At 36.6% G+C, this 72,089-nt stretch overlaps 1 protein-coding gene across 1 annotated transcript; it reads left to right on the top strand.

Annotated features, from left to right (window-relative positions):
* The first annotated feature begins 28,293 nt into the window (after window positions 1–28,293).
* Window positions 28,294–55,106, top strand: LOC149147660 (large ribosomal subunit protein eL19x-like). Its single transcript, XM_089445729.1, has 5 exons — window positions 28,294–28,491; window positions 53,665–53,787; window positions 53,969–54,282; window positions 54,490–54,533; window positions 54,670–55,106. The coding sequence occupies exons 1-5, from the start codon at window positions 28,380–28,382 to the stop codon at window positions 54,692–54,694; spliced, it is 618 nt and encodes a 205-aa protein (XP_089301855.1). The 5' UTR covers window positions 28,294–28,379; the 3' UTR covers window positions 54,695–55,106.
* The last annotated feature ends 16,983 nt before the right edge of the window (window positions 55,107–72,089 follow it).

Raw genomic sequence — 72,089 nt, 5'->3', positions numbered from 1 at the left:
TTGATAATGAATACTTATGTTAATTTGTGTTAATAAATTAGCTCAAGATTTTGGCGTCATTGCCAGGGAGACAATTATCAACATATTCAATTAGAAAGATAAATAAAAATACTAAAAATTTGATAAAGCAAAAATAAAAATATTAGTTAAGATACATTTATTTTGGTTATGATTCTTTATGCCTAGAAATAGAGATCCTCAAGGTATACTTATTAAACAAAACCCCACATCAATAGAAATAGGACTTTCAAAGCTAACAACACCAGTTGCTAGTAAACCAACAATTGAGGAATTGGAAGAAAAACAAAGAATATGACAAAAATTAACTTTAGTTGAAAGACAAACTTTGTTAGCCTAGGAGGTGAAAAGAAAACAAACTCCAACAACAGCACCTACTTCAGAAAAACAAAGAAATTGTTAAAGAAAAGCAGTCAATTTTTGAATCCATAGATCAACCCATTTTTGAACAACTTGAGCCTCAAGTTGACATTGAGACAATTGAAGCTATGGCAGAAGAGGCACATGGATTGGTTATTCTTACTTCTGAACAAAGACTTGAATATGAAAGACAACAAAAAGAGTGGAGAAGACACAAAGAGGAAGAGGCAAAACGAGAAAATGATAGGAAAGGAGAAGAGGATAGGAAAAGACAAGAAGATGGTGGTGATCAGGAAACCACTTTTGGCTTTCCAATATTGGATACAAGTGCAGTATTAGGAGAAGATGTAAAAATGAAAAATATTCCATCTTTTTCATTGCCAAATTTTTATGGAATGTCAACGGAAGATCCTAATTCCTTTATGTTTGAATTTGATATCTTGTGTAGAACTTATGGATACACCGATGACATACACAAACTTCGTCTCTTTCCTGCTACATTGAAAGCAGCAGCCTTAAATTGGTTCATGGGTTTAATAGGGTAAACAATAGTTTCTTCGGAATAAATGTGTAGGCCTAGGGACTCGAAAGACGATGTTTTCAGAACGACATAAGAAGAAGACGAGAGTCTAGAAGAATACTTAGAAAGATTTGCATATAATCTTCAAAAATCTAAACAACACTCTCTAAACTAAGACACCATTCGAACAATATTTCTCAAAGGTATAAGAGATGAATACCTTGACATTCTGAATGTAATGGGCAAGGGTGATATTTCAAACTTGTCATTTAACGAAATTGCAGAATTATGTCAAAAATATTCTAGAGGAATATCAAAAACTGGAAGGAGAGATGTTAGTTCAAAAGCAGCAAAATCAGCAGCAGGAGGAGTAACAAGAGGCATCAAGGTCCGAAACAGCATGCACAGCAGGGGTAAGAAGATCCAAAAGGAAGCAACAAGCATAAGAACATGCTTGAAGATCAACAATGGGGAGATGTTGGCCCTCAGTTTTGGTATATTTTTGCTTAAGGAAACTTACTTAATCTTTATATTTTCCATCCATTTTCCATCACATCCATCTCATTTTGATGTAGTTTATACATATTTAGCTATTTAATTTAATTTTGCAATTTCTAGAAGTTTTTATGAAAATTGATTTTCAAGTGCAATTTTGGACAGAATCAGAAATTCCCGTAATAGCTATGTGGATGACATATTTGCAAGACACTTGGGCTCGAGATGGATGCATGAATGAAAAGCTTGAGAACTAGTACTGAACTAATTCCACTTGATTCGGTCAAAACAAGTTTTATTAGGCTCGGTCAAGGCTGGTCAAACATGACTAGTCACCCAGAAAATCCCTAGGAAATAGGGCAGTTTTATGATTTCATGGGATTATCCGTATTTCCAGTGATAGATTAGATGGATTCGACTTAGATATATATGGATATGAATAGATATTATTGTTGGAGATATTTTAAATAAGTTTATTTCATTATCTTCCATTTAAGCCAAGAATTTGAAGGCTTATGATAGGTAATTTTTATATAACTTTACGCTGAGACATTTGGATTTTGGAGACTAATTTGAAGAACCTGTTCTACTTTCATTTTGTTGTTTATTGATGTGGATGAGTGACTGAAATTTCAGCATTTGATAGCAACCTCAAGTGTGCAAGGTAAGGGTGGAGGGCCCCCACTCCAAGCTAAGTACACTTCATTGTTAGATTAGCTTAATTTTCATAAACTTGTTACTTTAGAATTTGTTTACTTGCTTTGTTTCAGATTTGCTTATGAATTAATGTGATGATTTATATTATTGGTGAATCTTAGTTTTTTTATCACTTTAATAAAAAGGGACAACAAAGTGTTCAAGTTGAATTCTCCTTCTATTGAACTAATAGATCAAAGCTAGAATTCATCTTTATTACATGCAAGCAGTTTTTATGTACTTTCAATTTTCCAATGATAGAATAATGATGAATAAATTGTGATGAAAAATACCCAAAGATCTCTTAAGTTAAGAGTCTACTTCATTGTTTGTTTATGCATATTAATCTATTGTTAATTCATGATTTCTGATTTCTATTCATTAAGTGATAACTGAGAGAGAATAACACAAATTGATTTCTTAAGTTAAGAGTCACTTCTTCTTTCATACATTGCAAAAGTGAGTTAGAAATTGTTAATATAAGCTTATATTTGTAATATGTACATCTTTAGTTCTTCAAAATTCATCTTCTAAGCTTGGCTATACTTGATATCCATACACTGTGGACTTGCCTCCAAGTTTTACAAACTTGGATTTATAATGAATACTTGTGTTAATTTGTATTAATAATTTAGCTCAACATTTTGGCGCCATTGTCGAGGAGGCAATTATCGGCATAGTAAAATAGAAAAATAAATAAAAATACTAAAAATTTGATAAAGCAAAAATAAAAGAATTAGTTAAGATACATTTGTTTTGGTTATCTTTCATTATGCCTAGAAATAGAGATCCTCGGGGTAGATTTATTAAACAAAGCCCCCCATCAATAGAAGTAGGACCACCAAAGCTAACAACACCAGTTGCTGGTAAACCAACAATTGAGGAATTCGAAGAAACACAAACAACATGACAAAGATTAACTTTAATTGAAAGACAAACTTTGTTAGCCTGGGAGGTGAAAAGAAAACAAACTCCAACAACAACACCTACTTCAGGAAAACAAAAAGAAATTGTTAAAGAAAAGCAGTCAATTTTTAAATCCATAGATCAACCCATTTTGGAACAACTTGAGCGTCAAGTTGAAATTGAGACAATTGAAGCTATGGCAGAAGAGGGACATGGATCTGTTTTTTTTGCTCCTGAATAAAGACTTGAATATGAAAGACAACAAAGAGAGTGGAGAAAACATAGAGAGGAAGAGGCAAAACGAGAAAATGATAAGAAAGGAGAAGAGGATAGGAAAAGACAAGAAGATGGTGGTGATCAGGAAACTACTTTTGGCTTTCCAATATTGGATACAAGTGCAGTATTAGGAGAAGATGTAAAAATGAAAAATATTCCACCTTCAGTATTGCCAATTTTTTATGGAATGTCAACGGAAGATCCTATTTCCTTTATGTTTGAATTTGATATCTTGTGTAGAACTTATGGATACACCTATGACATACACAAACTTCGTCTCTTTCCTACTATATTGAAAGCAACAGCCTTAAAATGGTTCATGGGTTTAGGAGAGCAAACAATAGCTTCTTGGGAAGAAATGAAATCGATCTTTCTTAAAAAATATCAAGCATATTGTAGGCCTAAGGACTCGAAGGAGGATGTTTTCAGAATGACACAACAAGAAGACGAGAGTCTAGAAGAATACTTAGAAAGATTTGCATATAATTTACAAAAATCTAAACAACACTTTCTAAACCAAGACACCATTCGATCAATATTTTTCCAAGGTATAAGAGATGAATACCTTGACATTCTGAAATGTAATGGGCAAGGGTAATATTTCAAACTTTCCATTTAACGAAATTGCATGATTATGTCAAAAATATTCTAGAGGAAGATCAAAAACTGAAAGGAGAGATATTAGTTCAAAAACACCAAAATCAGCAGCAGCAGGAGTAACAAGAGGAATCAAGGTCCAGAATAGCATGCACAACAGGGGTAAGAAGATCCAAAAGGAAGCTACAAGCATGAGGACATGCTTGAAGATCAACAAGGGGGAGATGTTGGCCCTCAGTTTTGGTATATTTTTGTTTAAGGAAACTTACTTAATCTTTAAATTTTCCATCCATTTTCCATCACATCCATCTCATTTTGATGTATTTTATGCATATTCAGGTATTTAATTTTAATTTTGCAATTTTTAGAAGTTTATGAAAATTGAGTTTCAAGTGCAATTTTGGACAGAATCAGAAATTCGCATAATAGCTATGTGGATGACATATTTGTAGGACACTTGGGCTCGAGATGGATGCATGAATGGAAAGTTTGGGAACTAGGACTGAACTAATTCCACTTGGTTCGGTCAAAACAAGCTTTATTAGGCCCGGTCAAGGCTGGTCAAACATGACTAGTCACCTAGAAAATCCTTAGGAAATAGGGCAGTTTTATGATTTCATGGGATTGACCATATTTCTAGTGATAGATTGGATGGATTTGAATTAGATAGATGGATATTAATAGATATTATTGTTAAAGAGACTTTAGATCAGTTTGTTTCATAATCTCCTATTTAAGCCAAGAATTTGAAGACTTATGATAGGTAATTTTTGTAGAACTTTATGTTGAGACATTTGGATTTTGGAGATTAATTTGAATAACATGTACTACTTTCATTTTGTTGTTCATTGATGTGGATGAGTAATAGAAGTTTCAACATTTGATAGCAACCTCAAGTGTGCAAGGCAAGGGTGGAGGGTCCCCACTCCAAGCTAAGTACACTTCATTGTTAGATTAGCTTAATTTTCATGAACTTGTTACTTTAGAATTTGTTTACTTGCTTTGTTTCAGATTTTCTTATGAATTAATGTGTGATGATTTATATTATTGTTTAATCTAGTTTGTTTATCACTTTAATAAGAAGGGACAACAAAGCGTTCAAGTGGAATTCTCCTTCTATTGAACTAATAGGTCAAAGCTAGAATTCATCTTAGTTACATGCAAGCAGTTTTTATGTACTTTCAGTTTTCCAATGATAGCATAATGATGAATGAATTGTGATGAAAAATACCCATAAATCTCTTAAGTTAAGAGTCTCCTTCATTGTTTATTTATGCATCTTAAGCTATTGTTAATTCATGATTTCTGATTTCTATTCATTAAGTGATAATTGAGAGAAAGGGACACAAACGGATCTCTTAAGTTAAGAGCCACTTCTTCTTTCATACATTGCAAAAGTGAGTTAGAAATTGTTAGTATAAGCTTATATTTATAATATGTATATCTTTAGTTCTTCAAAATTCATCTTCTAAGCTTGGTTATACCTGATATCCATACACTGTGGACTTGCCTCCAAGTTTTACAAACCTAGATTGATAATGAATACTTGTGTTAATTTGTGTTAATAAATTAGCTCAACATTTTGGCGCCATTGCCAATGAGGCAATTATCAGCATAGCCAAATAGAAAGATAAATAAAAATATTAAAAATTTGATAAAGCAAAAATAAAAAAATTAGTTAAGATACATTTCTTTTGGTTATCTTTCTTTATGCCTAGAAATAGAGATCCTCAGGGTAGATTTATTAAACAAAACCCCCCATCAATAGAAGTAGGACCATCAAAGCTAACAACGCCAGTTGCTGGTTAGCCAACAATTGAGGAATTGGAAGAAAAACAAAGAACGAGACAAATATTAACTTAAATTTAAAGACAAACTTTGTTAGCCCGGGAGGTGAAAAGAAAACAAACTCCAACAATAACACCTACTTCAGGAAAACAAAAAGAAATTGTTAAAGAAGAGCAGTCAATTTTTTAATCCATGGATCAACCCATTTTTGAACAACTTGAGCCTCAAGTTGACATTGAGACAATTGAAACTATCGCAGAAGAGGGACATGGATCTGTTATTCTTACTCCTGAACAAAGAATTAAATATGAAAGACAACAAAGAGAGTGGAGAAAACACAGAGAAGAAGAGGCAAAACGAGAAAATGATAGGAAATGAGAAGTGGATAGGAAAAGACAAGAAGATGGTGGTGATCAGGAAACTAGTTTTGGCTTTCCAATATTGGATACAAGTGCAATATTAGGAGAAGATGTAAAAATAAAAAATATTCCACCTTCTGTGTTACCAAATTTTTATGGAATGTCAACGGAAGATCCTAATTCCTTTATGTTTGAATTTGATATCTTGTGTAGAACTTATGGATACACCGATGACATACACAAACTTCGTCTCTTTCTTGCTACATTGAAAGTAGTAGCCTTAAAATGGTTCATGGGTTTAGAGAACAAACAATAGCTTCTTGGGAAGAAATGAAATCAATCTTTATTAAAAAATATTAAGCCTATTGTAGGCCTAGGGACTCGAAGGAGGATGTTTTCATAACGACACAACAAGAAGACGAAAGTCTAGAAAAATACTTAGAAAGATTTGCATATAATATACAAAAATCTAAACAACATCTCTAAACCAAGACACCATTCGAACAATATTTCTCAAAGGTATAAGAGATAAATACCTTGACATTCTGAATGTAATGGGCAAGGGTGATATTTCAAACTTACCATTTAACGAAATTACAAAATTATGTCAAAAATATTCTAGAGGAAGATCAAAAACTGGAAGGACATATGTTAGTTCAAAAGCAGAAAAATCAGCAGTAGGAGGAGTAACAAGAGGCATCAGGGTCTAGAACAGCATGCACAGCAGGGGTAAGAAAATCCAAAAGGAAGCAACAAGCATGAGGACATGCTTGAAGATCAACAAGGGAGAGATGTTGGCCCTCAGTTTTGATATATTTTTGCTTAAGGAAACTTACTTAATCCTTATATTTTCCATCCATTTTCCATCACATTCATTTCATTTTGATGTATTTTATGCATATTTAGGTATTTAATTTTAATTTTTCAATTTCTAGAAGTTTTTATGAAAATTGAGTTTCAAGTGCAATTTTAGACAGAATAAAAAATTCCCGTAATAGTTATGTGGATGACATATTTTCAGGACACTTGGGCTCGAGCTGGATGCATGAATGGAAAGCTTGGGAACTAGGACTGAACTAATTCCACTTGGTTTGGTCAAAACAATATTTATTAGGCCCAGTCAAGGCTGGTCAAACATGGCTAATACAAAAATCACACAGAAATCAGAATGTATGGGTGTGAACTTTGCCCTTTCAAGTTATCTTAATATGTTCCCATGAGATTATTTGCACTAGAGTATTTCAGACATATCATAAATGCAAACTTAGTCCATTTTTGTAGTGCAAAGAAGAAAGCTCAGCTAAGAATTAAGAACCAGCTAGGCCCTTTTGTCATCAATTCTAGAGATGCATGGCAAGAAGCTAAAAAGATTTTAGAAGACCACCTTAGATTAAGAAAGGGTTTTTGGTGGGTGCCATATGACCCCAACAGTTTTATATGTGATAGAAGAACAGAGAACAGGCTATCAATTTATATACATCATAGGATCCCAGAAATTGAGCAGTTTGCAAATCAGGGTGAATGGATAAAAGGAACCCTAATAGAAAATATTAGTGAGCATGAAAAAATAGAAAATGCTATGAGAGATCTTGAAAATACCCTTGACCTGGACTCCTTTGGACATGTACCATTCAAGCTGCCTCAAAGATCAGAAATTGGTACATCCTCTGTTGAAACTTCTCAGCAGCCTCCACAGGAAGCCAACATACCAGCTACAGGAACTTCCAAAGGCAAATAAATAGAGACCACAGAGCAGCCTACAATGATAGATCAGCCTGGAATGTCCAAAGAACAAAGTCAAGTGCAAATTCCTCCAGCCCACACTAAAGCGGCAGAAAGTCCAGCATTGCAAACTCCTCTAAATGAGGAAAGAAATAAAAAGAGAGACAAAGAAGCCACCACACTATCAGTGGACCCACAGGAGAGCCTGGAGCAAATAGGAAAAGGCTGAACCCTCTGTCAGAAGAGGAAATAATTGAAGAAACTGTAGACAGCCAAAGAGAAGAAAGAGCTAGCCAACAAACTTTTACAGTGGGAAGAACATCAGCTAGCTCACAGATGCAAGAGTTAGAAAGACAACACAGTACAGAAGTGTCATCCCTCAGGCCACAAAGCAAACAGGCGTCAGACATCAAGAAGACCTTCACAGAGATAAAAGCCAGAAATGATCCTGTAAGACTTCAAATTTACAGTCAGTATTTGAAAATGGCCCCCACAAACCAACAAAGATTAATGTCAGCCTATGACATTAAGGAAGGCAGAATGTTAATGAGTTACTTTAAGCCAAAGGTGCAACAACCTCAGTCAGCAGCAGATTACATCATAACAAACTTGGAGGTCTTAGCCAAAGATATTCATCTTATGGACCAGATTGAGCTTCATAAGCAAACTGGGGAAATGGTCTATTCCACACTGACTGACAAAGCAATGCTGGCCCATAAGTTACAAAATTCCTTGGACAATACAACTGCTCAATTACTTTTGGAGAAAGCCTCTTCTCTGGCCAAGGATAACAGAATAAAATCATTAGAAGAAATCATCATTCGATTGGGACATGATCCCAAAGATGCTAAAGGGCTAAAGGCACTAATCAAAAAAACGAAGAGGACATCGCTGCCCTGAGGAAACAACTGAAGCTACCTCCTTCAAGGCATCCACAAACTGCAGAAGTTATACAACAGAAATCTGAAGAGGATATGATGGACCTACTCTTGAAACTTAATGAAAGATTGAATGATACAGAGCACGCATTAGAAAAAGCACTGAAGGAAAAGCAAGGAGAGTCGATCTCTCAGCCTCCTGAGGTAATCCCCATAGTCTCAACTGCAGTCCCGTCTACACTTGGAACAACATTAGCTCCAAATGTCCCAGCAGCCATAGCAGAGGTAATCACAGGTACAATTGCAATAGGTACATCAACAACAGAAACGACACCAGGCAGCGGTGTTAATTTAAGCACAGAAGAGTTAATAAAGGCCATGGAAGAAATGAGATTACAAGTTACAGAGTTGAAACAGGTAAAAGAACAATTGGCTAAGGCAGAGAGAAATTATGATATCTCCAAAATAAGTGTTATGGAAAAAACTAGGGAGATTAAAGTAAAGTGAAAACATTAGAACAAGAGCTCACTTTTGACAAGCCCTTGGCAGAGATCAAGAAAATCCTTTGGGCTAACATCATTCAGTCTATAAATGATTTGTGGCCATCCAAGTGATCTATGAACAGATTGATTTAGTGAAAGCAGCACAGAAAGAAATTAAGAAAATAAGAGCTTTGTTAGGACAATGCCAGATGAAGCCAACAGGGTTATACATTTTTTGAATAACAGAAATAGAGAGCAATTGGAAGAACTTGGCATCTCAGACAGGACAGACACCATTTTGGAAATCAAAAGGGTTCTAACCAAGAGAACAATGATGCAGAACTTAGAGAGAAGGTGCCAAGATATGTAGGTGGAAATTAATTCTTTTATGGAGCAGTTCACAATTTTGCAGAATAAAGGGCTACCAAGTCCTTTGGTCATTAATGATAGATTGATGAAGCATACTAATTATGTAGACAAGTTGAATAAATATGCTTACAATCAAGCAAGCTCATCAACAAGTGCATCAGGAATAAAAGCACTCCCCACATGCCGAGTTCTATATGATAGCTTAGAGAACTTATTCTATATTGAGCATGAGGTAAAACACTTGTTCACAATCCAGCCTAACTTTTTCAGATATACAGAGACTGATGAGACTCTAAGGAAAATTCAGAAGCACAAATTGCCAGAGCAAAAATGGTGGGAAGACATGTTGGAAATTTTGTAAATTTTATCTTGGGTAAATGTAAATTTTGGTCTATTTACCATAGTAAGATGAACAAAGGTGAATAGGGATCAAACAGGTTGAAGTGTATCAGAACAGGTAAAGAGTATCAGTCAAAATAGGGCATCCAACACGAAGTTACTAAAGAAGACAGCAGCAAGCCAAATAAAAGGGCCTGCCTCCAGTTCACTCAGCATAAAAAGGAACAGCACAACATCAGTTTACTTTTCTCCTATCTTCGAGACTAGTTGTCTCTATTTTATTGTAAAAATTGATTAATCATCACTAGAATATATCTCACTCTGTTATGAGATATTTTGTGTAAATTCTTTTGTATAAATATTCCCTCAATTGGAGTATTGAGGGTGGATTCATATACATTGCTGTAACACTGGTTTTTGGAATAAAGTGGTAATTTGATCAAATTTTCGTATGGCTTGCTAGATAAAGAATTGAGACAAAGGACTTTCCACAGATTTCTTGAATCAAACATCGGATCAATAAGTCCTCTATACCTTGTGTTTTAAAGTTTTCCTAGTTTCTTATATCATCTATGTTTCATATCTAAATGATAAACAAAAAGGAGTAATTCAGAATATGCTTGATTGCACTCTGTCTTCAAAAGTTATTATTCTCTATGTTTTCTTCTGAAATTAGAATAAACAGTGAAATCTTAATTGCTCTTGTTTTCTAGTTCTATCATTTTGATTATTATTTAAAGAATAATTAACTGCTCTTTATAAGTAATCAATTCCAATTTCATCTTTTCAAATAGGTTGAAGGATTCTTAACTGCTCTTCACCCGTTTTGAAATCATTCCATTTATTTCAAATCTTTATTTATTCCTTGTTGGATTATCTTGCTCTGTGAAACCATCCTTTGTTAAGAAACCAAGTCCAGTTAAGCCATCTTCCTTGACTCCATTAGCCCAATGGCCTAAACTACTCAGTCTTATCCCTTTACTATTGAATCTCACCACCCAAACTCAAACAAAACTCCCAAAATTCACAACTAGCCTAATATCTTTCAAAACAAAGCTAAAACTTAAAGAGAGAGCCATCTCTAGATGCAGATTGACTAGAATCTGTATCTAAAAGATTGGTTTGTTGTTACCTCGGCCTCCTTTCCCTTTCTTACAACTTTTGGGAAAACCTGAGTGATAACAAACACAACCAAATTTAATAAAGGAGTTCACCAGACTTCCTGGCTACGTCTCCTGGTCCCTTCGCTTCCAGTGTTGACCTCTCTATTATGTCTTCAAATTGTTGTTACAGGTGTGAGCTCAGAAACAGAGTCTCAAACATGAAAATGGATCTCACCACTGTGTTCAACTCAATTTTTCAAGTCAGAAAGAGTATACACTCGACCGTACTTGGCCACTATGACCTCCAAACCCCCTAGAACGGTTCAAAACCACACTCTGTCAACTTTTTTGGTGATATAGTATTAATACACTATGTTTGGTTACAAACTACAATAAACGCGGAATAATACGATTACATTAAAAACAGAGGATAAACCAAAGGACCGACCGGTGTGGAGTTGACCCCGACCGTTCGGCCTTTTCCCGGCGCAGATCCCGATACCATATGATCTGACGGCTATCACGTCGTCTGCTCTTGAATGATCTCCACTATTGATCTGTCCTACTCAATCCGATGGTTGTGACACAATCTTGCGCTCCAACTAGCATGTTGGTTAATTCTTCGAAAGCACGCGAGAAAAGATGTTTCGGGATGCTACGTGTCAACTGCTGAATCAAATCACGTAGATTTCTGAAAAACCATTTCCAACCTTTGAGGCGTGCAAGAAACCGTTTATCACTTCCCTACCGAAACTCAAAAAAGTTTAACTTCTTTTGAATAACCTCAACGCGTCCATTTTCAAGGATAACCTGCTTGCATGTCTCGATGCGATATGCATCGATCTCCTTTGATCAGACGATCTCCGCTCTCGTTTGTTGATCCAATCGCATGTGGTATGAACCAATCATAGATTGCCATGTCACCTTCTGCGTTGACATCATCCAAAACATGTGGCTCATTCCTGGGTTGCCACATGTCCTGCTGACGTAGGCATTGACTTTTGACCTAAATATTTAATTGGCTCTAATTTCTTCATTCGGACTCGGATTTACACACTGTTTGCACTGTTGGAATCGTATTAACGAGCACTTTGACTTGAGCCTACTGTCACCTGTATTTGAATACTTTTGATCTAGAGGCAAAACTGAATCCATTTTGGATCAGTACCTCTTCGATAAGTACTTCTTCTTGAAGAGTCTCTCAAAATCATCCCAAACCAACTCTTCTTCTCAAATTCCCTTAACAATCTTCACATCTTCCCACCAGATATTTACTTTCCCTTTGAGACTGAAGGTGGTTATCTTGGCTTTCCTGTTGTCTGAGTAGCTATGCAATCTGAAGAATTTCACCATCCCAAGAAACCATGTCTCTACATCTTTTGACTTCTTCATCTCTCCATCAAATGTAGGAGGCTTCACTTTCTTGAACTCTTCAGGCAAATACTCCCTCCTCCTATAAGGATGATGACGGTGATGACTGTGATGATCTCTCCTGGATGAGGAACTAGAATGATTCCCATACATACCAATCCTCCTGTCAGGTGTATCCAATGATTTTCCACCTCTAACTATGTCCCCTTTATCCAACCTATATCCAGACTGAGATCTGCTACCATAGGCTCCATTAATTTTCTCTTATTGCTCTTGACTGATCCTCATCTATCCCTGTTTCTACAAGTCTGACAAGCTTTGAAGAATCGTTACATTAACCTCTACCAACTTCTCCTGATCCCTTGCAAGCCTTTCTTGAGCCTCAACTAACCTGTCATTGTCTACTTTGTAATGTCTAATCTCTGCCCTCAAACTCCTCAATGTATATACTATACTAGGAGAATACTCTTCTCTTTGCTGCCCAAATGATCTGTAGGGAGAGTCACGGGAACTATAATCTACCATCTTGCTAGTCATCTTTGATTCTCTTCTTCCTGTAAGTGTATCATGTCAGATAAACCAAATAGATACCAAAATCAAATCCATGTAGGTTTTAACCTTGTACAGAAATTACCTGCATGTGAATTCTAAAAACAGAAACTAAACATTGGCGAGAACACAAAACATAAAAAAAGATATACATAGAGATTTTCCTCTTGATCCCAAAACCAGGACTATTGATCCAGATTTAAACGGGAACGCAATAAAATACAAAGATAACCATAAAGACAGATATGCAACAGAAATAATACTTCATTTCATTAATGTAAAATACTAAAATGTGCTTACAAACAGACTTGGAAATAAACCAGCTAGGGTGATGGTAGTTTATCTCTGAGAAGAGATGTGGTGGCTACATGCCTCTAAACTGTGTTACAATGAGGCTCGAAGGCATATTTATTGTTGAGAAACAATGGAAAACCCTTAACATCCAAAAACCTAACCCTAGAAGATGACACGCCAAATTGTGGGCCCCATTTTGGGTAAGTTGGTACATCAACTTCCCGGGGTCGTAACTTTGGCACCCGATCTTCGTTTTCATTCGAAAGATCTATCCGAGCACTACAACTTTGAGAAGAGAAACATTAGTCCATTAACTCGTGTTGCTCCTAGATTTCCTAAAAAAACATCGTTTAGGGCCTCAAAACGTCTTCGGAAGTTCAAGACCCGAAAAACTGCTAAAACTAGTAAATTGTGCTACAATTAAGGAAACAGAAAAATTGAAAGAGACAGTTGTGGGGGTCCAAATGGGATAGGTGGGTGGCCACCAACATCCACCTGGATCATTCCTCCTCCCTTAGGAAGCAATGGTCCCCATTACGTTGAGTTCCTCCATCTGCTGAACTTGTTCCCGGGTGAGGTGTTCTGCAATCTCTAATGTGTCCAGTAATGGTGGGAAGCATGGTTGATGATGGTCCACATTGAACACTCGGTGCAAGCAAAGGAATGGAGGAATGTTGTGCTCCAAAGCATTGTTTCCCATAGCCTTGGTAATGCTATAAGGACCATGTCGGCGTGGTCGGAGCTTTTGATGGGTTCTTGTAAGGCATTCTTTCTGTAGATGCAACCAGACTTTGTTGCCCACTTGAAGCTTGTGTGGTACCCCTGTGGGTGAGGAGAAGTTGTTCCTGTGTTCTGTCATGATTGTATTCCTTTGTTGTTGCTGCTGCGTGGAGGAACCCTTCGCGGGGGTCATGGATGTGGTGACAATCTTCCCCTTACTTTCGGAGCGATTCAGACAGAAAATGAATTTCCTAGTCTGGGAGATGAGCTTGTTGCCTTTCTTAGTAGAGATCAAAGAGGTGGCGGTAGGTGGGGCTACCTCCGGTATCTTGTATAATGAATTATCCAAAGAAATAATGATAGCGCGAGGCCTTGACTCATACACAGCATGTCACCTCCACAAGTATGGCTAGCCTAATAATACATCACAAACATCTAGAGGTATAACATCACACAATACCTCGTCTGTGAAGGGCTTGATGTTGTAGGTAAGGCGACACTGCTAGCGAACTTTGAGATCTCGTCCTTCATGAAGCCATCCGATACTGTACGACTATGGGTGTGGTGTAGTTGGTAAGCCCAACCGCTTCATGACCTCTACTAAAATGAGGTTCTTTTGGCTGCCACTGTCGACAATGAATTGTAGCAGCGAACCCTTCACCCACATCTGTGAGTGGAAAAGACGCCCCCCTCCTCCGGATCTTCGGGCTCATTCTTTTGGATCTTGGCAGTGGCAACAGTGATGCTGGGCTCTGCATCAATGATCTGCTTCCCTTTTCCATTCCCCTTGTCGGGTTCTGACTGAGGGTCGGAACATGCATCTGATTCTGAAGCCTTCAACTCGACCACTAGTGACTGTTTGGTCCGACACTCACTTGTGTTATGAGTGGGACTCTTGTGGAACTCACACCACTTTCCTATGTCCTTCTTCGACTTCATGGTGTTGTTCTTTTCTTGCGGCTTCAATGGGTTGTCTTGGGTCACCCTGCCTTGGCTTTGTCCTTTGGTCTTTGGATTTGCAGATCCAAAGTCTCGCTTCTTCTATTTGAACTTTTGCTCGATTTTGACAGCATATCGGTACGTCGTGCCGAGCGAGGAGATGTTTAGGAACTCCATCTCTTCCTGGATGTATCTGTGTAGGCAGTCGTGGTATTTGAGTACCAAATGCAGCTCAGAGTCCTTGATACCCAACTGTGTGCGAAGGGTATGAAAAATGTTTGTGAACTCCGGCACATCTTGATCCCTTCCTTGTCGTAGTGTGGTCCATTTGATGTATTAGTCCTCATAGCTTTTGACAGGGTAGTACTGCTCCTTGACAGCATCCTGGAATGAATCCCAAGTGGATGCGACTGAAAATAGTGAGCCCGTACTCTCATTCTTCTGCTCGCAGTAGGTTTCCCAGTAGTCCTTGACATGGGGCACTGCTTTGAGAAGAGCGAAAACAATCTTCTCCTGACTCAAAAATTCATGAACAAAAAAATACCCATCTAGCAGATTTAACCATTTATCTATGGCATCTGCGTCTATTTGATCCTCGAATATGGGGATTTCAAAATTAACTTGTACCTTAAAGGGTGTGGTGTTTCCAGAGTAGCTGCATGAAGCCGATGTGTCGCCTCTAGGTAGCCGCTGAAGGATCTGCGCAAAGTTGTCCATCATCGCGTTCCTTTGTTGCTCGAGGGCTTCTTCGAGCAAGATTTTGATAGCATCTCCTGCTCCCTCGTCTTTCTTTTCATCCACCATGGGAGGCCGTCGGGATTTGCAAGGCTGGTCTTGCAAAGGTTCAACCAGTTCAAGCCCTAACTCCTTATATCCCGACCTCGTTGGGGACATGCAAATAAAAACAGAGAAAAAACAGACCGCTCTGATACCAGTGATCCGGATTTAAACAGGAATGCAATAAAATACAATAATACTTCATTTCATTAATGTAAAACACTGAAATGTGCTTTCAAACAGACATGGAAATTAACCAGCTAGGGCGATGGTAACTTATCTCTGCAAAGAGATGTGGTGGCTACATGCCTCTGAACTGTGTTACAATGAGGCTCGAAGGCCTATTTATTGTTGAGAAACAATGGAAAACCCTTAACATCCCAAAACCTAACCCTAGAAGATGAAACGCCAAATTGTGGGCCCCATTTTGGGTAAGTTGGTACATCAACTTCCCGGGGTCGTAATTTTGGCACCCGATCTTCGTTTGACGCGTACAATAGCTCGTTAGAAAGATCTATCTGAGCACTACAACTTTGAGAAGAAAAACATTGATCCATGGACCCATGTTGCTCCCAGATTTCCCAAAAAACGTCGTTTAGGGCCTCAAAATGGCTCCGGAAGTTTAGGACTCGAAAAAACTGCTAAAAATAGTAAATTGTGCTACAATTAAGGAAATTAAAAAACTGAAAGAGACAATTGTGGGGGTCCAAATGGGATAGGTGGGTGGCCACCAACATCCACCTAGATCAACTACCAGATTGATTTTAATTATATTCCTTTCAGTGTTATAATACATATATATACATGTCGAAGCATTCATAAACCCTAATCCATTAACCCTGGATTAGAACATAACCATAGTTCCCTTGACCAGATCTACAAGATACCATGGGCAAAAAACCATCATGCCAAAAACTATGTGCAAAACCCATGCACAAGCCATAGGTAGGTCTGACCACCTAATATAGGGTAAAAAAAATCTCGACGCGCTGCCCTGGACCCCTTAGAGGGGGAATTGGCCACCCCCCCTCTAATCCATGATAAGGGGGTTTTCGCTGCGCCCTATGCAATGAAGGGGGGCTAATCGTCCCCCATCTAAACCTCCGGCTTCGCGCGTGAGGCCAGTCATGGAAATAATATAACACACACCCAACAATCCATACCTCATTGATGTTCAAGGGAGTTTTATCTCATCTGCAAGATCAATCCATATTATCATGTACATGTATAAACATAAGCATATCCATGTAATAACATAACAACATACACCATCATGCATGACCATACTAACTATATACCATGACCCCATGCATGACAACCATAACCTTGACACATCAGACTTTACCCAAAGAGAGCGCAACTCGCTTTGATACCACCCTGTAATGCCTCCTCCCACATTTACCAACTTCCATCGATTTACCCGGGGTAAACATGAGCTGAGGGTCACTATGATAAGACTCAACATCCTACATGAACTTAAGTATATCCATGTAATAACATAACAACATACACCATCATGCATGACCATACCAACTATATACCATGACCCCATGCATGACAACCATAACCTTGACACATCAGACTTTATCCAAAGAGAGTGCAACTCGCTGTGATACCACCTGTAACGCCTCCTCACATTTACCAACTTCCATCGGTTTACCTGTGTAAACACGAGCTGAGGGTCACTATGATAAGACTCAACCTCCTACATGAACTTAAGTAAATGGATTCAACAACTTAAGACATTACTGACTTCCCTCAGGTGCTACAGGACCTCCAGGAGCAATCCAACCCCTCCAGGTGTCCAATCCATGAGATAACTCTAATTTTCACTGAAGTAGAGCCTCATCCACTCCCTTGCCAAGGCATGTAAGCAACTATAGCCCTCTAGTCGCTCCCATAGGCCTGCTTGCTAGCGACTATAGACTTTTCTAGTCAATTCTATGCCAGTGACCCCAAATTCTGAGCCACTTTTTCAAGGCTAGGATTCAGGCCTCTGCCTAGAACTCACTGAAACTTCCGAAAATGATGAATGACATAGAAACAAGGCTTATAAAACAAAACTTGAACCAGAACTTGACCTGACCTCTCCCAACTAGGACTGACATTCTGTCAATCACTTGGTAAACATGCAACCTATGGGTCATGAATGCATATCTGAACATAAGGATATGAAAATTTGTCTAAGGTTTAACAAGAAGGTCCAATGCCTTCTCACAATAGTTGTCATAACACCAATAAGGTATTGTATTCATTATTCATCCAGTTACAAGTAAAACATGAAGAGAACCATGACTAAGATTTGTTATATAACCATGCTTATAAGCATCATATAACCCGATAAATAACAATGATAGAAAAGCCATTAAAGCCACATAATAAAAAGTACATTTACTCATCAAAAGCAAGAGAAACTTAGCTCTTATTAAACATAGGCAAAAGCTAATCAGGTAAGGGACTTCCATGTACCAGCCGACCATAGATTGGGCTGAACCAAATCTTTCTTTCATCCAATTACCTCCGTTCCATATTCCAATCATGAATGTTGGATCTCGTGGGTTAAACCAATCCAAAAACAACTAGGGAATCTAGAGGTTAAACCACCTCCACCCTCACCATACCTCAATATCACCTAAACCGTGTGAGAATTTCGAATGAGAATCATATTGCACCAACTGGAAATTATTCTCCTAATTGTTAATTTAATTTAACAATTTATTTGTTGTTTACTATGGCAAATACTAAATAAATCACACTGCAATCTACACAAACAAAATTGCAGAAGAATAAATGTTGGAAGAAATGCCAACACACATATAAAAATAACACAGTTAATTTTGGACAAAAGTCCCCGAAAAAACCCAACTTGGGAAAATCGGTGCAAAAAATGAGGGTTTTATTTTATTATGCAAAATTGAAATCTGAGTACATCTATGGATGCCAAACTGGCAATCCAATTAGCAAGTATCTGACATAAATAATTAGAGAGAATATTTCTCTCACCCCACAAGCGATCCCGACATTGTCCTCTACATAAATCTGGTCATCTAAACCCCAACGTGAGCACTTATGCATTGTCTCTCACATGTGTGGCTATATGTTGCCTCTGTGCTAGTCGTTTAGCCTACCTCTGCTATTGGAAGTGACTCTCTGATACTCTAGAAGATTTTCCTGACCTCTCGAAACTGAATCAACTTCCTCCCCAGCTAAATCGAATTGCTCTGCGTCAGCCTTTGCACTGCTTCTACATGGATCACTTATGTCACTTGTTGCTGCCTTTCCTGATTTAGAAAACTTTCTTCAGATCACTGTCCTTGCCCCTCAGTCACTGCTTCGATCTCTGGCTCTCTCCGACAACTGATTGCTGCTACTTAGGAAATCGATCTGCTAAGAAATCAAATTGTTCAAGTGTATTCTCCATCACCACATTGACCTCCTCTTATAATCCTTTGTTGGAGCACAAACGTCCAAGATTAAAACTCAATCAATGACTAGGATAATCTTTGAATCAATTTGTGTGAGTTTCTAGATGATTCATGCCTTGACTTAATTAATATTGATTAATTAACCAATTTTCCTAAGTTTAGACCTAGGAAACATTAAAAAATTGGTTAATAATCTAATTAAGTCACTTATAGGTGGTATTTCCAGAAACTATTTATAGGTTTTGGAGATCTCATGTATTCTAGCCTCTCTACAAAATTTCAAGGCTATAACACATCTGATGCTACAAAAGCTAACGCTCCCTCTTAGCGAGAAATGTGTTCTAGTGCTATTGCACACCTTAAAGTAGCACCGTGTCACTGCATCATCTCTTGTCACGTTGTTGATGTCTGACTGCTGCTTCTCACCTACCAATGCACAAATTTGATATATGATGCATCTGTGCTACTGATGACATTCCCATACTGCTGCCAACACAACATATGCACTGCAACTCCCTCTTATATGTTGTTGTTGCAACTGTAACATTTGCAACTAAAAAGCATCCAAAATACTAAATCAACTGTGATCAGTATAATGCATCTATTATTTGAGTCTTGTCTACTACCAGCTACTATGTTGTCTACTGAAGACTCTACGTTGTTGCTGACTCTACATTGCGCTCCCCAGGATCTGACTATTACTTTTCTTTGCAACTGTCACTGTGGCATCTGACTACATAAACTATCATTGATCCATCCTACTACTGAATACTATGGGCCCCCCTAGCAAGCTATCGATCCATGAGGTGGACTCCTCAAGGATCTTGCCCATCTATAACACTCTAGGGCTACAACACCATATCTCTCCACCTCACTCCTGGAGGTATATCTGCAAACATAACGAAGCCTTCCTCCAACCTAAAGGAAATCCTATCGATCTCTGTTGAAGCTACCTACTGGTCCTGGTTCTCCTCCTTTTCCTTCTTCCTGAGAGGACACTGGGTATTGTAGTGACCAAGCTCACCACATCTGAAGCACTTAACCTTCGACATGTCCTTCTTCTTCCTTTGTTCCCCCTATCCTTGACTGGGACCCTTTGATGCAAGGGCCACATTCTCCTCCTCCTTCACCTACTTCTATTCGCTGTTGATGCCACTGATGGAGCTCTTTAGAAGAGCTCGCCCCAATTCCTTTTGCTATAATTCAACCCACATCCTATGCCAATCTGGTAGCTTGTCTCTTCCCAATATGCTTGGACAAAGACCTGCCAGTCCTCGAAGATATTGTTGAGTGCCAATATTACAAGCTCTATGGGTCGAGGTGTTGCCCCAATAGCTGACAATTGGTCACAAACCTCTTGAATCCTGGTGAGGAAGGGGTCTATGCCTTACATCTTCCATTGCTCGGAAGTACCCTGATACAACGTGGCAAGAGCATCCCACACATGCTTGACAATATCTTTGCCAGCTATATGTGAAACAATATGATCCCCGACTCCATCTAGGATCAACCATTTTGTCCGTGCCATCTCTTTTCTATACTCCTTCAGTTGATCTACATCCTGGGGAATCGATACCACTGCATCAATAAATGTTTTTAGGGCAAACTCATCTAGAAGGGAGGACATCATTTCCTTCCAGATGACGTAGTTGGAAGCCCCATTCAACCTGTCCTGATCACAAAGCCCAGCAATGGCCATCTCAAAAAAATATCAAAAATATCCTCTTTCATGTTGCTTAGTTGCTTCTCTGCTATTCAGACTCTCTTATGGAGTGAGAAGATCTTCTCACAACTATTGTTGATTTGCAAGGAAAAATTGAACTTCTTGAGACTAGAAGTTCCCTATGGAAAATTTTCCCTATGTGTGTGCTCTTCTTCCTTCCACTTGACGTTGGTTATGCTCTAGCGAACTGCTGCAAAAACCACTGCGTCCAGCTAGAGATCTTCCCAACGAAAAATATGAGTTTCTCCCTTTGCTTCTAGAATCACTTAATCTGGAAAGATCGAATTTTTTTGCCCCTCACTCAGAAAAATCAAACCTCCACAATTAACTTTACCTTGTGGCAAAATGGTTGCACCGCCCTTGGGATTTTTGGCTTTTGCCCACAATGAGCAGCGAAATTCCTTCTCTTTTCACCTCTGACCTCTCTAATTCGTCAACTACGCTCTAATATCATGTTTGAATTCCAAACTGGAATCCTATTGCAACAACTGGAAATTATTCTCATAATTATTAATTTATTTTAACAATTTATTTGTTGTTTGCTATGACAAATACTGAATGAATCATACTGCAATCTACACAAACAAAACTGTGGAAGAATAAATGATGGAAGAAACGTTAGCACACACACATAAAAATAACACAATTGTTTTTTTTATAAAAGTCCCTGGAAAAACCCAAGTTGGAAAAACCGGTGCAACAGATGAGGGTTTTGTTTTATTATGCAACAACGAAATATGAGTACATCTATGGATGCCAAATTGGCAATCAAATCAACAATTATCTGATAGAAATAATTAGAGAGAATATTTCTCTCACCCCACGAGCAATCCCGACACTGGCCTCTACAAAAATATGGCTGTCCAAACCCCAGTGTGAATACTTCTGCATTGTCTCTCCCAAGTGTGGCTCGATGTTGCCTCTGTGCTAGACATCTATCCTACCTTTGTTGTTGGAAGTGGCTCTTTAGCACTGTAGAAGACTTTCCCGATCTCTATAAACTTAATCAACTTCCTCCTCAGTTAAATCGAACTACTCCGCGCCAGCCTCTACGTAGTCTTTGCGTTGCTTCTATGTGGATCACTTTTGTCACTTTTTGTTGCCTCTTCGGATATGGAAAACTTCTTCTATATCACTGTCCCTGCCCCACACTCAGTGCTTTGATCTTTGGCTCTCTCCAACAACTGACTGTCGCTACTCATGAAATTGATTTACCAAGAAATCGAACTGCTCAAGTGTATTCTCCATCAACACATCAACCTCCTCTTATAATCCTATGTTCGAGCACTAACGACCAAGATTGAAACTTAATGAATAGCTAGGATCATCTCTGGATCAATCCATGCGAGTTTATAGATGATTCATGCCTTTACTTAATTAACACTCGTTAATTAACCAATTTTCCTAAGTTTAGACTTAGGAAACATTAAAAAAAATTGGTTAATAATCTAATTAAGTCACTTCTAGGTGAAATTTCTAGAAATGATTTATGGGTTTTGGAGATCTCATGTATTCTAGCCTCTCCACAAAATTTCAAGGTCAGAACACATCTGATTCTACAAAAACTAACAAACCATTGTCGAGATCACAAAACCAAACCGAGCTTGGATGCCTCAAAATTCCTTCACCATCCCTTGAGGAATTTTCTTGTCTCCGCCCACCTGTTGAGGGCTTCCCAGAGAAAACCATATCCACCCTCAACCCTTAGGATTTTCCTAAGACCACCTCACCTGGATCCAAAATCTTCCAACAATCCAAAGCTCAAACTGAGAAAGAATCCCATCACACCACAACTATCTGGAAATGGCAAGGCAAGGTTAAAATCCACTGTTGAAATCCATGCCAATGACAACAAAAGAACCAAATACCACAATGCACATGCCATGCATGTCAAAACCAACTAGGAAATCATACATGCAACCTGTTACCTGCAAGTATTCCTATTAAAGTTATTTGATCCAACTTTTCCTTGCTTGATCGTTGCTTTCCTTTGCTTTCTTTGTCCTTCCTTTGCACTCCTGCTTTCCTTCTCCTCTTGGTGTTCTTCTCCTCTCCGAAACCAATTCCAAAATTTAATTGGCAAAAAGCTACCAACTGATGCTCTGAGGTCTCTTTATTAACGAGGTCTCTATTTTTTTCATTTTTCATTATTTTCCTTCATTTTCCTCCTCACTTTCAACCTGTGACCTTTCACCTTCCTTTTCTCTTAATTTCCTTTATTTTCACAAAGCAAATGCCAAAAATACCTTTTTACCTTTTTAAGCCTTTGCCAATTTCCCCTTAGCCATAAACACAACAAGTGATGCCCATTAGGATATTTTTCCCAACATTCAACTTGGAATAAGTGTCCCTTTACCGTGGTCTTATTTTGCCTTTATTAACTTTATTACATGAACTTTTAACCTGGGGCTATTACACTTAATTAGCTCATAACTCATCTTAACATCCTCAATCTGATGGACAAATTGAGATAATGAACAAATGTTTGGAAGGATATATTCGTTGTTTCGTATATAATAAAAAAACACAATGGGTCAAGTGGTTACCTTTGGCTGAATGGTGGTATAACACTTCTTTCCATACTGTAGAAAAAATGACCCCATTTATGGCACTTTATGGATATTATCCACCATCCATCACATCATCTTTAAGGGGAAATTCTAATGTTCAAGTAGTGGAAGATCACATCGAGCATCAACAACAAGTTTTGCTCTTAAAGGATAACCTCACTCTGGCACAAAATCGAATGAAACAATAGGCTGATCAACATCGCAGTGAAAGAAGTTTTGATGTAGTGAATTGGGTATTTTTGTGGATACAACCTTACAAACAAATGCCCCTCAAGCAAGCTAAGAAGGATAATAAAATATCACCCAAGTATTATGGTCCTTACAAGATGTCGCAAAAGATTGATATTATGGCATACAAATTGGAGCTGCCTACATCTTCCTGAGTACACCTAGTTTTCCATGTTTCACGCTTAAAGAAGGTTATCGGTGAAAAGCTCCCAGTTCAAACAATATTGCCAAAACTTGACAAAGAAAGAAAAATCATATTGGAGCTTGAATCAGTCACGAAAATAAGAACCTGATAGCTATAAAGTCGATCATTTTCAAAGTATCTCATTAAGTAGAAGAACTTACCTACTGAAGATTCCACATGGGAGGATGAGAATTTTATATATGTATGGTTATTATTGTAAATACTGTAATGAGTTGTGTTATAAAGCTCTAGTAAATGGTATGATTGTCATGTTTTCAGCAGTGGCCATTGTAATTACTGCAACGAGCTACGTTATAAAGCTCCATAGGCAGTATGTTTTTTTTTTTTGTTCTTTAATATATTTTATATTTATTAATTTATTTTTATTTTATTTTATTATTTATTATTTTATATATATATATATATATATATATATATATATATATATATATATTTTTATTTTTTTTTTTATTTTTTTTTCAGCAGTTTGCTGGTCATAGGTGTCATGGAACACCGAGGATGGTGTTCCCCTAAGGGGGAGGGGTCTATAACAACCTCGGGTTAAAAATCCATGTAATAAAGTTAATAAAGGAAAAATAAGACCAATGTCATGGGACATGTATTCCAAGCTGAATGTTGGGCAAAACATCCTAGCACGTGTTCATTTGGTTTATTACGGCTAAAGGAAATTGGTGAAGGCAATGACAAAGGCATTTGAAAAGGAAAAGAGACATCAATTAACATTTTATTTATGAAAATAATGGAAACTAGGAGAAAAGGAAGGTGAAAGGTCACAGATTTGTATGAGAAGGAAATTGTAGGAAAAATGAAGGAAAATGAAAAAAATAAAGGCCTCAATGGTAAAAAGGCTTCTAAGGATCAATTCATGGTTTTTGTCAGTTTTAGATTGGAGCTCTCTACTCTATTCTCTCTCTCATACTCTTGCACACTTAGAGTTTCTTGGAGCACTCTGGCATTGGAGGAAGGAAGGAAAAGGAAGCACAAGAAAGCAGAGGGAAGTAAAGATGAAGCAAGGAAGAACGGGATCAAGCGGCTACAACATGATTACTTGCAGGTATCGAGTTGCATGTATGATTTCATTGCTAGTTTTGGCATGCATGGTATATGCATGTGTGTATTTGGTCCTCTTGTTGTCATTGATATGGGCTCTGTGAAGTGTGACATTGGTTTTCAACCTTACCTTTCCATTTCCAGATAGCCATGTGTGATGGGGTTTCTCTTACTTGGTTGAGCTGGATTGCCGGATGGTTTCGAAATTGAGTGGGGTGGTCTCAGGAAAAATCACAAGGCCTAGGAATCCATGGACCGATAAAGGTGGGATTGCGGTAAAGCCTAGCTATGCGTACCCTCGTTGGGTCTACAAATACTCAACTGGTAAATGGTCGGATATATGGTAAAGCATAGAGGGTGGAGATGGACTAATTCCTCATGATTTAGGTGGAGAGACCCAGAGGCATCCATGCTTGTATAGGCCTAGTGATCCCTAGACTGATATATGGTGGGATTGTGATAAAGATTGGTAGTGTATGTTTCTTGTTTGGGCCTAGGAATCCCTTGGCAGGATTGTGGTAAAGCCTAGTTGTATAGATGAGGGTTTTGGGCCTAGGAATCCTTGACCGATATTAGCGAGATATACGGTAAAGCCCGAGGAAGCGCTGGTCGGTTTTGTTGTGAGTCCCACATTCATGCTTGGAATATGGCACGAGGATGATTGCCTTAAAGAAATATTTGGTTCAACCTAGTCTATGGTCGAGTGGTATGTGGAAATCTTTGACTTGGTGGACATTTTCATATGTTTATAAGAGGTATTTTCTTTTGTGATCTATGAGAATATGTATTGATTATGATGGTGATATTATGGTTGAGTGGCCATGGTTTATATGTTGGTTATCTGCTAGTTTATATGCTGGTTATATGATGCATATTGTATATGGCCCTTGACATGTTTGGTGAATATATGAATGGTTGATGAATGCACGGACTAACAAATGTTATTACAACTATTATGAGAGGGCATTAGATCTTCATGACGATTCTCAGATAAGTATGAGACCCCTATGTTCAAATGTGTTTATATTACCTGTACATTACATATTTATGATGCATTTGACGAAATGTTTGTCATGGCTGGTAGGGGTCAGGTCAAGTCCTTGTTCAAGTGTTTGCACTAGTAGCCTCATTTCATTGTTATTTACCATTCCTGGAAGTTTCATGAAGTTTTGGGTAGAGGCTTGAGTCCTAGCCCTGAAAAAGTGGCTCAGAATTCGGGGCCGCTAGCACATAACTGCCTGAAAAAGGTTGCAATCACATGGATGCCTTGTTATGGGAAAGACTGGAGGGTCTCATTTGCATGGAAGGCCTGTCATGGGAGCGGTTGGGGGTCTAGTTCAACAAAATATCAAGTTGTCTCAGGGGTTGGGCACCTAAAGTGGTTGGTTAGTCCCAGGGGTCCTGTAGCTATTGAGAAAGGTTAGTTTGGTTTTTGGTGTGTCGATTCCACTTCTTTAACTGTACACAGGGAGTTGAATCATATCATAGTAACTCTTCATCACATGTTCCAGTGGATCGATTAGCTTGGGTAAATGTGAGAGGATGGTGTTACATTGATGCCTACACTTCTCCACACAAGGAAAACAAAAACTAAAGGTGAAACCAATGGAACCTGAAATAGAAATACCACATAGGTAAAATAACTACCCTAAACACACAACTCCCCATGTGTAAATGAACCAAGAATGAATAAATACAATTATAGCTATGCCACTTAAGACCATATCATGTCACATTCACACCTTGCATCCACATGATTGCTAAAAATCAACTCTAACTAGATGCAACAGGAGGTGGAATGAGACACGACAATTATACAAGTTTTAGAAAAACCTATAATTTATATTTCCACCTTCCGTTTCCACCTTGAGCACATAAATAGTCAACTCATCCAATACAAGCTAATCACATGAAGGATACATAATATTTTTTTCCTTAAAAAAATGTTTTTAAATCACAAAACTAAATATAGCCCATGAACTTAACCATAACCATAACGTTTTTTTCCCTTGAAAATTTGTTTTTAAATCACAAAACTAAATATAGTCCACGAGTTATAACCAAATTATAAGAAAAAAATGTTTAATTTCTCACATATATACAACTAATACAACAAGGTGGTTACTATAGTTAGTGGACTAAGTACTAACAAAAATATTTACAAAAAAAAATACAAAATACTTTATTCAATTTGTAACATTACAAGTATAATTTTAATGAGTAGGAGAGAAAGCCTATCTACTTATGGACCACCAATGGATAATTACAGGTGATGTGGTTTTCCTTGAATAATAGTGACGAGTCAACTTGCATTTGAGGATAACATCTAGTAATGACTATCCCCACCACTGGTTTGATAATTGAGTTATGATAGGTTTTCCCATTGTGAAAAAATAAATCTTGATATACCATAACATTTAACCAAACTTTTAAATATTAATATAATGCAACATACAAAAATATTATTATATATAGCTTAACCCACATGTGAGAAGATACACTTTACAAACGCACTAAGTGCACACTGGTATAAAAGGCTATAACTCGAGGATAACAACCAATAATGACCATCCCCACTGTATTTGAGGATAGCAAGCAATGATAACTATCCCCGCTACATTTGAGGATATCAACCAATAATGACTACCCCCATTGCATTTGAGGATAACAACCAGTAATGACTATCCCCACTGCTGCTTTGATAACCGAGTTATAATAGATTTTCCCATTGTATAAAAAATATATTTTGATATACCATAACATTGAACCCAACTTTTAAAATATCAATATAATGTAACACATAAAAATACTATTATATATAACTTGCCCATATATGAGAAGATACACCCTATAAACATACTAAGTACAAAATGGTATAAAAGCCTATAACTTGAGTGGCTTTTGGTGCCATATTTTCCCTAGAGTTCTTCTCCCATAGGAATTTTCAAAAGTTTTAAGATTTTTAATTTTTTAATTTTTCTTTTATCATGGTGAATTGGTAATTTGTTGGAGTAATATAAACAACCTAACCCCGCCACTCTCTGACTTATACCAAAAATTTATGAGTTAACTAAAGCCGAAACTCTATGAGACTATTCCTCGAGCCTTATCATAATGAGTCAAATTCCTCTCTAATTCCTCATGAAAAAAACTAAACAAAATTGATTCCAATTTACCAGGGTAAAATTAAAATGAAATCATGAAAATAAACTAAACAAAGTTGATTCCAATTTGCCCTCTGTCTTTGGTTAAAATAAAAAATGAAATTTGATTTGTGAATGTATTAGGGCTTTTGTTGATTCCAATTGGCCTTGGTTAGAATTAAAAATGAAATTTGGTTTGTGAATGTATGATGAAGAACATAATGCAAAAGTTTTAAGATTTTACAAAGATAACGCACTTGGATTTTTAAGGTTCATATGGAACGCTTACTCTACCGCTGTTCTTTCCTTTCACTCCGAAGGCCAAGCTTGGGTTAGGTCATCACTCCTCAAACCCTAGTGTTCCATCTCTATATATTTTTATAGATAGACCAGGAGCTTCTCTTTTGGATCATTTTTTAGGGCGGCGGTGCATTTCTACTGTTGATTTGCTGAAACAGCTTCGATTCGTAGGCGAAAATGGTGTCGTTAAAGTTACAGAAACGGCTAGCAGCGAGCGTCCTCAAGTGTGGTAAAGGAAAAGTTTGGCTCGATCCTAATGAAGTTAGTGAGATTTCCATGGCTAACTCAAGTAAGTAACCCTAGACATCTCTTAATTTCGACTCCCTCACCTAAAAGAGTTTGATTAATGTGTTGGGTATCATAAAATCCTCAGAAATGGGCTTTGGCTTTGGCCTTTTGGCTGTTTTACAGGAGTTTTTGGATCTTCTAACCCCTCAAAATTTGGCTGTGGCTTTGGGGTATTGGTTTTTACTATTTTGAGAAAGAGAAAAGAGAATGACTTTGCTACCCAGAGAAAACTTTGGGCCTTATACCCACTGTGGGCTTCAGATGGGATTTAGGGTTTAAGGTTTGGATCTTCAAATGGGCATTGTTCAGTTTTTGCACAATTTCGATGAGGCGTTCCAATCGATCGCCTTTTTTTCCTATCTTTCTCTTGCAGCATTGCCCTGCAAGGGAAAGTTACAACTGGATGAATGGAGAATAAAGCAGCCGCAAAACTTTATAAATCAAAGTATTTAACCGAGAACACAATAATCTGATTCTCCAAGCGACATACACTGAAAAATGAAAGAATTTTAGAGTTACAATTATGCTATTGAGAGTTCAGTTTTTTTCTCGCTCGGAGCATTTCATAACTTGGCTTGGTTGGGGGTAGGGTGATCTATCAGCTCTTGGTGCTTGTCGTTGTGTTTGTGAAGGTGCATTGAACGTGCACACTAGTATGGGCCCATTTAAAATTGAGTCTAATATGCATCTCAAGGTTGCATACATCTGAGAAATCATTATTTCATATTGTCAGCCGTTTATGTAACTCGAGATATCCATCCACGTTCTTTGCAACCTGATGGATTTGTGCATAGTTGTAAATTTTCTTATGCCATTTGCCACCGTTACTAATTTCACCTTGGCTATTTGCATTTGTGATTCAACTGGCTAGGTATTACCATATTATATGTGAGAACCCTTATTTTCCCATTAACATATTTCTCCTCTTTTTGAGGATGGTACCTTGGCTAAATCCTAGATTTTTTAGGTTGCAAATTCCGGTCAATATTAGGGCTTGAAGCAAGTACAACAATATATTATTAAGAGTTCTACATGTCACTTGTGGGAATGAGCTTTGGGTGGGGAAGATTTCTTTTGTTCCTTAATTAATAAATCAAAATAGAAATCACATTAAAAGCGTGCAAATATTCAAATAGACCAAATTTGGGCCTAAAACTCTACCAAAACAGTGTTATAACCAATATTCCACGAGGATGCGTCACCCCACCTGGGAAATGTGTCCCTGCGCTCCGGGGACGTAGGGACGGTTGGGGGAAGTTTTCCCACGTTCACGGAAACGCGAGGAAACTCGAAGGGGGGACGTTCCCCCCCCAAAAGATGAAACGTTTCTTGCGTTTCCAAAAAAAATTGAGGTCAAATCATAAAAAATGTCAAATCCCTAAAGAAATAATAAAATATTAAATAGAGGTTTTTTATTTGGTTATTTCATATTTGAAGGGATTAGCAACACAATGGGATGTGGATCTAGAGGATGATGCACAAGTAGATATGGAGGAGGGACTTGATGAGACACAAATGGGGTTGGTTGGTGTGTCACTTAGCATGTTTGAGAATGCAAATGATTCTTATTCAAATGATGACATGGTTGATCTTGATTCATGCAACAACTGGATGCAGTGACTAGCAGGGCATTACCTTCAGCAATTATGCTCATTTGTCATTTGATATGTTCTTATGTTATTTGCTTTTTTGTTTCGGACTTCAGTTGTAGACTTTAGTTTGTTTTGAATCTTGATATATGATGTATTAGACTTTATAAAAATTTGAATCTTAGATATCATTTTTTTGGGATTCAACAGCGTTAAGTAAGTCATTCAAACGTATGACCATTTCCATGAGAGGTAGTCGTAACTGACTAATTTCTCATGATTTTTGAATAGTTCACTTAGCACTCATTGCATCGGGTGATGCTCACAGGGGTGAAGAAGTGAGATTGAAACTAGTGAAATGTGGAGAACGAATCACATAGCATCAATCATCACTTCCGGGGCTTGCACCCGGTAACCAGGACTTCCCAGGAGGTCACCCATCCCAGAACTCCTTTGGCTCAAGCGCGCTTAACTATGGAGTTTTTCCCCACAATCAAGCCCACTTAGCTTGCTACCCCATTTGCAAAACCTTAGCAAGTATTGTGCCTCATGAACCATTCAAGTAGAGATCCCTTGACTCTTTTTGAATTTAAGTATCAGACTTGACTATTATTTAAATACTGAGTGTATTAAATCCATTGTAAAATAAGTGTGGCAAAGTAGTGTGGCAATTTGAATCTTGATGTATCAGACTTGACTATTATTACAATATTTAGTACTCATGGTTAGAACTTCAATATGATTTACAATTTTTATTTTCATTGTACAATGTTACAATTACATGTATGATTGTATCATGCTTTTCGTTTTAAATTTGTTCCAGTTATATGATTCGTTGATTTATCCTTCATGATGCAAGTGTTATGTAATGATAAATACAATTAAATTATAAAATTTAAATGATATATTTATAATTTTTTAGTATTTTACTATTTTGTTGGGGTCACTTGTGTTAAAGACCCCGACGTCCCCCACGTTTCCTAAAAATTGGCGGGGAGCTTTTGCATAGGCCGCTCTTGTGTTTCCCCGCTCCCCTGTTCCCACGTCTCGGAAAATTGGTGGAACTATGGTTACAACACTCAACGATGTATCCTTATAGAACTTGAATCAACATTATCATCCACTCTAGAGCATTTGTATAATATATATAAATAGATACTTTACAATAATCACAAAATGTATATGCGATCTCACTTAAATACCGAGTGTATTAAATCCATTGTAAAATAAGTGTGGCAAAGCAATGGACATAATCATTTGATTCATTATCCACTCATTTGGCCACAAACAGGCACTCACTTTTCATTCATATTTTATTTCTTATCCTGATATGTAAACATACCTGTCGTTGACATGTTGCTCAACAACATGTCCTTGGATCAAGGGCATTAATATTAACTTCATTCCTTGTCTTCTATAGAAGGGAATGTACATAAAATTGCTTTATGAGTGAAATGGCCAATGCTTTGGTTATTCTTAGAAGCACAATAAAAATGAATTTTAACAAAATTTGGTAGAATGATGTCAATACTGGTGAGAAGCACTAGATTTTAGCCGGGCAATTTTTGGTTTACATTCGAAAGGGAATGGCATACCCAAGAAAGAGAACATCTGGAATATTGCAAGTTGTAACATATATTACAGGTTATGTCTTTTTTGGGGGACAATTACAACAACGTTGTCAACAAAGTGCTAAATCTCAAGTAGTTTCTTTACATACTAGGAATTTCATTGTTAAAAATGAGTGTTTTTCCTTTCAAATGTATAGTTTTTAAAAAGAATATTGCTAGAAAACTTTAAAAGTATACAAATGTGAGTAGTGTGTACCCATCCTTCACATGTCAAGATGCAATCTACTCTAATTTAAAATCAAGTTGTGTGACTCTATTTGCCAAAATTTTCCAGGATTCATGCTTAGGTCAGCTGTCACATTTTGGGATGCCTCCCTGGGAAAGGTGCACTATAGAAGGAAATGATCAAAGGTTTTGGAGTCAGCTCGCAAAGAACACATAAATATGGGGACAATGAAATGATCTCTTATTGAAATATCATATGTTATAATGGTTAGCAGGCATGAACAACCACATGAAACAGGTTGTACGTCCATACCACCAAATATTGTTATCACTGTTAAGGTTCTGGTAGTTGTGATTGGAGCAACTATGTTAGAATCTCTTGACAAATAAACATTTTTTTCAAACTAACTTCTGAGGATTTCTAGTGATAGGAATTCACATAAAGGGACTTGGATCATATTCAACAAGATTGTCTTCTTCACGATTTAGATGGACATTTGAACCTCCATACCATTTTTTCCACCAATTGTGAGGAGTTACATTTAGTATTGTTAGAGCCTTGTAGACTCCGCTAGGAGTGTAGATCTTGGTGCAATTCAAAGACTAGATCATCATATCTTCGTTGCCCTTTGATCTAAAAAAACCTTGATCTCAAACTTCCCACGTAACTTTCATAGACCAGTGCACAATCTAGAAGGATTCCATCCAATCAATTTGTTACCCAATGCTTGTGCAATGCAGAGATCAGGTCGAAGAAGATGATGCGAGATCAAGAAATAACAGGATTGTCTCAAGAGTACCATCGTTGATTGGCTATTTCGTGGTTTTGTTGAACTAATTCTCGAAATCTAGAGATGTTGAATGTTAACCATGCCACATTTGCCCATCTAAAGTTGTTGGAGTAGAAGGCTTGATTTGCCCATCCTTAACATACATATGCATAGACATGTGTGTGTGTGTGTATTGTTGCTTAATAAATTGGTCATCCATCTCTTCGTTGGTGGAGGAAAAAATCACAAAGTTACATGCTTGTTGGAAGTTGTTTGCAAATTGCAGAGGAAGAAATTTTGTGCCTTTGAGAAGATTCAAACCTTAGATGCTTAAGCAGAGCACAAATATGTAAAGAGATTCCTGGAGCCACTTTGGATGGAGACCACTAATTATAGATCTGAGAGATTTGAGTTGGAGTGTAGATTTGTTGGAGAGGGCGTGAATGCAGAGAGTCCCTTCTTTGAAAAATAGAGCAAAGCATGTGTTCATTTGCAGGAAGAAACCATAGCTATCCTTTTAGAGAACATTAGAGATAACTTTTGTAGATTGAGGCAATTAAATGATGTAAAAGGTGAAATGATGTGCTTTTTCATGCTTTTAATGGATCAAATCATCAACTAAAGTATTCTCAAACATGTAGACATTGAGGGTGAAATTTGTTATTAATTTGCCGAGTTTTGTATATGTTATATCAATTCTCATTTTAAATTTTGGTCTTTAAATGTTGTTTTTTCATAAATTAAGACACTATTTATAAGAATTTGAATTAGTGAAATGAAACATTTTTGAACTAATTTTGAGGCAAGTTTGGCATAAGAGTAGTTGATTAGAGATTAACCTAGAAGTTGATTTGGATTTGCACAAGTGTTAGTGTTGATTGCTAATTATGACTAAGAACAAGTAGGGAGAAGGTTTGTTTGAAGAGTACAATCTTGAAATTAGTTTGATATGTGCATTGCAGAGGCAATGAATAGAATCTCCAAGGGTAGAAAACCCCTTTGAATTTGAAGTCATGTTGAAGCCTTTTTGGAGTTGAAAACGACAATGGAAGAATTGTATAAGGAACGAAAGAAGAATGAAGAAGTCCCAAGTGAAGGTAAAGGAAAAGGAAGTGTCAATGACTCTTCTAAAACGCCTTCATCTCTATTTCCCCTTCAAGTTCAAGTTCCTCTTTAATTCCATAGGAAAAAAACAACTAGAAAAAGTTGATTCCAATTTGCCTATGTTTTTTTTGAAATTATAAGTGAAATTGATTTGCCAATGTATGATGAAGAGCAAAATGCAGAGAAATTGGATCATTGGATCAAGCAAATTGAAGTATATTGTAATTTGTAAGGTTCAATACATTGTGGACGGAGAAGCAAAAATCTAGCTAGTTATTCTTTGTTTGGGAGGCACAATAATGATTTGGTGGGAGAGTAAGAGACAAGAAGATCTTTATAAGCAAGATAAATTGATATTTTCTTGGTATGAATTCATAGCTGCGTTAAAGAAGCAATTTTATCCTTTAAGGTATACGTAACAAGCAATAATGGATTGGTAGAATCCAAGGCAAAATAAGGGATAGGATGTGCAAGATTATACTTGAAAGTTTAGAAAAAGGGCATTGAAATTGGGCAACCCACTTTATAAACAATAAACTTTCTTGAGTGTATTGGTGGGTTGTGTAGCTATTAGTGATATGATATTCACATATTTAATCCATCTAATCTTGATGAAGTTTGTGTACAAGCACTCATATTGAATCATGGGGAAATAATATGAAGGATAACTTCTCAAAGAAATATGATCATCTAATCAAAGGCAAGCACAAAGTAAAGGGTAAAATGAAATGAACAACTACAACGAGGAAAGAAGATGAGACACCTTCATGTTCACATTGCAAAAAGGAAGGGCACGTCGAAGCCAAGAGTTGGAAACTTTATTTAGAATTGAGACCAAAAAGGTGTGGAAATAAGAAGAGTAATAAAATGACCATTGCTACAATCCAACGGGATTGTGGATTAGATTCAACTGATGAAACCAAGATCATGACCATGGGAATACAGGTATCTTCTTTTGCTAGTTCTAGTACCAAAACTCATTTTTTAAAATTTGGAAGTGTGCATGATGAGAGGAAAAAAGTGAGCTATTCCATATTAGACTTTGTTGAAGAATCTAGGGCACTTAGAGTTAATGAGATTCTTCTTGGTATGATAACTATTTGTGAGGTATTTTAACTTTTTCTTCGTAGGCCAATATTCACTTGTTATTATTAGAGTGTGTGTTCTTAGTTCATCAAATAACTATCAAAGCAAAGAGACAAAAACACAAGATGTTGGCTTTCTGCTAGGGCCAAAACCTCTCCCTCTTGGAGAGGAAAACCCGCACACAATTCTTCTTATAGAGATTCCAATTGACAAATGTGAAGACCACGACCCTTGACCTATTATGCCACTCCAAGACCAAGACACCAATCCTCTTCTTTGTCAATGCTGAGATCATCATCATTGCTGCACCATCACTGCTCCTTCACCTAGATCTTTGTCACTGCTGCACCATGACTGCTCCTTCAGCGATATCTTCATTACTGCTACGCCAATGCTACACCCTCAGCAATAACTTTATCACACCAATGAGATCTCCATTAAGAGGTTATATATATATATATATATATATATATATATATATATATATATATATATATATATATATATATATATATATATATACACCGAGGTCTTCATCATTATCTTGACCTTGTCTTCATTAGGATCATGACTGATATCATGATTGCAATTATGCCGAGGACATGATTGTGTCTAGGATGTATGCTGCACCGAGATCCTTCTCATTATACCGAGACTATGAGAGGGTGTTACTGTGAGATCACCTAGATCCTTCACATCACACATGAGCTAAGACTATGACTGTGTTAGGTATGCTGAGACAAAGATCTTCAAGACTTCAGGGAGGCCGAGACTTTATCTGAGATACTCATTTGAAAACCACAGGGATCCTCCTCCATACGAAACACTGAACTGTTGTCTTCATCCAAGATTCCTGTACCACTTTACTTGTCCGAGATTTCAGAGAGGTATGCGAAGATGTCACTGTAAAACTGCGAGGGTACAGGCTCCTTTATATAGTTGTTTGTCCCTGTATTTGAGTTGACATGTCCATTGAAAGGATGTGTCTCCATATGTGAGCTGACTTGATATTTATATATATTTTGAGGCCGACATGACTGCTTTCTACACATTTTGTTGACTGCCTTCTTCTTATGGTTGTCTTGGAGGGATGATCTAGACACTAGGTTGACTCATTTACATTTTATATATGCTCAAAAAGAGCTCTTAAATATTTTTCTTTGACTCTTTGACTTTACTATAACACTTTAACATGTGCTAGCCCTATGCAATGAGCAAGAACCTCATTTTGTAATTTACAAAATTAATATTTCTTTTCCTTTACAAGTACAAAGATCAAAATTACACTTATGAAGACCGAACCTAGTTACACTTTCTTCAACACTCCCTCTTAACTAGGGAGGTATTCATAATGGTACTTGGTCATTCTCAATCTAAAGAATTTCTCATAAGAAGAATCAGATTGGTAACCCATTTGTATAGCATCATAGTAACCAACATTGTTTCCACAACAAGGCCTTGACTGACAGATCTATCTCTCATTAGATCAGAGCACAATGTTGGTGAGACCAATGACTATAGACACCTTCATCATTGTATCTCAAAGTACATACCCACTCGTGTGTTCACTGAGTATGACCTTCTAGGACTATTCTTAAATTGGGTTCCCAACCCTCAAAGAATATCGGTCCCAGTGTTACTTGGGAGCGGGAGCGGGAGCGGGGAGCGGGAGCGGAAGCGGGAGCGGGAGCGACCATTTTCAGAAGCTCCCGGTTTGGGAGCGAATCGGGGAGCGATTTTTTAAAAATATATATATTTTTATATTTTTTAATTTTTGATACATATATGTCAACAAAAACATGTAGAATGATGAAATAGACATAAAAAACATAAAAAAACATAAATTGATCATTGAACCATATCACATCAATCATCTAGAAATTATAATCGTCATCAACCTTAGTAAAATAATAAATTAAAATAACATTCAATTCAATAACATTTATCATCATTGATCACCAAAGTAACAAGTTGTACTTGTAAGCCAAGTTTAACCATTACAAGAAGTAATATCGAAGATATTTCTAAGTCCTAACTTCTAACTGTTAACATGATATGAAATGTTAAAAATTTATAAAATGAAACATGAATAATGAGATGAAATGAAACAACTTTAGTCTTTCACAAAGCATCATATTCATAATTCACAATCATTACCAATGAGTTATAATTGCCAAGGCCCAACTTCAAACTTCAAATTTTCATTGTCACAGTCACCAGTGATATAATGTTTACAAAAAATATCATAATGTCATAATGATATGAAAGAGTCAAGAGTCAAGAGTCAAGGACTCAAAACTCAACACTGAACAGTTATGAAAACTAAAGTGACAAGTCACAAGTCTAATAGAAACTAAAAAAGACAAGTAAACTGTAAATCTACAAGTGGCCCTTGCCACGAGAGTCTCCAGGAGTATAAGTAGGTCTTGGCGGTCTTCTAGGAGTCTCCCGCCCAGACCGACGACCAGAACTAGAGCCTCCACGCGAGGGTGTCGATGGAGGTGGCGACAGCAATGGAACAAGACTCGGGCCCCGAGAACTGGATGGTGGAGGTGGAGGTGGCATGGCTGCTGCAGCTGCTTCAGCTTCATCCCGTACAAGCTCATCTTCTAGTTCTTCCATATGTACAATGCCATCTTCCAAATTGTCGTCCTCAGGGTGATTGTCCCAAATTTTATATGTGGGATCTTCATTAGCCCGATCACAGTAATGGCTCAACAACCTCAAATTGTAGTGCACATAAACCAAGCTTTCTGCTCGGTTTTCGTTGAGCCTGTTTCTTTTCACATTATGTATATAACTGTAGGTGCTCCAACACCTGTCTGCAGAAGAAGAATTTACAACCTGTGCAAGAACTTTCAATGCCAATTTTCGCAAAAGTCCGTCGCCGCCATATGTTTCCCACCATGTGAGAGAATCAAATTTATCTTTGTCGTCCATTGCATGGAAGTTACCATACAAACCACTGCCAGTGAAGTATCTGCCTATTTCAAGGCGCACAGCTGCACATTCCTCCCTGTCAGGCACCAACTTTTCTAATGCATCCAGATATCCTTTAGTTACCTCTCGATCTAAATGGGGTTTGGTCCTAACACCACCCCCTGCTGCAGGTTTGCCCAACCAAGAATCTGAGTAGTATTTTGGCGTAAGGATATACGCCAAGCAATGTAGTGGAAGGTTAAGCCTTTTCCACCGTTGACACACACAATCGTGAATCAGATTGTACAAGTCGGGATCTCTGTTATTAACAATGTCTTTTATTTCCCCCAACATGGTATCCATTTGCTCATACACCTCACCAATCACTGGTTTGTCTGTATCTGCAAACCGAATCATGTTATAAATTGGCTTGGTGAAATCCAATACCTGTCTCACAGTTGTCCAAAACTGCCCATCAAGAGCGGCCTCCTCCACCGTTTCAAAACCTGCAATGTCAGCTACATTTGTAGCCCTTTCCTTTAACACCTGCCAATTTGGACTTGATACCATGCTAGCTAAACCCTCTCTTACCTTCAAAAGGCGCCTGAAGGTGAGGTAATAGCTACCAAATCTAGTCCTCGCAATCTTCAGCAACTCCAATCTCGAGTGACTGCGGAAAAGGCCATGGGTATTGCTATGATTTGTAATAAATTTTATCATTTTTTTTCCTTTCTTGTACAAATCACCAATCCATTGGTATTGTTCATTTTTGTTTTTGACAATATCATGCAACAGAAGGTTCAATGTGTGAACCAAACATCCAGACCAAAATATGTTCGGGTATCTATCCTCAATAATTGCTCCCGCTGCCTTACAATTAGGAGCATTATCAGTGATGACTTGGATGACATTGTATGGGCCAATACGCTCAATTGTTTCAAGCAATGCTTCTGCAATGTTGATAGCGGTCTTGAACTTGTCTGAGTAATCATGTGCAGCTAGAAAAATGGGACCACTTCGGGACACAGCGAGAACACTTATCAATGGCTTGCCTTTTACATTTGTCCATCCATCAGATACAATGGACACCCCATTGTCAGTCCAAGAACTTGTCATTTTATTCAAAGAATGTGATATTTTTGCTTTTTCATGATCAAGGCCAACTGTTCTTGCCTTGTCATACCCAGGGCTCTTGTATCCTTTAGGGGCATCATTTATGGCAGAAACCATTTCGTGCCAATAAGGTGAGCGTAGAACATTGAATGGTATCCCATTTGCATAGAGGAACCTGTAAATTTTTGAATCCACATCATTCCTACACCCCTCATCAAGGAAATCTGATATGGTTCTACGGCGTAAAGATGATGACCCTGAGCCTCCATGTCCATATCCACTGCCTTGGGAGGATGCTGAAGGAGTTCTTTGTGAGCTTTCAAAGAAACCCCTTGATCTTTTTGCTTTGTATTGGGCGTCCTCCTCTTCCTTTATGTATTTGGCTCTATCTTCTGTTGACACCTTGTCGCAAGTTCTGATTCCTATTTGTTTCTCTCCATCCCATGCCCTTTTCCCGCAAAGGTGTCTTCTCAAACGGGTGTATGAGCCTGTGAAATCAGAATTGCAATGGGGGCAATGAAATTTAGTGGTTCCACCCCCTCTCCCTGCTTCAGGCCTCTGAACATATTTCCACAATGGAGTTTGGTCTTGTTTAGTTTTTTGACCCTCATGTTCACCCTCCTCCACATCCTCCTCACTGGGGTTTTCACCTATTTGACTTCCTCCGGCTTCTTCATCCACCTCTTCAGTTTCAGGCCCCCTCCGTTTCCTACTCTCCACCACCATAATAACCAGAAAAGGGACCAGGAAGAGGAAAATGCCAATAAAAATCCCCAGGTCCATCGTGTTTGATGTTTGTAGGGTTTGAGTCTTGAATCTGCAAATTAATTTAGTTTATTGGGATTAATTCATTTAATTTATTAATTTAATTTAAATTAATGATCTTTAAACTCAAACAGGTAAATTAAACTAACCAAACTAACCACCTAACCAGCTAAACTAACTAAATGATTAAGTTACTTACCTCTGCAAGCTTGCTCCTCGCTCCTTGGCACTTGCTCCTCGCTCCTCAGCTCTGGCTCCTTGCTCCTCAGCTCTTGCTCCTTGCTCCTTTGCTCTCAAACTCAAGCTCAATCTCATTGAAATGATTTTGTTTTGGCCCATTGGGCTTATAAATCCAAAAAAATAAGTTAAATTTTTTGTTTTTTTCGGGTCCGCGGAATTTTTTTCCGCCGAATCGCTCCCGAATTTTTAAAATTCGCTCCCGGAGCGTTTTTAATGCCCGGGAGCGATCAGGGAGCGATCGCTCCCCGATCGCTCCCGGGCATTAAAAAGCGCTCCGGGAGCGCGGGAGCGATCGCTCCCTGAAGCGCTCCCTCGCTCCCTGATCGCTCCCGGGCATTAAAAAGCGCTCCGGGAGCGCGGGAGCGATCGCTCCCTGAAGCGCTCCCTCACAGACCAGGGAGCGCAAATTTTTTTACGGGAGCGCGCTCCCGAAAATCGCTCCCGTCCGGGAGCGATTTGGGGAGCGCGCTCCCGACCCGCTCCCGAGCCGCTCCCGCCCGGAGCGCGCTTCGGGAGCGGGTTCGAAGGGGGGGGGGGGGCGCTCCCCCGCATCACTGATCGGTCCTCTTGCCCACACTTGTCTTGGATGCCCTACACATCCTCAAAGAGCATCGGATGCTAGATGATTACCCAATCCTCCATTCTTTCTTCCAAAGTGAAGACAAGAATGTTGTGTTTATCCTCTCCCTCTCAACTAGGGAAGATATGCCCATTCCTTGAAGGAATCTACCCAAGCTCCCTTTTAATTGGGAACTTGTCAAAGCTCCCTCTTAGCTAGAGACTCTTCTACACATCAACAACTTCTTTGTGGGTCCTTCAACTGCTTGATCAACTTCTCTCCTTGATGTTGTGAAATGTAGTTGAGCTTCTTCTTTGTAGGGCAATAGCCAATCCATCACTTTCCTCCTTAGTTCGTCATGTCATTCCTTTCTTCATGGAAAGTGGCCTTCTTCATATCTAGAACCTTCGTCATATACTTCTTTCTCATCATGCTTCTTCCATTCACCACATGAATGCTAGTTGTACTTGTAAGTAGCCCTGCATGAACTTATCCAGATATTATTCAAGAAATCAAAACATAATATTAAATCAAATCATACCTTACGAGATGGCTCTTCATCACCACAACTTTCTGTAGGTATCAACATCCTGCATACATGTTGACATATCCCCCAAGGATATCCATTGTCAAGGGTCTTCATCTTTTTCCATCAGAGTCTTCATATCTTTTCAGGAGATTTCCTAGTTAAGTCTTCTCGGTCTTTTGGATGTTGATCGCCTTTATCGGGGTTACGATCTCTTCCTTCGTCACACATTCCATTCTCAGGAGTTTTTAATAAGAGTTTCTTAATTGTAATCATCCACCTCATACCTCATATGAGGACATATTATGTTGATTTCATCTTAGTGTGACTTTATGCCTTCCTGCATCCTTTTAGAGGAGGAGATCCCTTTCCCTTGATCATTCTTCTCAAGATAGAAGTAATGACCCATGTTACCTGCAACCATATTACATGGCATTATAACATTACATACAAGCATGTATACCTTATTTTACCTTTAGGTCATCTAGGCTTCTTTCAGCAACTTCCTTGATTGAAGTGTCTTCAACCCCTTTATCTGCTTCTCTTATGTCACCATCATCCATGAATTCCACAAGTGGAAGTTTTTGATGAACCACTTGCTTCTTCTCTAGATTAGTAAACCCTCCAATGAGGATTCCATCATAGAATCTTGAGGATCTTGCATATCTCCATTTGGCAGATGTTTCCTTTTTGACTTGATGTATGATGAGCCTTGTCTTGGATGACTTCTTTATTTCCTTCAATGTCCAATGAGGTTCCCAAGAGTTATATCCTTCATGTTTGATTGCCATAGATTTTGTCCTCCATGATTCCCATAGTGATGTCACCAACTCTTGTTTCTAATGATTCCATGATGCCACGATGCATCTTATTATCTTGGTCATATCTATAACACAAGATTTAGGAGCTTATGATAGGACCCTTTTATGAGGGATATCATCTAGATCATAGTAGAGATCTGTTACTCCCTCTTTTCTTGGTCCTTTTCTTCAGCTTCCTCCATCTTTCCGGTGATATGAGCTTCTTTCCATAATCTTTCCATAGCATTGAATCTTATACTATTTTGTCTTGTTTGAGGACCAAACTTTCCTTTCCTTTATGCACATGATTGTGTCCTTCAACACTTTTGCCTTTTATCTAACATAGATACCACAAGTTGTCGAATGAGGTAACCTTCTTTGTTCATGGATATTTGTTACCTTGATGATTATCTTCTTATCATCTGTCATAGATCTCCCAATTGAGATCTCATGAAGATATTCTTTCTTTCTTTGATACCTTCAATTAGGTCTAAGTGATATGACCTTCTTCACTTCATTTTAGAGAGTATATCTTCTAGCATTTCATATATCTCTTTTATGTCTCCTTTCTTGCTACATAGAGATGAGAGGACCTTGAGAGTTCCCTCCCATGAATTCAAAGGAGACCTTTTTCCTTGGTATGTTCACTGACTTCTCTTATCTTATGAGGATTATGACAATCCTCCTTATTCTATGCAAGGACTTTTGATGACCCATCTAACCTATAGATCTCCTTGCAATTATGAAGTCATTTTACCAAATTGATTAATGAAAATACTTACTTGAGATGTGAAGATAAAATCTTCACCTTGATCTTGTTGGAAGTAGTTGAAGCAGATGCATTAGAGCTTCCTCTTGAATGATCTTCTTTCAAATGAGAAAGCCTTTTCCTTAATAGAAAAGGTTGCTCCTTTTGATGAGGATGATTTGCTGCTTCCTTGGATGATCTTCTTCTAGGGCAAGGAGATGATCCTTGCTTGATTTATAGCCTTGAAGATAATAACAATACCTTCTTGCCTTTAATATGTTTTGCCTTCTTTTGTAGTGTCGATCAAGACTGTTGCTAGGGTTTCAACCTGTTCCAAGATGATGTGATCTTTGATTTTGAGGTCCTTTTCTTTGTAGACATCTTGATGAGGGTCTTGGTGGCCTTTTGATGATGACTATGGAGATAAAAGCTTCTTGCTGTTGTAGACTGTCTCCTTGATTATATAGACAAAAACCCTTGCTGTTGTAGACTAATCCTTCAATCTTGACAAAGCCCTTCAACTTGCTTTGATGCCCTTCTTGAAAACTGATCCTTGTATGTCTCTTTTTGCTGCCCTTCCTTTGACTTCAACACCTTAGCTCTGATACCATGTTGAAGAATCTAGGGCACTTAGAGTTAATGAGATTCTTCTTGGCATGATAACTATTTGTGAGGTATTTTAACCTTTTCTTCTTAGCACAATCTTCACTTGTTATTATTAGAGTGTGTGTTCTTAGTTCATCAAATAGCTACCAAAACAAAGAGACAAAAACACAAGATGTTGGCTTTTTGCCAGGGCCAAAACTTCTCCCTCTTTGGGAGGAAAACCCACACAAAATTTCTCCTATAAAGATTCCAATTGACGAATGCCAAGACCACGATCCTTGACCTATTATGCCACTCTAAGACCAAGACACCAATCCTCTTCTTTGTCACTGTTGAGATCATCAGCATTGTTGCACAATCACTGCTCCTTCATTGAGATCTTCATTACTGTTGCACCATGACTACTCCTTCATTGAGATCTTCATTACTGCTGCACCAATGCTACACCTTCAGCGAGAACTTTATCACACCAATGAGATCTCCATTCAGAGGTATATATATATGATAGTTGTACCAAGGCCTTCATCATTATCTTGACCTTGTCTTCATTAGGATCATGACTGATATCATGATTGCAATTATGTCGAGGACATGATTATGTCTAGGATGTATGTTGCATCGAGATCCTTCTCATTATACTGAGACTATGAGAGGGTGTTATTGTGAGATCACCTAGATCCTTCACATCACACATGAGTCGAGACTATGATTGTGTTAGATATGTTGGGACAGAGACCTTCAAGACTTCAGGGAGGCCGAGACTTTATCTGAGATACTCATCTGAGAACCACAAGGATCCTCCTCCATACAAAACACTGAACTATTGTTTTCATTCGAGGTTCTTGTACCAATTTACTTGTTTGAGATTTAAGAGAGGTATGCGAAGATGTCACTGTAAAACTGCGAGGGAGAGATAGAGAGAGAGAGATGATAGCTGTACCAAGGCCTTCATCATTATCTTGACCTTGTCATCATTAGGATCATGATTGATATCATGATTGTAATTATGTCGATGATGATTATTGTCTAGGATGTATGTTGCATCGAGATCCTTCTCATTATACTGAGACTATGAGAGGGTGTTATTGTGAGATCACCTAGATCCTTCACATCACACATGAGTCGAGACTATGATTGTGTTAGATATGTTGGGACAGAGACCTTCAAGACTTCAGGGAGGCCGAGACTTTATCTGAGATACTCATCTGAGAACCACAAGGATCCTCCTCCATACAAAACACTGAACTATTGTTTTCATTCGAGGTTCTTGTACCAATTTACTTGTTTGAGATTTAAGAGAGGTATGCGAAGATGTCACTGTAAAACTGCGAGGGTACAAGCTCCATTATATAGTTGTTTGACGCTGTATTTGAGCTGACATGTCCATTGAAAGGATGCGTCTCCATAAGTGAGCCGACTTGATATTTATATATATTTTGAGGCCGACATGACTGCATTCTACATCATTTTGCTGGCTGACTTGTTCTTGTGCTCGTCTTGGAGGGCTGATCTAGACACTAGGTTGACTCATACATTTTATATATGCTCAAGAAGAGCTCTTCAATATTATTCAATGACTCTTTGACTTTCCTATAACACTTTAACATGTGCTAGACCTATGCAATGAGTAAGAAACTCATTTTTATAATTTACAAAAATAATATTTCTTTTCTTTTACAAGTACAAAGATCAAAATTACATTTATGAAGACCAAACCTAGTTACACTTTCTTCAACAGACTTATCTCAAAACAATACTAAAATTGATGCTTTGGTAGTGGTTCGCAAGCTAATCTCATTATTTTGAAAATTATTAAGACATTGGGACTTGAAACTAGGCGTCATTCAAAACCATATCTTTTAAGATGGGTATGTGAAGATGCGAAGTTGTATGTATCTAAACAATGTAAACTCATATTTGCAATCACCTCTAAGTTCATAGATGGGGTAGAATTAGATGTTGTACCACTTGATATTTGTGGAATTATTTTGGTAAGTCCTTATTTGTATGATAGGAAAGCTATCTTCTATATGGAGGAGAAGAAGTATCATCTTACAAAGGATGATATTGAGTATTTTGTAAGAGCCCTTCGTGTGAATATTAACTCATCTCTTGTTACCATAGAACAAATGAAAAGGCTTGTAAATGCAAGCAAGAATTATATACTCATGATTGTGAAAGCTAAAGATGACGATAAATCCAAAGCTTTCAAAGGGTGTGATCTTAGCCATAAAGATGAATTAATTAAGATTATTTCTATCTATGATGAATTGTTTAAGGAACCACAAGGATTACCTCCAAGGAGAGAGATATAATATGAGATCCAATTGTAGCAAGATGCACCTCATTCTAACTTTGGTATGTATATAGTTTATCTATACTGAAGAATGAAGAAATAAAGAGGCAAGCTCAAGATTTGTTCGAGAAAGGAGTCATCCAACCAAGTACGTCTTCATGTGAATATCTAATGTGCTGATACTAAAAAAGGATGATACATGGACTTTCAGGAATTGAAATTACAATGAAGAACTGTTACGTGCTTCCTATTGCTGATTTGTTAGATCAATTGAAAAATGCAACTTATTTCATTGAGTTAGACTTAAGAAGTGGTTATCATCAAGTAAGGATTTTTGAAGATGATATTTGGAAAATTGGTTTTAAAATAAAGCAAGGCTTATTTGAGTCATTTGTTATGTCTTTTGGACTTTGTAATGGTCTTACTACTTTCATGCAGGTTATAAATGATGTATTTAGGCCATTCGTAGATGATTTTGTAATAGTATATTTAGATGATATGTTGATTTTCAATATAAGTTGGGAAGATTATGTAAAGCATGTTAGAAAAATCTTAGATGTTTTGAAAAAGGAGAAATTGTGCCTAAAGATGCCAAAATGTGAATTTGGGAAAACGTCTTTAGTTTATTTGGGCTATATAGTGGGGGGTGAAGAACTAAAAATTGATCCCTCTAAAGTTGAAGACATTATGAAGTGACCTAAGCTCCCTAATGTAATAGGAGTTAGGAGCATCTTGGGGGTAGTGCAGTATTGGATGAAGTTCATTGCTAACTTTTCGTTTATTGCATCTCCTTTACATGCTTTGACAAGTACTAAGTAGACCTTTCAATGGGGAGGTAAGCAACAAAAAGCATTTGAGACCTTGAAAGTGAAGATCAATACGACCCCTAGTTCTAGCTAGCATTGTTAGATTTACAACAAACTTTTAAGATTGAAACCAATGCAAGTGATTATGCCATGGGAATAATGTTAATACAAAAGAGGAAACCAATTTGTTACCATTCTAAGACCTTCACTAATGTAGCAAGAAATTATCCTACTTATGACAAAGAGTTGTATGCTTTGGTACAAAGTGTAAAGTAGTGAAAACACTATTAGACAAGCAAATAGATAATTATGCATATGGATCATTAGCCCTTTGCTTCATTAATCACAAACCAAGCTAGAATGATCACATCATTTTCAGTGGATGGGGTTTTTGCAAGAATTCCATTTAGTAGTCGTGTGTAAGGAAGGTATACAAAACAAAGTTGTTGATATGCTATCTAGATTTTTTGCTAATGCATCCATTGTTATACAACATAGTTAACTAGCTCATGAAAGTTACATTGAACGATATGCTAGAGATGAAGATTTTAAGGATGTTTAAGAAACACTAATCCATGGCATTAATGTAAAAGAATTAGATTATGGTGTATACGACAAATTGCTATGTCATCTTGGTAAATTGTGTATTCCATAAGATGAAAGAGTGCATGTAATTACAAAAACACATACTTATCTCCTTTTTGGTCATTTTGGTGTAGGCCAAACAATAGCTTAGCTACAATGCTATTACTACTGGCCTCAAATGTATGAAATTGTGTCCAAATATGCAAAAGATGTGTGATGTGTGTGCCTGGCAACCGAGTAACATAAAATTAGGTTTGTATATGCTACGACCTACTTCTAGAAAGTATGTTTATGTATTTTTTAGAAGGTTTTCCTATGTTTAGGAAAGGTCATGATTATCTATATGTTGTGGATATATTCACCAAAATGTTTGTTTGGATGCCTTGTAGGAAACATGATAGGAGAAAAAATTGCACATTTGTTCTTCCAATACGTTGGGTTCATTTTGGTTTGCCCACATCCACTATATATGATCACGACTCACTTTCTTGGGGAATCTTGGTCCACTATGTGGGTGTTAGTGGACACTAAGTTTCATAAGAGCACTGCTTTTCATCCACAAAGCGATGGACAAATGGACGTGATCAATAAGACAATGATACACTTCATGGATATTGTAACAACATGCCTAAAATTGTGCCATACATTTTTCTACACAAGGTTCTCCTTTTGAGACATGTTTTGGTTGCTTATCCAAGTCTCCTTTGGACTTCACTTTTGGGCAAGGGACAGTGCAAATGGATGTAATGCTGCAAATAAAGCTAAGTAGTTCATCTAAAAGATCCAATTGGTTCATCAAGCTACACATGAATAGTGGGAAAGTGCAAGCCAACTGTAAAGCCAGGCATGCTAAACCTTCGGTTGATCATCATTTGTGAGTTGGTCAAATTTGGCTATACATTAGCAAATAACATGTTAAAGGTGAAGGTAAAAGCTTAAGCAAATTAGGTATGGTCCATTTAACATTTTGGAAAAGATGTAATGACAATGCTTTCTAGTTGGAGTTACCTCCTTATATATGTATTTCATGGTTAATGTTGGAACTTGAAAATATATGAGCCTCCCATGATCATGGACCAAGGCAAGAATGATCAAGTTCCTTTTGTTGAATATTTTGCTCTTGAATATCTTAATGAGTTGTATGAAGATGTTATTCTTGATAGGATCACGAGGACTTCATGAAGGGTTGATGTGTAGTATCTTCGTGTGGGTCTAAAAGGAATGCATCCAAATAAAACATGATGGATGGAAATTGAAAAAGTGAAGGAGTGAAATTGCCTCTAATTGATCCATAACACAAATCTCATGTAGAGTAGAGATTAAGCCAAAGAAGATGACACATGATCAAGAAAGAGTGTGATTACCTCAAGAATACTGTAGTTGATTGGTTATGCCAGGGTTTTGTTGAACTAAATTATGAAATCCAAAGATGTTAGAGATTATCCATGCCATATCTTCCCATTATCTCTCTCTCTCTCTCTATATATATATATGTATATGTATATATATATATATATATATATATATATATATATATATATATATATATATATATATAGATGCCTATTGAATTGATCAAATATATCTACCTAATAAATTGATCAATCTTCATTGGTGGAGGACGAGATTAGAGGAAAATATTGAAGAGTTATATGCTTGTTGGAAGTTGTTTGCAGATCACTGACAAAGAAATCTTGTGTTGTTGAGGAGTTTCAACCCTAGATGCCTAGGAGAAGCACTGATTTGCAAAGAGATTCATGGAGCCGCTTTGCATAAAGATTGTTCAGTATAGATATGAGAGATCTGTGCTAGAGTGCATATTTGTTGAAGAGGGCTTAAAGGTAGAGACCTCCTTCATTGGGAAAGTAGGGCAAAGCTTGTGTTCATTTGTTGGAAGAAACCATTGTTATCTTACTAGAGAACATTGGAGATAGTTTTTGCATATTGAGGCCATTAATTGGATGTAAAAGGTGAATTGATGTGCTTCCATCCTTTTTAATAGGATTGGATTGTTGATAGAAGTGGACTTGGAGACAAACTGTGAGGGTGAACTCATTTATCAATTTGTTGAGTATTGCTTGTGTTATTTTATTTCTCACTCTTAAAATGTTGATTTTTAATTAATTGAGATATTGGTTATTAGAATTCGAATTATCTTACTAGAGAACATTGGAGATAGTTTTTGCATATTGAGGCCATTAATTGATGTAAAAGGCAAATTGAAGTGCTTGCACCCTTTTAATGGGGTTGGATTGTTAATAGAAGTGGACTCAGAGACAAACTGTGAGGGTGAACTCATTTATCAATTTGTTGAGTATTGCATGCATTATTTTAGTTCTCACTCTTAAAATGTTGATTTTTAATTAATTGAGATATTGGTTATTAGAATTCGAATTAGCGCTAATTTCAGAATCCAGATCACTGCATCTTCTTTTGTAAATGAAGATTTCTCTAGGTAAGTCCTTCTTTTAACCGAAGGAAGTTGCTCTAACAATTTGAGACGGGTTGTAAATATCTTTGTTCCTTAGATAAAGAATAATGTGTTGTGGTAAACCTATGATTATTCTTGTTTTAAACTTGGGATCCAACTTTATTTGAACTTTTGAACTCAAACCCACATGCCACATAAGCCAATTGCATATAAAAGGAAAAGCTAATATTATAGCTTTCCAAATAATGAAAACATATGTGAAACTTTTAACACTTGTGCCCATAAATGTTTACTTCAAATGACCTCCCCACATATTTTGTAACCAAAACCTCAAAGAATAGTAAAATAGTAGACCTCCCAACCCCACTATGCTTTTGGCAGTGCTATCTTTTTCCATCTAACTAGAGGAATGCCCTTTCTATCTTTACATCAAAACCAAATAAATCTGTTAGCAAAACCTATTGATAACCTACATAACTCCTTTGGGGATTGATGACAAAGACATCCAGTAAATTGGAATGGCTTCTAAGACTGATTTGACTAACACCAAGCAACCACCTCATATACAACCATTTGTTGCACAATATAGTTAACTTTTCTCCACCTTTTTCTATGAACCATTGCTAGTGTCCACATAAACATTTGGCTTAGGATTGAATCCCAAATACTTCATACCACTATCCACATCAACCATTTGATAAAGAAACCCATGTAAAAAGTAATATTGATATTCATTTGATATATCGCAAAAGGATATGGTGGATTTTTCCACATTTGTCTACATTATATGTGTCCAAGAAAAATAAATGTACAAATTCTTTTGGAGCTTCCTCCTTGGGACCATCACAAAATGTCAAAATATCATTGAGAAGATGGGACAATGAACAAGGGTTTGCAACTTTGATACGATTGAAGGGGCTAACCTTGTGAACTTCTTTCAAGGTTTTGCTAAATCCTTCTACAACTACAATGAAAAGGAGAGTGGAGAGGGGACAAGCTTGCCTTAAACCTATCCCTGGCCCAAGGAAAGGGCCTATTGACCCATTTACGATACAAAAAAAGAAACTATTGGTATAGAATTTATCACCTTTTAACAAATCATGGATTGAAAACTAAATGTATAAGCATGGAGTTTAAATAGAGGCTTTTTTATTTCTTCTAATATTTTATTTGTAAAGTTCGTCCCTATATGAATAATTAAAACAAAATATACATAGCGTACAATCATAACATCCAGGGATGCCCCATGGGCAAACATCCTTGGTTGTAGCAGAAGCGTGGCTTTAAGCCTTTGGTCCAAACTTTCCCTGTTCTTGCATTATTCTAAATAAACTATAAATGCTATCAAGGAAACTCGGTCTACTAACCTCCTGGCCAAGTTGACATGGCTTGTTACAAAAATGCAAAAAGTACATATTAGATGTAATTTTGTACTTTCCTTCGGGTTGATTGGGATTGCCTTGGAATGGCGCAGGAGGTTTAGGATCTTATTCTAGTTGAAGATCTTCCTCTAGCTCTTAGGCTAGCGCTTGGAGCCGTGATAGGCATAAATCTTGCTTCTGCCCGAGGTTGAGACCCTTTCTTCTAGCCTATCCATTCTTGCTAATAATTCCACCTTAGCTTCTCTCATTTCCTGCAAAACAATTTGGTCTAGAAGGCATAATAGAGTGTGCATAGGTACTTGAGGCACGACATTGTTTTTGAGGTGTCGAAGCCGCTACTTGCCAAGTTTCCCACGTCTCCTCAACTTAATTGTTATGGGTGGAGCTTGCTATTCGCTGGGGGAGGTCTGAAGAGAGAAACCTTGATTACAGCTCAAAATATGCTAAAGATGCCCAGTCCATGAGCTCCCTCCTATAGTGCTTCTAGAAACTCAAGCGTGCATCCTTCCCCTCAACATTGTTGATTGTAATGACGCTTGGACGAACTTCGTGATGTTGCAGTGGCCTTGCACCACTCCCTCCAAGATAGAGCCAAAGGGGACACGTCTGCTCGGTGAAGGAACGTTGGAGTTAAAGCAGTGGTAGACTGGTAGCCATGATGTGTCTACTAATTTTGGAGCAAGCCACTTGAAGACCTTGTACATGAGGCCACCACCATAAGAGGACACCAAGAAGCCATAAAAATAACTAGTTACCTTGATGAGTGAAGACTCCAAGGGGAAGAAGCCATAAAAATAACTAGTTACCTTGATGAGTGAAGACTCCAAGAGGAAGAAGCCATAAAAATAACTAGTTACCTTGATGACTTGAAATCCCAAGATTGCGAGAACTACTCTTACCATCGTGCGCTCAGAAGTACCCTTTCACTTTGGGCTCGTGATAGAAAATCACAATTTCATTATGAAAGGATTGCCATAGTAAATGCCCAAGATAGCCTAGTGGTTAAGCTTGATGCTATCCTTAATGTGGTCGCATGGCAAAGATTGCCAATTGATCGCCAATCCTCTATTTGCCAAATTTGAAACCACTTCATTGATCCACTTGCCCGTCTTCATGGCATGACATGATTGTAGGTCAAACACCCACATCTTGTTTAATACCCTAGCCACCCATTTCCTTCGTGATTGCAATTTTTTTCCAAGATATGGGAAATTCTACCTCTTGTAGACACCAACACAAAGTAATTTGAAATTCGATCTTCTTACTTGCGTCAAGACACCTTTAGGGATAAAGGACAAAGTTACCCAATAAACTAAAATAGGTTATAAAACTGATTTAACTAGAAGAAATTTCCCCTTGGTTAACCACCGTTACACCATCAAGTTAGTATTTCCTCCACCTTATAAATCATCCAACCCTAATCCCTTCTAGTATAGTCTTTAGGTTTTAAATAAAAATAAACTTTGTATAAGGAAACAGTTGCAAAAATTGCACTCTTCCTCATTGATGCCCATGAAAGAATCAACATATTTCCCTAAATCTACCACCATGCCAGTGGGCCTTACAATAGAGGTCAGTAATTGCCGCATTTTTCTGCAGATTTTTCGAGAACCGTTGTAGAATAAATAATAAGTGCAAGATATGTAAAGACTTCTGAACTCTGATTCTTTTAAAAGCTCTATAAAACTTTGCTTCAGACAGTGATTTACTTGACCCTTAAGCCACCAGGAGAAACTAAAAAAGGGGAAATAAGACATCCCTATCTTGACCCTTAACCCTCGGGCCTCTCCCTTTCTCAAAGAAATACAATATTGACTCATTTATTAACACCAAAAAAGAAATTGAAGATACACAATTTATAACCCAATTAACAATGTTAAGATTGAAGCCACATGTGAATAAGTATTGGCCTCAAAGAAAGCTAGCTGACTCTAATATATGCTTTTGACAAATCAATGTTGATTACCATCTATAATGTTTTAGTGCATGTATTAGAAGCTTTTTATTAGGTGGAGTCTGGACAATTCGACATTCTTTTGGACAGGAAGCCTTGGATGAATTGAGGTATAGTCAAAGGAGTAGAGGAGTCTAATGCATTCTGCTGATCTTTTAGTTGGATATTATCTGTGACGCCATTTTCTTGACTTTGTAGCGAGGTTCTCAATTTCGAAGGACCTGTTGTCTTTTTTGTATTCCTTTAACCATGCAAATAAGCATCAGTGTCTTGTAATGTTTGATAACCTTTGACCTGTGCCATAAACCAATGCTGAATATTATACGTAATGCAGGGTAAAATGTGTTATAATACTCAAGATTCTACTCTAGTTGTCCCTGTTAATCTAGAGAATAGAAGTTGTTTCTAGTCAAGCTCTGGACTTCATGTATTCTTTGCATACGACATAACTGCATGGGGATTAAATTGTGAACATGGAAATCTTTTGTGTTAGGGGCCAGAGCACCCTGTGACAGTTTTGATACGCACAAACGCCTGAGCAGCACTGGGCTTCAAAATATTTAATTGAATCTTGCGAGTCTCATATAAACCTCTCCCATGATATCTACATCTGTGATTTTTAATTTGGGAAAATCAACTGCATATTCAAATCACCTCTAGTTAGATTCACAAGTAACAGGTGGATTTAAAATAATGATTTTACTCTATTGTTATTGATAATTTTTAGTTTTCAATGTTCCATGAATTTTAAAATCTGGAAGTTGTTGGACTTGTATATATTAGTTGTAAAATCTAAAGTTGCTAAATTACCTGACTGCTTAAGGTTTAGTGTCCAACAGTCTGTAGTTGACATCCCTTCCTGTTTGTATTTTGTGGCTTCCCTCTATATTGAAATTTATATACGATTCTGTTAGTGTTGGCTATTTTACTTGTGTATTATGAGGACTACTGACACTCTCAAATTGAAAATGTCGATGACAAATGAGTTTTAGCTGGAAGGTGACTGTATTTTTCATTGAAATTATTGTATGTAATTGTAGGGTAAAGTATGGACTCATATCTCTGATGTGGTAGATTTGTTTTATTTTTGTACTTTCAGGGCAGAATATTCGCAAACTTGTTAAGGATGGGTTTGTTATTAGAAAGCCAATGAAAATTCACTCTCGTGCTCGAGCTCGTCGAGCATTGGAAGCAAAGAGGAAAGGGCGGCACTCTGGATATGGTATGTATTATCTGATGGCAGTTGTTTAGTAGTTGCCAGTGGATACGTGGATACAGTATAAAAGGATCACAGTTTTATAGTTTTTAATTCGTATCTGTAGGCTGTTTCTGTTCTGATATGGGTTTGAATTTTTTATTAATTTGAGTGGCCCTAAACTTTTTCACAACTTCGATGAATATAGGTAAGAGAAAAGGTACACGGGAGGCAAGATTGCCTACTAAGATTTTGTGGATGAGGCGGATGAGAGTTTTACGCCGATTGTTACGTAAGTACAGAGAGTCAAAGAAGATTGACAAGCATATGTACCATGACATGTACATGAAAGTCAAGGGTAATGTCTTCAAGAACAAGCGCGTCTTAATGGAAAGTATTCACAAGTCAAAGGCAGAAAAGGCCAGAGAAAAGACTCTGTCAGACCAGTTTGAAGCAAAACGTGCCAAGAACAAGGCTTCACGTGAAAGGAAGATTGCCAGGAGGGAAGAGCGGTTGGCTCAGGTATATTTGTCTCTATGGGGAGAATTTTTTTTTTTTTTTTTTTTCCATCTTCTTGTCAGCAATTGGACTTAATTGATTATGAGGCGTGAAATGGAAAATTTGTCTATAAAATTGTAAAACTTGATGAGAACATTAAATGAGATTATAAGAATTTGTTTTGTTTGTACTTTATTTCTGTTAATAACCTTTGATATGTATGGGAAACAGGGTCCGACTGAGACCACACCGACACCTACACAAACGGCTCCAGAGTAATTATCTAGACCAAATTTTGAAATTTATTAGTTGACTGTAATTTTATGGAACAGATTTTTATAATACATAGCATATACCTCTCCTTTTTAATCTTGGTGAAAGAACTAGCTAATTCATTCTCTGATTCTTCAGGGTATCAAAGAAGTCAAAGAAGTGAGGGGGCAGAATTCTTCCAAGTCACGAGGGAATGATTTTTTTGTGGGGCTTCTATGGTTCACCTCCCAAAGGAGTAATAGGGAATCAACTGAAGTTTTCTGTTTAAACTAGCAAGAAGATTCTGTAGCAGGGTCTCTTTACTACATTCAGAACTGAGAGTGGGGCATCATCTCATCTCTAAAAGATGATGCCATAGCTTTATATTTTATTGATTGAACGTGTTTTGGCAAATAACCATTAATGGAATGGATTGAGTTCCTGCTTATCCTGTATTTCTGGTGACAAGCCTTTCTTTTAAAAAATATCCAGTATTTTTGGCTGTTTTCTACCATTGGATTTAGGTAGGTTGTACAAGTAGATAGCTGAACTTATTTAACACTTGGAAAATTATATTTAATGTTACAATTGTTATATGTGGAGCTTTTCCAGCCTTATCTGTAAGTTGATAACTGCGAATGCTAAAAATGACTGGCATAACGGAACTTCATTGTACAGGTGAAGCTTTTCATACGTTTCAATCACTGATACACGTTCTATATCTTATCTAAAATTACGGAATTACTTCTGAAAACAATTACACCTGCCCTGGTAGGTGAAGCTAGTGCCTTTCATTGGCTAGCCTTTTTCAGAAGTAACTTTGTTATTTTATATTTGTTGTAGGACGTGTATCGGTAATTGAAAACTGCCTGAAGCTATGCTTCTTTGCATTTGTTTGTTTGTTGAACGTGTGCTGTTGGGTTAGAAGCAACGTTGAGCATGAATATACAGGCCTAGAAATAGAAACTGGCTACTCAAGTATATGCATTATCAGCTGTGAAAGGAGTGAACAAATGCATATACCGGAAAAGAAAAGATTAAAAGAAAAGTTAAATCTTAATTTAAAAGGTTACACAACATGCATAGATATGTTCTCATATAATTAGTATAGCATCCGTTATGCGTGGAAATATTCTCATGTATTTTCATAATTGGAATTCATTCATCTACATTTTTACACTAGTATTGTGAAGTTTTGGAATTTCATATTTTTATTTTACAGTGGAAGATGTCTGTATCTCACTCTTTTTGAACATGTCATAGGAATGCATCGGGGTTTTTTTGTTGATGCATAGGGGAAAATTGTGTGGGGTTCGGCGAAATTTTGGACTCATTAGAAATTTCGCAGGATCGCATTCGGACTGTTTTTGGTTCTGATGCATCCGTGGCGTTGACTTGTGATCCTTTGCATACTGATAATTGTTTGTGGGTTGGCAAAACTTGTGGGTCTTTTTAAATTTCATACAAATGTGCTGGGACTGGTTTTGGTTGATGCACTCTGGGAGCTGGCTAGACTCGTGATCTTTTGAATGTATTCTGTAATTTGGTACTTAGTGCTATCATTTATTTTGGTTTTCAAACATAATATGGTGCTCTACAAGGATAAATGCGGGAACAGGTTGGCTCCCAGACTGATTTTTTGAAATATTTTGTAATTTGGTACCGTATCATTTGTTTATGTTTTCAATGATAATCTAGTGTCCTACCGGGATCAGTACGTGGCAACAGGCTTTTGTAATTTCAATTACATCTATGTGTCGTAAAACTTCATAATTTGTCTGCCAGACGAGTTTGATGCTTTTGTGAGTTTTGATACACCTTAACTTGGCAATGGTATTTTTTATTATCCGATATAGTTGCCCGCATCACATACACAGATTGGACATATACAATTTGGAAAGCTTATGGCACGTTGCTCCGGAAGTACAGCAATAAGTGAGAAGTTTGTTCTTTTGATGTTGGTAGAGTTTTTGTTATTTAATTCAATTCCTGGCAACGAGTTTTGATACGCCTTATCAAACGTGTCAACAGTATTATTTATTATCCGACTTGGTCACCCACAGATGCATCGATTGGAAATATACAAATATTTTGAAGCGTATGTCATATTGCTGAAGAAGTAGATCAATATTTAGAAGTTCTTTTGTTTTATTATATTTGAACACTTCGGAAAGTAAAATCGATGTTTTATTATATTGACACTTTGGAAAATAAAATCGATGACCAGATACATTTAAAACATGTGTTGCTCAAGAAGCGGAACACTGTGATAAGTTAGTTCTTTGTTTATTTTTTGTTGTTGTGATAGAGAAAAATGATGCTATAAGAAATGTGTACAGAGAAATGCATACAGGAAGGTAGGTTGAGTGCAGAGAAATGCATACAGGAAGGTAGGTTGAGTGAATGTTTATATTGTTGAATTTTTGAAAGTAGATTGAGTGAATATTTATATTGTTGAGTTTTTGTAGTTATGGTTGGTTTTCATAAAGGTAGGTTGAGTGAATGTTTATATTGTTGAATTTTTGAAAGTAGATTGAATGAATATTTATATTGTTGAGTTTTTGTAGTTATGGTTGGTTTTCATAATTTATATTTAGCTATTGTAATGTATAATAAATTTGTGAAACATGTTCTTCATGTCATTTTCATTGTTAAGTTTTGAAAGAATTTATGCAAGGCATGAAGGTAGGTTGAGTGAATGTTTATATGGTTGAATTTTTGTAGTTATGGTTGGTTTTCATAATTTATATTTTAGCTATGGTACTGTATAATAAATTTGTAAAACATGCTCTTCATGTCATCTTCATTGTCAAGTCTTTGAAAGAATTTATGTAAGGCATGTTCTGCATGTCAGATTTAAAAGATAAAATTTTGAAAGCTGAAATTTGAAATTTGAATTTTTTTTTTCCAAACTAGTAAATTCTGCACTCCCTCAAGTCAAGTTGGCCCTATTGAAGAGAGACACCCATTTAAGACAGACAAATCACTATATATAGAGCATTCAACCTCTCCCACAAGGCCCCATTCAGCCTCACACAAGAAAGACATCTTTTGGGCCTCCAAGCGAAGGACAAATAGGACAAAGATCCTCTCTAACTTGAGGAGGTTGAGTTTTTGGGCACATTTTGGGAGGCTGAAATTTGACCTAATGTAGATTAGAGGGTAGAAGTTTGACTTGACTTGACTAGAAGTTTGCTTGACCAGGTTTGATCAATAGCTTGCTGGTTAGTTGGAGAGATGTATCTATTGTTACACTCAAGAATTTATCTGAGGAAAAAGTTGTTGGGTTTAGGGGTTTTTTTCCGGAGTAAATCTTATGTTCTCTTTGTGCTTTGCGATCTATATTGTCCTTGTGGTTTTATGGTTGAATTTTTAAAGTGTAATTGCTTATTGATAAATTAGAATTATTAAAAGATCTACAACGTTTGAAGTAATTATCAATATTTCAGAAAATTGTGTTTGAATCTATTGCACTTGAAAAATCAACAGAGTATTGGAGCTTTGGTGATGGAAATGGCATTGTGATCACTCTTAAAGAACTTGTAAAAGGAAGAGCATTGAAGATCTCATCTACTATCTAGTTTCTTATTAGGACTTGGAGAGTAAGGATTGATCTTCTCCTTTCAAAGGATGATTTTTTTGAGATTGTGAAAGGTAAGAATGATTTTTTAGAGGTTGTGAAAGGTAAGGTTACTAAGCTGAAAGGTAAGGTTACTAAGCTTGCAGATAATGGTTTTAATTATGGGGGAAAAATAATATGAGAAGGATGACGTCAATGTTAGAAGCATCATTGTGGACTCTATCATAGATCACTTGATCCCTTATGTTGCAAATCTTGAATCTTCAAAGCAGATGCATGATGCCCTAGTTGGATTATACACTATCAACAACATTGGTCAAGCAATGAGCATGAAGAATGAGCTTTGTGATGTTAGAATGATAAAAAATAATATTATAGCTTTGTATATCATGAGGATTTTTCAATTAATAGATCAATTTGAAGCAATTGATGAAATCATTTTTGAAAAGGAACTAGTGACCACAACACTTGATGGTCTACTTGATTCATGGGACTCTTTTGCATCAGGTATATGTGCTAGAAAAGCTCCAAAGTTTGAAGAACTATGCACTGCTTGTACTCTAGAAGAATCTCAACTCATCAAAAGGAAAGATTTAAAAATTTGAAGGCAACACAAGCATATCCAACACGTTTCAAGAAGGTTGGAGGAAGAAAGTTGGTTTCCAAAGAAGAAATGAAGAAGAGCTGCTCAAGGAAAGAGAGATATGTCAGTGCAATGCTATCATTGTCACAAATTTGGTCACTATAAGCATGATTGTCTTGAAAGATCAAATGATAAGAAGAGGGAAATATGCATGCCACTACGACAAAGTTTGAAGAACTTCCAAAAGAGACCCAAGAATGAAGATTTAGGTAACAAATATTTCTTTTATTTTTTGCTCTTGCATGTTTTATTGCAAGTGGTGATGATTTGTGGCTAGTAGATAGTGGTGCCTTAAGATGCATGATGAGAGATTGTGACTTCACAAGTCTATTGGAAGGGAGACTATTTCAAAAGGTAGAACTTGGAGACAACAATTATGCAATAAAAGGCATTGGGAAGACTTCATTGCGTTGGAATTAGATGAAAACGTTCATTTTAGTAACATTCTATATGTACCAGGTTTGAAAGAGAATTTGGTTTCCATTTCATGCTTGGAAGATACAAGGGAGATAGAGTAGCATTTGTTGATGGCGAAGTTCTTGTATGGCTCAAGGGTTCTACTATAAATTTTGCTAGAGTAATTGGAGCTTGTAAAGACTCTTAAAGCAACCTACTCGAACATTAGTGCATAATGACATCATTCCATGTGAACTTTGGCATAGAAGATATGCACACCTTCACTAAAGAGCTTTCTTGCCTTAAAATAGATGGTTCCAGGTGTTAGATTTGCAGGTAGAACATGAACAAGTCTGTAAAGGATGTGCATTGGTAAGAATGTTAAGAAGCTCTTTCCAAGTAGCAAAATAGGTCGAAAGAAATTTTGGATCTAGTTCATGATGATGTGTGGGCCAACACTAGTGAAATCTCTTGGAGGCTCTTTGAACTATGTAACCTTTATTGATGACTTCTCTTGCAAGATAGAGATAGAGGACAAAGTATTTGACAAGTTTCAAGAATTCAAGGTTGAAGTGGAAAACTTTAAGGGAAAAAAATCAAGATCTTGAGATATGATAATAGAGAAGAATACACCTCCAAGGAGCTCATTCCCTTTTGTAAAGAAGCTAGGAGGAAGTTGATAGTCCCTTACAATCCACACTAAAATGGAGTTGTTGAAAGAAAGAATAGAACCATCAAAGAATCTGTCAAGACAATGATGCGTGATTAAGATTTGCCTATGTTTTTATGGAGTGAAGCCATTTATGGCAGTGGTCTATATTCAAAATAGAAGTCCTCGTCGAATTTCGAAAGACAAGACTCTTGGAGAATCATTCACCAGACAGAAACCACAGATTGGTCATTTGAGAATATTTGGTTGTATTGTTTATATCCATGTACTTAAAAATAAGAGAAAGAAGATAGATCCCTAAGGAATGAAAGGAATATTTGTTGGATATAGTGAGTCATCGAAGGCTTATATAATCTATGTTTTAGAACAAAGACATGTTGAAGTTAGCAAAGATGTGACCTTTGATGAGAATGTTGCCTATTGGAAGTCTAAAGAAGTTCCAATGGATTCTAATGAGGATGAAGAACATGAAACTCCCAAGGAAGGAGGTTTTAATCCATCAAATGATTCAAAACATCCCATAGATCATAAAGAAGAGCCAAAGGCGCCTAGTGAACCAATGGATCTGATTGTTGTTGCCGAGATTAGGAAGATGCCAACTTAGCTTAGATCTACCTTGCAGGAAGTAGAAAGACATGCAACACCACGTGGCTCCTTTAGGAAAGCAAGAGACCAAAGAGGTATTTTGGTTATGCAACATTAATAACTAATCTTATTGATCTTGAACCTTCCATATATGAAGAAGCAACTAGCTAGCAAGTTTGGAAGGATGCAATGCTAGAAGAATACCAATCAATCATGAAGAATGATGTTTGGGAGATTGTGCCAAGACTTGAAGAGAAATCCGTGGTCACCTGCAAATGGATATACAATATCAAACATGCATTAGATAACAATATTGACAAGTACAAGGCAAGATTTGTGGCTAGAGGGTTCTCTTAGAAAGAAGAAGACTATAATGAGACTTTTGCTTCGATTGCCAGGTCCACTACCATTAGATCTATCATTTCTATTTCATTTCCTAAGTTGGAATTTACAATAAATGGATGTAAAGACCGCTTTCCTCAATGGTTTGATTGAAGAAGTGTACATAGAGCAACCTCAATGTTCTGTGGTTCAAAAAATAGAATCTCACATTTGTAGATTGAAAAAAACATTGTATGGACTTAAGCAAGCTCATAGAGCCCGCTATTCTCAAATTAACAACTACTTGGCTTCTCCAAAAGTGATGCTGATCCAAACCTGTATAACAAGGTTCAGAAAAATGAACCTGCAATTCTATTATTGTATGTTGATGATTTATTTCTAACAAGCGTGGAGCATCTCATTGTTCGAAGTAAGAGGGAGCTAGTTTCTGAACTCGATATGAAGGATCTTGGTTTAATGCACTACTATTTAGGGCTAGAAGTATTGCAAAAGCTTGGTGAAATCTTCCTTGGTCAAGGAAATTTTGTTATGAAGATTCTGTAGAACTTTGCTATGATGGACTGTAAATCTATAACAACTCCCATGGTGACAAATATGAGAAAGTTGATTGAATTCGAGTCAGATTTGGTAGATCTATCTATGTACATGAAGCCAATGAATACTCTAAGCCAGTTCCAAGTGGAACCAAGACACGATCATTGGATTGCAACGAAGCATGTGCTTGCGCTGATCGTGATATATTGTCTTAATCAAAGTTGTGTGACGCTGATAGAGAATCCAGTTTTCCAAGACAGGTTGAAGCACATTGAGATTAAGTACCACTCCATTCGTGACATGGTGCAGAAGGAGAAATGAAGCTCTACTGTGCATCCACTGATGAACAAATTGTTGATATTCTTACAAAACCTTTGTCCAGAGTGAAGTTTGTCTACTTCAAGGACAAGCCTGGACTTGTTGAGAATGCCTCTTCTTGAGAGAGAGTTCTGATGATATAACATCATGGATTGACATTCTCCTTGTGTCATGTGTATTGACCCAAATTAGGGAGAATGATTTGACAGAGGACTGACATTCTTCTTGTGTCTATTATGTTGACCCGAATGAGGAAGAATGGTCTTGGAGCATTAGATTCATTTAGCATCAGGCCTCAAATTACTTAGTGAGAGTGTGGCATTTGGATATTTGCCATGTGTCAAAGATATTGACTTGAATGATGGTGGAGCAAGACTAGTCTGGATGCCATGTGTTAGGTACCAACCCGAATTATGGTGACTAATTGATGTTAAATGATATACCATGTGTTTGAAGTACTAATCTGAATTATGGTGAGGAGATACCATAGGTCTAAATTATTGACCCGGAGCACGGTGAGGATGTCCCATGTGTTTGAAGTGCTCACCCAGATTATGGTGATGATACACCAATGGTTTGAGGTACTAACTCGTATTATGGTAACTTGTTGATGCTGTTGATTTATCATGTGTCAAAGATGTTTGACCTGATTATGGTAATTGGTTGATGCTATTGCTTTACCATGTGTCACAATTGTGACTTGATTATGGTGATGAATTGTTATAACATTTTCTTAGAGAAATTTGTTCACAAAAGAGCATGTATAGTCATTATGAATACCTCCATAGCTAAGAGGGAGCATTGAATTTTGTAGCTATGGTTAGTCTTCATAATTTATAAATCAGCGCTTGTAATGTATAATGAATTTATAAGACATGTTCTTCATGTCATTTTGATTGTTTAACCCTTGAAATAATTTATATAAGACATGTTCTTCATGTCATTTTGATTGTTTAACCCTTGAAATAATTTATATAAGACATGTTCTTCATGTCATTTTGATTGTTTAACCCTTGAAATAATTTATATAAGACATGTTCTTCATGTTAAATTTAAAAGAGAATTTTGAATTTTGAATTTTTGGCTACAAACTAGTGAAGTTGGCCTTCCCTCAAGTCAAGTAGGCCCAATGAAGAGACACACCCATTTTGGACAGGAAGATCACTATATATAGAGCATTTGACCTCCTCCACAAGGCACCATTCGACCTCACACAAGAAAGACATCTTCTAGGCATCCAGGTGAAGGACAAAAAGGGCGAAGAAAATGGGCGAAGAACATCTCTCTAACTTGCATGTGTGGGTTTCTCTCTCTCCTAGCTCGCACATTTTTTTTGTGCATCCTATTCTAAGCAGGTCGAAATTCTGGGGAGGTTGAAATTCAACCTTAGGCAGACCAGAGAGGGCAGAAGTTTGACTTGCCTTGCCTTGACTAGAGGGTTTCTTGACTAGGCTTGATCATAGTTTGATGGTCAGTTTGACCTCATAGTTGGCTAGCTACATTAGATATATCTCTTGTTGAATTGAATAATTTCTCTAAGGATGTTGCACTTTCCCCCAAGTGGGGTTTCCTAGGGTAAATCTTGTGTTCTCTGTGTATTTTGTGATCTCTACTATCCTTGTGGTTTTATGGTTGAATTTTTGAAGTGTAATTGCTTAATAATAAACTAGATTTCTTAAAATAAGATCTACATCATTTGAAGTAGTTATCAGTGTTTCAGAAATTGCTTAATGATAAAATAGAATTGTTAAAAGAAGATCTACATCATTTGAAGTAATTATCAATAATTTCAAATATTTGTGGTTATATCTATTGCACTTGAAAAAACAACATATATTTGGGTGGATGAAGAGTTTGTGTTAAAAGCAATGCATAGGTGGGGAAGGTGTACAGATGTAAGTGGATAGGATGTGTATCTTTGGTTAGTTAAATGGTGTTAATGAAATGAATTTAGATTTGCATGCAAGCAAGAAAGATGATGTATTGAAGAAGTGTGTTTGTATCACATTTAAATATATATTGCCCAAGTAGAACAATGTTTGCGAAGTTGGTTATCTTTATTTATTGTCGTGATGCTTGGAAAACAAAAATGACAATAATATACATTTAAAAATTAAACACAGAATTGATAATCATATGCATTTAAATATTAAATGCATGTGGAGCAAATGCTACTAAATTGAAATGTGTGCAAAGAAATGTATATAGGAAGGCAGGTGGTGGAATGAAGGTTTACATTTGCACTTTGAGCTCTTTGGTAATGATGGAGTGAAGGTGACATTTGTGTTGAAGGCAATGTGTAGGTGGTGAGGGTGGTGTGTAGGATGTGTATTTTTGGATGAGTAAAATGATGCTGTAATGAATTGTGCGCTAAAAAATGCTTATAGGAATGAAAGGTAGTTTGGTGAAGGTGTGGTGTATATATCTTTAGTGACTTGTTGGTGAAGATGATAGTGGAATTTGTGAAAGCGAGCAGGGGATTGACCGGGGGGGAGGGGGGGGGGGGGTGGGGTGAAAGTGTGTGATCTTCTCTTTTGTTGACTAAAATGTCACAATATTGAAATGTGTGCACATAAATGCAAAGGAAGGTAGGAAGTGGGGTGAATGTCTGCATTTGTATCTTCAACATCTCAGGAGGGGTGAGGTGGAATTTTTGTTGAAGATGGAGGGTGGAGGTTGGTGGTGAATGTGTACAATTTTATTTAAGGCTATATCTCTAACCATGTGCCTATTGTAAAATGTAACTAGGTTCGGTCTTCACAATGACATGTAATTATGATCTTTGTGAATGATGAAAAGAAGTAAATAAATTTATTTTTGTAATGCCTTGCTTCATGGGTTTCATGAAAAAGAGGTTTATTTTAGATGGCTCCCATTGAGAGCCTTAGGATTTGTCAAAGAGTCAATGTCATGTATAAAGATATGTCAAATTATTCTAGTAAAATAACCCTCCAAAGACAAGCAAAATCCTCCTCTTCCTATGTCGGCCTCAAGATAAATGAAGGAACTCATGTCGCTTCACATTATGGAGACACAATGGTTCATAAAATCACGTCGGCTTATATATTCAGACAAACCACTATATATATCAACCTCGGCCTATTCCTCGGTGAGAATTCAGATATATTTTCTCTGAGTTTTTTGGTGAAAAAGATAGAACTTGGCATGGATAGTGGAAGAATATATTTCACATATCTCTATGATTTCAGATGGGTAATAGAAGAATGAAGTTCAGATGCATATCTCTCTATTTCAAATGGGCAGTAAGGATCTCCACAAAGAAGACAGTTCAAATGTCTCTCTATTTCAGATGGGCAATAACATCTGAAATGACAGTTTGGGTTGACAAAGTGTTAAAGGCAAATCTGATCCCTCTAAATCTCGAATCGCAGTTAAGAAGTTCAGATCTATGTAGTGGATATAATCACAATATATATGCTACCTTGCAATACCTCTGTCTTGGTGTTACATCAAGTGCAGTGAGGCATCATTAATGACATAACAGTTCGTTGTTGGTAATGCTATTATGATAAGGCATTATCTCTATGATAAAGGCTCGTAAAGGAAACATTTTTGTCAAGGCAATGATGAAGATCTTGGTATCAAAGGCAGTAATGAAGATCTCCGTGAAAGAGGAGTCAAGAAGAGGATTGACAAGAGAACGCGTGTCTTGGTCTTGGAATGGATAATAGGTCAAGGATCTTGGTCTTGGTATTCGTCAATTGGAATCTCTATAAGAATAATTGGTGCGGGTTTTCCTCTCAAAGAGTGAGAGGTTTTGGCCCTGGTTCATAGCCTACATGATGTGTCTCTTGTCTATTTATGTTTAGGCATTGGTCAATGCTTGATGAAGAAGAACACTAATAATCTAACAAGAAGAAGATCATAATATAAGGAAGTAAACAACATTCACAAGTAGTCACTAATGAAAGAGAAATCACCTAATGCTAATGCCCTAGATTTCTCAACAACGCCTTCCTTGAAATAAGGGGTGTGAACTTGTGCAAAATGCCAATTGGGTAACTTAACTATGACTTTTTTTTTCCTCTATCATTTTACGATTTTGATGTGGAAAATAAAAACAAGAAGCAATACCCACATTTTATTAATAAACTTTAAATTCATAATGCCACTAAATTTCACCATCTTTAACTTTCATCTCATATATATATATATAAATAAATATAAACTTTTAATATTTTTGTTTTATATGCTTTCTAAATTAGTTTTAATTCATAATATCATTAAATTTCATGTATTTCAAATTGTAATACAATTCTTTTTTATATATGTTATTGAATTTTTATCATGGAATTTCATCCATTCATGTTGGATTCTTAAAACAAAATATCAATTTTTATTCTTATGACAATTATTTTACTCTCTCAGTATGGTATGGATCTTGTTTAAAATCTAATTTATCTGGGTGTAAAGGGTATGGTCTTTGTCAATTATAATGACAATCTCCTATTACAAAATGTTTTATACATGCAATGCATATTTTTAATTACAATGGACACATTTCATATTGATTTGATTGGGCAATGATAAGGGTGTAAAGTTTAGCATGGATTCTACGGGATGTATTTTACATGGTGTTTAACTAATATTTTACTTTTTTGCATTTTTAATAAGCATATAACCCATGGTGCATGCCTTGAATTCGATTGAATAATTAAAATTTTGTTTGGATTAATTTGGCTCATTATGTGGAAGTTGCAAGTTTGAAAGTATTTGATTTCTTGTTTTTGTATCATAGCAAATGAAATTGCAGTGTAGTTACTCGTGCATTGTAAGGGATATACATATTTATCATTCCAAGGAGGGAGATGAATGAAATCTTTCAAATTTAATTTCAATGTATAGCTTTTGTTGCAAGAGATACCTTTATACTATTGTAGGATAGGCATTGAATGAAATGTTTTCACTTGTTGGCTATGTTTTTCTAGTCGATTATAATTTGCGCTTTTTATGTTAAAAAATGCCAATAGTAGGTACAAAAAGCCAAAGCTCCATCCAAAGGATTTTGTTATAATTTGTGTGCAATTTTGTTAAAGAGTAAGTATGAGATACAAAATATGAAAACTCTCCATCCAAAGGGGCTTTATTGTCACTTGGGCACACCTTTTACCTTGACAACAAGGAGAAGGAAAAAATAAATTCCAAGATTTAGATTCTTTGAATCTTCTAAAAAGTTCATTATTCACATCCTTGCCATTTCAATGGATGCTTTCAATCCCTTGCTTAAACATATGGCTATCTCAAAGGATGTTTTCATTCCTAGGAATGTTTACAGGTAAAAGTACGCTTAAGGGGCCAACAATAGAAGGGGCATATTAATCATATAATCATATTCTTAATTGCAGGGGGATATATTAATCACGAAAGAAGACATTAATAATGTTTAAGTAAGAAGCATTTTGTTTGATATCTTAATGTTATTATTTCACTTAATTTTTATTTTTTGATTAAATTTTATATTTTCAATTTTAATTTTAATTTATTTTTTTTTCATTTTTTAAAAATGTATTTATATATACAATTCATTTTTCCAAGAAAAGCTCTGTAAAAAAATCTTTTAAGTACTTGTGATATATGTAATTTATGGATGGTAGTTTCGAAAATGGTGGACATTAATTAGAATGCTTAAACTCAAGGAATAGGGAGAGTCAAAGTTGTGACCTACTAACTTGGCTCAAAAGTCAATCATTCTAACCCTAGAGGTTAACAAAATGTTTGTAACATTTTTTCCCCACCCCTTAATACTTAAATGAGAGTGGGATGATTGGTACCTTTCCAAGACCAACAGGTCCACTAGAGGAAAATATGTCGCAAGAAAGGTTGAAATTAGATGTGGAGGATAATGATACCTATTATCTACTAAATATAATTGATAATATGCAATAGAATATTAATGGACATTGACATTCCTCTAGGTGGTATCATAACTTTAGACCAATAATAACAACCTTGTTTGCATTAATGTGACTCACTATGTGGAAGTTGCAACTTTGAAAACATTTTATTTCTTCTTTTTATATCATAGCAAATACAATTGAAATATAGTTACTTGTGCATTGAAAGTGTGTGATCTTCTCTTTTGTTGACTAAAATGTCACAATATTGAAATGTGTGCACATAAATGCAAAGGAAGGTGGGAAGTGGGGTGAATGTCTGCATTTGTATCTTCAACATCTTAGGAGGGGTGAAGGTGGAATTTTTGTTGAATATGGAGGGTGGAGGTTGGTGGTGAATGTGTACAATTTTATTTAAGGCTATATCTCTAACCATGTGCCTGTTGTAAAATGTAACTAGGTTCGGTCTTCACAATGACATGTAATTATGATCTTTGTAAACGATAAAAAGAAGTAAATAAATTTATTTTTGTAATGCCTTGCTTCATGGGTTTCATGAGAAAGAGGTTTATTTTAGATGGCTCCCATTGAGAGCCTTAGGATTTTTCAAAGAGTCAATGTCATGTATAAAGATATGTCAAATGTATTCTAGTAAAATAACCCTCCAAAGACAAGCAAAATCCTCGTCTTCCTATGTCGGCCTCAAGATAAATGAAGGAACTCATGTCGGCTCACATTATGGAGACACACCGGTTCATAAACTCATGTCGGCTTATATATTCAGACAAACCACTATATATAGCAACCTCGGCCTATTCCTCAGTGAGAATTCAGATATATTTACTCTGTGTTTTTTGGTGAAAAAGATAGAACTTCGCATGGATAGTGGAAGAATATATTTCGCATATCTCTGTGATTTCAGATGGTTAATAGAAGAATGAAGTTAAGATGCATATCTCTCTATTTCAGAAGGGCAATAACATATGAAATGACAGTTTGGGTTAACAAAGTGTTAAAGGGAAATTAGATCCCTCTAAATCTCGAATCGTAGTTAAGAAGTTCAGATCTATGTAGTGGATATAATCATAGTATATATGCTACCTTGCAATACCTCTGTCTCGGTGTTACATCAAGTGCGGTGAGGCATCATAATGACATAACAGTTCGTTGTTGGTAATATTATTATGAGAAGGCATTATCTCTATGATAAAGGCTTGCAAAGGAAACATTGTTGTCAATGCAGTGATGAAGATCTTGGTATCAAAGGCAATAACGAAGATCTCCGTGAAAGAGGAGTCAAGAAGAGGATTGAAAAGAGAACGCGTCTCTTGGTCTTGGAGTGGATAATAGGTCAAGGATCTTGGTCTTGGTATTTGTCAATTGAAATCTCTATAAGAATAATTGGTGCGGGTTTTCCTCTCAAAGAGTGAGAGGTTTTGGCCCTGGCTCATAGCTTACATGATGTGTCTCTTATCTATTTATGTTTATGCATTGGTCAACGCTTGATGAAGAAGAACACTAATAATCTAACAAGAAGAAGATCATAATCTAAGGAAGTAAACAACATTCACAAGTAGTCATTAACGAAAGAGAAATCACCTAATGCTAATGTCCTAGATTTCTCAACAACGCCTTCCTTGAAATAAGGGGTGTGAATTTTTACAAAATGCCAATTGGGTAACTTAACTATGAATTTTTTCCTTTATCATTTTACGATTTTGATGTGGAAAATAAAAACAAGAGGCAATACCCACATTGTATTAATAAACTTTAATTTCATGATGCCACTAAATTTCACCATCTTTAACTTTCATCTATATATATATAAACTTTTAATATTTTTGCTTTATATGCTTTCTAAATTAATTTTAATTCATAATATCATTAAATTTCTTGTATTTCAAATTGTAATACAATTCTTTTTTGTATATGTTATTGAATTTTTATCACGAAAGTTCATCCATTCATGTTGGATTCTTAAAAGAAGATACCCATTTTTATTCTTATGACCTTTATTTTACTCTCTCAGATTTGTATGGATCTTGTTGATAATCTAATTTATCTTGGTGTAAATCTTAGCTTGGGATGGGGTATGCTCTTTGTTAATTATAACGACAATCTCCTATTACAAAATGTTTTATACATGCAATGCATATTTTTAATTACAATGGAAACATTTCATATTGATTTGATTGGGCAATGATAAGGGTGTAAAGTTTAGCATGGATTCTACGAGATGTATTTTACATGGTGTTTAATTGATATTTTACATTTTTGCATTTTTAATAACCATATAACCCATGGTGCATGCCTTGAATTCGATTGAATAATTAAAATTTTGTTTGGATTAATTTGGCTCATTATGTGGAAGTTGCAAGTTTGAAAGTATTTGATTTCTTGTTTTTGTATCATAGCAAATGCAATTGCAGTATAGCTACTCGTGCATTGTAAGGGACATACATATTTATCATTCCAAGGAGGGAGATGAATGAAATGTTTCAAATTTAATTTCAATGTATAGCTTGTGTTGCAAGAGATACCTTTATAGTATTGTAGGATAGGCATTGAATGAAATGTTTGCACTTGTTGGCTATGTTTTTCTAATTGATTATAATTTCTGCTTTTATGTTAAAAAATGACAATAGTAGGTACAAAAGGCCAAAGCTCCATCTAAAGGATTTTATTATAATTTGTGTGCAATTTTGTTAAAGAGTAAGTATGAGATACAAAATATGAAAACTCTCCATACAAAGGGGCTTTATTGTCACTTGGGCACACCTTTTACCTTGACAACAAGGAGAAGGAAAAAATAAATTCCAAGATTTAGATTCTTTGAATCTTCTAAAAAGTTCATTATTCACATCCTTTCCATTTCAATGGATGCTTTCAATCCCCTGCTTAAACATATGGCTATCTCAAAGGATGTTTTCATTCCTAGGAATGTTTATAGGTAAAAGTACACTTAAGGGGCCAACAATAGAAGGGGCATATTAATCATATAATCATATTCTTAATTGCAGGGGGATATATTAATCACGAAAGAAGACATTAATAATGTTTAAGGAATTAATAGTTTAAGTAAGAAGCATTTTGTTTGATATCTTAATGTTATTATTTCACTTAAATTTTTTTTGATTAAATTTTATATTTTCAATTTTAATTTTCATTTATTTATTTTTTTCATTTGTTAAAAATGTATTTATATATACAATTCATTTTTCCAAGAAAAGCTCTGTAAAAAATCTTTTAAGTACTTGTGATATATGTAATTTATGGATGGTAGTCTCAAAAATGGTGGACATTAATTAGAATGTTGAAACTCAAGGAATAGGGAGAGTCAAAGTTGGGTCCTACTTACTTGGCTCAAAAGTCAATCATTCTAACCCTAGAGGTTAACAAAATGTTTGTAACATTTTTTCCCCACCCCTTAATACTTAAATGAGAGTGGGATGATTGGTACCTTGCCAACACCAACAGGTCCACTAGAGGAAAATATGTTGCAAGAAAGATTGAAATTAGATGTGGAGGATAATGATACCTATTATCTACTAAATCTAATTGATAATATGCAATTTAATATTTAATGGACATTGACATTCCTCTAGGTGCTATCATAACTTTAGACCAATGATAACAACCTTAATTGCATTAATGTGACTCACTATGTGGAAGTTGCAACTTTGAAAACATTTTATTTCTTCTTTTTATCTCATAGCAAATACAATTGAAATATAGTTACTTGTGCATTGAAAGTGTGCAATTTTCTCTTTTGTTGACTAAAATGTCACAATATTGAAATGTGTGCACATAAATGCAAAGGAAGGTAGGAAGTGGGGTGAATGTCTGCATTTGTATCTTCAACATCTTAGGAGGGGTGAAGGTGGAATTTTTGTTGAAGATGGAGGGTGGAGGTTGGTGGTGAATGTGTACAATTTTATTTAAGGCTATATCTCTAACCATGTGCCTGTTGTAAAATGTAACAAGGTTTGGTCTTAACAATGACATTTAATTATGATCTTTGTAAACGATGAAAAGAAGTAAATAAATTTATTTTTGTAATGCCTTGCTTTATAGGTTTCATGAGAAAGAGGTTTATTTTAGATGGCTCCCATTGAGAGCCTTAGGATTTGTCAAAGAGTCAATGTCATGTATAAAGATATGTCAAATGTATTATAGTAAAATAACCCTCCAAAGACAAACAAAATCCTCCTCTTCCTATGTCGGCCTCAAAATAAATGAAGGAAGTCATGTCGCTCACATTATGGAGACACAACAGTTCATAAAATCATGTCGGCTTATATATTTGGACAAACCACTATATATATCAACCTCAACCTATTCTTCAGTGTTCAGATATATTTTCTCTGAGTTTTTTGGTGAAAAAGATAGAACTTCGCATGAATAGTGGAAGAATATATTTCACATATCTCTATGATTTCAGATGGGTAATAGAAGAATGAAGTTCAGATGCATATCTCTCTATTTCAGATGGGTAGTAAGGATCTCCACAGAGAAGACAGTTCAAATGTCTCTCTATTTCAGATGGGCAATAACATATGAAATGACAGTTTGGGTTGACAAAGTGTTAAAGGGAAATCAGATCCCTCTAAATCTCGAATCACAGTTAAGAAGTTCAGATCTATGTAGTGGATATAA

Source organism: Pinus tabuliformis, chromosome 9 (genome assembly GCF_031772625.1).
Source record: "Pinus tabuliformis cultivar Carrire ecotype Pingquan chromosome 9, CPIR1, whole genome shotgun sequence".
In the NCBI taxonomy this organism is placed as follows: Eukaryota; Viridiplantae; Streptophyta; class Pinopsida; order Pinales; family Pinaceae; genus Pinus; species Pinus tabuliformis.
The sequence above is the reverse complement of the archived record's forward strand: the minus strand, read 5'-3'. Positions and strand labels throughout refer to the sequence as shown.

What these genes read in the sequence shown, in the direction of transcription:
- LOC149147660 (XM_089445729.1), top strand. Translation starts at nt 28,380, where the DNA reads ATGGTGTCGTTAAAGTTACAGAAACGGCTAGCAGCGAGCGTCCTCAAG. An exon ending in AGGGCGGCACTCTGGATATG is followed by an intron (nt 53,788 to 53,968) that starts GTATGTATTATC and finishes CGATGAATATAG; the next exon opens with GTAAGAGAAAAGGTACACGG. An exon ending in GGGAAGAGCGGTTGGCTCAG is followed by an intron (nt 54,283 to 54,489) that starts GTATATTTGTCT and finishes TATGGGAAACAG; the next exon opens with GGTCCGACTGAGACCACACC.